Genomic DNA, 72089 nt, shown 5'->3' on the forward strand with positions numbered 1-72089 from the left:
TGTTACCTGATCAAGATGTGCAGTGTTAACTAGAACTTTCACTTATGAATGGTAAGGCATATTCCTGTGGACTTTGAGAGGTACAGACTTCTGACTTTCCTCATTTTGTCCATGCTTGCTGAGTGTGACTTAGACTTACATTTCACCCTCAAAGAAGACTCTTGACCGAGCTTTTGAAATGCTGACACCTTCCTTTTCCCAGATGCCTTTCTTCCAAATTTCTTTTTTCATTGTTCCTAATTATTTTTTTCCTATTATTGTTCTTCACTTTTTACCCTCATGTTTTTTTAGTTAGATTGCATTTTTGATAGTTTAGGTGAATGATGATTTGATCCAAATTGCCCTTAGTTAGCTTAGCTACATTCTCTTGACTTGCAATAATGTGTAAGAGAAATAACCATGATTATTCTCACAACACCAGATTCTTCTGTTAATATTTTGTATTGTGGTTATAGAGCATTTGGTTTGTCTCATGATAGCTCCACTTAATTACTTTTGGAGACTCAGTTATCCTATGGTAATATTGCATCTTTACAGCATTTCCTTGAGATTTGAATACAGTAACCTGAGTGCCAATTTGTAATAAAACCCTTTAACTTTATATCTGATTTGGGTTTTCATTGTGTGGGCAAATTGGAAATACTGTAAATTAAATGTTGATTGATTGTTGCCTGATTCCCTAGTTACCCCTATGCACGGATCCAAAGGTTCTTCAGCCTTGAATTAGAGCATACAAAATACTCCATCAAGGTGAAACTGATATACTGTTTGGCAGGGGGTCTAAAGGAAAAATGCACCTGCCCCTATCACCTATGTAGTAAAATTAATGGAAAAATGTAAACTAAAATTTAGTCATCCCATGTGTGCACATATCACTGCACCTGCCGCCAAAGTGCCAGCCCCAAGGGGCTCATAAATGATAAAAAATTTGATAGTGCACCACTTATCATAAAAGTCCAAAAATTGTATAGCATCACATTTTTCTTGACATATATTCATAAAAACATCAGCCAACGCGTTTCGTCCTCAACACAGGACTTCTTCAGGGCTGTAATACAATGAGAATGATATCCTCAATATAATGAAAAGTATAATAAATAAATGATCAAAGAAAAAAGTGCTATTTTTCTAAGAATACAAAGAGAGAACCATCCTTACCAGTGCAAAAAACAATATAATCCCCAACAACAGAAAAAAGAAGAAAAGACATAGGACAAGGGACACTCACATTAAATATTAAATACTAAAACATACATATACACAAACCTAAGTCTATAACAAGGTAAACAGCAATTATAATTATATATATAATTATATATATAAACATGTTTAAAAAAATAATAAAACACAAACCAATATATTTATAAAATACTACATCAAAACTGTTAGCAGAGGATGGCTTGATCCTCAGGGAGATAGAGATATGGAATTAAGATGCCTCAATCTGAAATTGCCCCAATCCAGCCCAAATTTCATTATCATTGGTTCGTTCAGGGAATTGATGGAGTTCCAGCATCATTCCATTGCATCAGATGTGTGAGTATTAGAAGCGTTGTGCTTTGCATTGCTTTACTTAGATCGCAGTGATTTATGGTGATTGTGGAGTGTTTTGCAGAGATAAGTTGAAGTTTATGTGTAAACCTGCCACTTAACGGGAAGAAGTTGAGTTCGTTATCAGTTCTGTCATGACCTAAGATCCCATGATTTATTGAAAAATTTATGAAGACACTTGTTGTTGTTCTTGTCTGCCGTGTAAGAAGTGCTGTTCATGAGGAGTCACCAACAGTATCATTAGTAAGGGACTTTCTTTTGTGTGATTGGGAGAGGTTGGTATAGTGAAACTCAAGTGCAGAGAGAGGAACTGTATCTATCTGAGTGAGATCCACTGGTCGAGGTGTGATTCGAGAACTTAATGTGAGTTGGTCAGAAATTGTAGCTTCGAACCGCTTTTGAAGTGATTGATTACCCTGAACCTATAGAGGAGCAGACAAAAGTTGTTGTTGAAAAATCGCTTGCATTATTTTTGCATTTAGGTTTGAGTGAGAGAGTGACTGCTAGAGAATTTGTAAGGAGAGGGAGCTGTTGCAAGGAGTGAGATTGACATCACATTGTGCCGTTCTGGTATAGGTTGGTTGGAGTAAAGCTGTGCTGGTATTGGTCGTCTATGCCACATTGAGTCACCCTGTTATTGGTTGTGAACGGCAAACATAGAATTGTGGGGGGTGAAGAATTACTTCCTGATTGTGAATGAAAAGTTTATTGTGAATTATTGAAATTTGGTTGAATAATGAAATTCTTCAAAGTACTATGAAGTATAATGAAAAGAGATGCATTTATACTGGTTAGAGAGGAGAAAGTGGAGACTCCACCTGAAGGTACGTCAGGTCATTATGGCCCTCATTACAACCCTGACGGTTGGTGATAAAGTGGCGGTGATACCGCCAACAGGCTGGCGGTAAATACTGCCAAACTATGACCATGGCGGAAAGAGCTCAGACAGACAGCCACTTTATCACACGACCACCAGGGCGGAATAAACAGCCACCACGGCGGTAGCCGCCTATACCCAGGAGGAAGCCAATGTACCGCCCACTGTATTGTGACAGCCCAATCCGCCACCTTTTCCGAGGCAGTACCAACGACATCAAAAGCCTGGCGGAAACACTGCACGGAAGGGAAACGACTCACCATTGGAGACTCAGGAAAGACCCACGCCACCATGGAGCCTGAACTGCAGATCATCCCAATGCTTTTCCTCATCCTGCTCAACCACGAACACCAATGACGGTGAAGATGACCACGGTGAGTACAGCCGCCTAGCACACAGGGGAGGGGGGAGGAAAAAGAGAGTGACACACACATGCAACATGTAACACCCCCAACACGATACACACAATCAGATGCAGTAAGAAAACATTTTTACCCCGTACCCCTCAGGAATAATGCAAGGACAACACAAATAGATGAAAGTGAGTAATAATTTAAATACAACAAAAATACATACATCCAATCTAAAAGTATATACATATGTACAAAACAAGGGACACTGCCCAGTCCTCAATGTGCGTGGGCCACATTACAAAGTCCAAGGCCCCACTTGTCTCCTGCAACAACACAGAGAGAACACTGCAGGGGCATCAGTTCAAAAATAGACAGGCATGTCAGGGGGATGGGGAACGGGGGTGCACCTCAGTCAGAAGATGGTACAACACCACTTGTTCTAGAGGGGGCAACATGCCCTGTGCCCTTTGTCCTGGGGAGTGCAAGGCCACAGTCTCTCAAGTGGGTGATTTGCCTACTGCTTGGTCCTGAGGAGTGCAAGGCCACAGTCTCTCAAGTGGGTGACTTGCCCACTGGTTCTGGAGGGGGCATCGTGCTCTGTGATCTTCATCCTGGGGAGGATGTGGTGAGTGGGTGCCATACCCACTGGTTCTGGAGGGGGCATTGAGCTCCGTGATGCAGATCTTCGGGAGTGCAAGGTCACAGTCTCTCAGGTGGGTGTCATACCCACAGGATTTGCAGGGGCCACACAGCAGCCCTTGGACGCAGGACTACAGACTGTCCGCCGGCGGTGACAGCTGCTCAGTGGAGGTGTTGCTGATGCTGCCGCTGGTGGTGGTGGGGGGAAGCTCCAGCCCATCCCCTGCAGCCTCGGACGGCAGCCCACTGCTGGTGGTGGTGGTGGTGGGAGGAAGCTCCAGCCCATCCCCTGCAGCCTCGGACGGCTGCACCACCATCGTTGGTGGTGGGGGATCCAACTTGAGTCTCAGCACCAGGCCCCTTGTCCTTACTGCCTGCTGGTGCAGGCCCCTTGCCCTTCCTGCCAGCAGCTGGGGATTGCTCCTTGCCCTTCCTGGCAGCCGCAGGGACGTGGCACCTTGACCTTAATGGCAGCAGCTGGGGAGGGCTCCTTGCCCTTCCTGGCAGGACTTGGGGTAGGCACCCTTACCGTGTGGTTGCCTGCTGCCCAGGATCCTTTCCCACCACGAATTGCTGTGGACACTACTGGGCCCGTGGACTGGGTGGCTGAGGTGCTTGCCTGGGTTTTAGCCACCCTGGCCAGACGTGAAGAACGGGGGGAGGGGCAGGGAAGAGATCAATGGTGGAGAGGAAAAGCTCGGGACAGGAAGAGGGAGAAGGTTTGTGAGTGGAGGAAGAGGGAGTGGTTGTAGGAGGTGTCAGTCTGCTGTGTTTGGGAGCAGGTGCATGGGCTTGATGATGTTGTGAGGTAGATGGGTGTTGGGTGTCTGAGTGCTTGCGTTTGTGTACTTTGGGAGGGGGGGCACAGACACAGTGGGAGAGGACACAGTTGGGGTGGTGTCTACCAGTGAGGTGTGTGCTCTGATAGGTGTGCTGGTGATGGCTGTAGTGGATGAGGATGTTGTGCATGCAGGTGTGAGTGTAGTCACAACTGGGAGGGAGGTGGAGGAGGAGAAGGAGGGAGAGACAGTGGAAATTGTGGATGTTGCCATGTCTGCATCTGGATGGTGTTTGTGTGAGTGCCTGTGGGATGAAGTGTGGCGCTTGTGTTTGCCTGTGCCACTCTTGTGTGTTGTCCTGTGTGCTTGCTTGTCTGCCTGTGTGCTTGGGATAGGGAATGGGATTGGATAGAGGAAGTTGGAGGGGGAAGGGTGGAAACAGGGGCAATGGCTGCCATCAGAGAGGAGACCAGAGCCTGGATTGATCTCTGTTGGGCCGCCAAGCAAGTGTGAATGCCCTCCAGAAATGCATTGGTTGCATTTGGGCTGCCAGCCCCTGGATGGCATTCACAATGGTTGACTGCCCAACAGAGATGGATCGCAGGAGGTCAATAGCCTCCTCACTCAGGGCAGAAGGGATAACTGGGGCAGGGCTTGAGGTTCCTGGGGCGAAGGAGATGCCCACCCTCCTGGGTGAGCAGGCACGGCCAACTTGATGAGGGGCTGCTGGGAGGGCGGTGCTGGTACGGTGGTGGCGGCTGTACCTGTAGCTGCAGTGGGCACAGAGGTGTCTGCCACCACCAGGGAGGTTCCATCGGAGGAGGTATCCGTGTCCGAACTGTCCGCTCCAGTCTCCGCCGAGGTGCTCCCCTCACCCTCCGTCTCACTGGTGCCCTCAGCATCGATGGACTCTGCCTCCTGGGTCCTGTGGGATGCAGCTCCCTCTGTCGCCGGTGCCTCTGCTCCTCCGCCAGATGATGCTAATGCACATAGGGACAAAACAAAAAGGGGGGAAGAGACAAAGGATACACTTGGACAATGGCTGCACCTACACCACCGTTGGCGTACACAGTACCCTCACACACAGGGAACAGCCCTACACACCATGCAATGCACTACCAGTAACAATGCTAGTCACCAGGGCATGGGGAAGGACATATACCGCCAACTGCAGCATACCTGGGACCCACACAGCCCTGCCCAGTAGTGGATGCCTACTAGCTAGGTTGGAGGAATATCACATCAGAACCCAGGCCAACATGGGACCTACTCTGCATTGTCAGGCCTCATCTAGGGGCACCCACAGACACACATCCCCACCCGGATACCACCTCACCATGCGTAAGTAGTAATGGTGGACACTGTACTCACCCCCTTGTGGCTTCTGTGATGCTCTCAAGTGCCCATCCAGCTCCGGATAGGCCACCGCCAGTATGCGGGTCATCAGAGGGGTCAGGGTTCGACGGGCACCCCTTCCTTGTTGGGAGGCCATCCCCAGCTGGGCCTCCACCATCTTCCATGCCCAGCGTCTCAGGTTCTCCCACCTTTTCTGACAGTGGGTACTCTGCCTGCCGTAGACCCCCAGGGTCCGCATGTCCTTAGCGATGGCACGCCATACACCATTCTTTTGATGGGCGCTGACCTGCAGAGGAAATACACACAGGGAAAGGTATTAGACAGACTGTCCTGCCTGTTACACTCATGGCCCACCATACCACTTCCCATCCCCATTTGCACAGACATGGCCCAGCATACAAGCTGCACGCCGCCCAGGGCCCATCCACCAACCTCCCCACACAAGGCCTTCACAGACACCACCCAATGCATTCATGCCCCATGCATCGTGCTCAGAGTGTATTCACCTGTTGGTCTGGAGGCCTATACAGCAGTCCGTACTGGGGTAGGACCCCATCCACCAGTCGCTCCAACTCTGCCGAGGTGAAGGCAGGAGCCCTTTCCCCAGTAACACGGGCCACAGTAGGTTCCAGACACAGGTCACAGCAGCACATGCAGTGTAGGTTCTCTCCTGTTGAAGGTCAGGTAGCAAGTGAGTGAACAGATAGAACATGGCGGTGACGTCCATGGCAGTGCATACCGTCACCTCCGTCGTACATCACCATTGGCCACTGTACCCGATAGGGCCTAATATTATCCAATGAGGTGTTGCATGGCGGTTCCCAACCGGCTCCCGCAACGTCGCACAATGTCAGCGGAATTACCTCACTTCCACCTATCCCTCCATACAGGACAGTCGGTCGCCATTTCAGGTGGGGGGCAGACCATGGATCATAACTGCATCACAGATCACAATTGTGCATACAGGACAATGCCACTAATACATTTAAAATTCACATCATGCATTGAACTGTAGTGGCTACAATTTACAGTTTATGTCCGGCCCCTCATTCTTTTGCCCCATAGATTGCAACCGCTGAGGATGAATAGGCGATGGAGACATACCCCTATGTACGGACCCCTGGTAGACTTGGTAACAATGGAGAACAGGCACATTATCCTTACCTATAGACTTGACAGTGCCACAATAATGGATCTGTGTGCCCAACTGGAGCCTGACCTGATATCTGCTATCCGTCACCCCACTTGTGCAAGTGCTATCTGCGCTCCATTTCTTGGCAACTGGTTCTTTCCAAGTGACAGTGGGCTTGGCAGCAGGAATGTCACAGCCAATGTTCTCCAACGTGCTGACCAGAATGTTGGCCGTCCTGATTAAACACATGTGCAGCTACATTTTTTTCCCCCAGGTGGAGGATTTGGCCACAGTGAAGGCTGAGTTCTATGCAATGGGACATATCCCCAACATAATTGAGGCGATTTATGGCACACATATTGCATTTGTCCCCGCCACCCCCGGCAAAATGAACAGGTCTTCAGAAATCAAAAATGTTATCACTCTATGAATGTCCAGATGGTGTGCCTGGCGGACCAGTACATCTCCCACATCAGTGCGAAGTATCCTGGGTCTGTGCATGAAGCCTTTATCCTAAGGAATAACATAACATAACATAACATAACATGTGTATTTGTAAAGCGCACATAACCCATAGGTATCTAGGTGCTGAATAACAGATGTTTATTGGAATAGCAGCATCCCAAATGTGATGGCCCAACTACAGAGGCACAGGGTGTGACTAATAGGTGAGCCCCGGTTCCCACCCAGTGGATGTTGGTTTATGGGTATGGTGTGGGCCATAAGGGATAGTGTGTGGCCCTCGATATTTGCAGGTGACTCTGGTTACCCCAACCAATCATGGCTACTGACCCCTGTGAGGAATCCCAGGACAAGGGCTGAGGAACGTTACAATGAGGCACATGGGCGAACAGGAAGGATCATTGAACGTACCTTTGGCCTCCCGAAGGCCAGGTTCCGGTGCCTCCATCTAACAGGTGGATCCCTGTGATACTCACCAAAGAAGGTCTGCCAGATAATCGTGGTATGCTGCATGCATAAACTTGCCTTGAGACGCCATGTGCCGATTCTGCAGGAGGAGGAGGCTGGAGATGGCCGTGTGACAGCAGTGGACCCTGTGGACAGTGAAGGTGAGGACGCAGAGGATGAGGTCAACAGAACTGCAGTGATCAGAGAATACTTCTAATGACACACAGTTAAGACAGTGTAACTTCACAATCCATTGTCATTTTTTTTTCTTCACATTGTCACTGGCATGCTGTGAATTCCCACTTCTATGCCCACTCACTGTAACCTTTGGCAAATCTTTTTGCAGATGTTGGTGCCCCACTATCACTCCTGGTGTGTTCACTGCAGCCACCTACAGGTCTTTCCTATGTAAACATTACCATACAGTTGACTTGCAATGTTTAAACCTTGTTAAACTATTACATATTTAAATCATTTGACATACTCCATACTTTTATTTTTTGAAAGTGTGTTTATTGCAGTGCTAAGAATAAAAGGGAGAAGTGCAACGGGCTGGGGTGATGATGGAAGAAAGTCCAGGGTATAGTTTCAGTCTATTTGTAACACAGGTGCATAGTCCAAGGGGGAATAGGAAGGGGAGCAATGGCAGTTCAAGTTGGACAGGGTGACAGAGTGGGACACAAGGGTGACAATCAGGAGAGTCTTATTTCCTGGCGGTGGTCTTGGCAATAGTCTCTGGCTTCTGCCTGGATCGCAAGGAACGTTTGCAGGGTGATTCTCCTTCTGCGGGGGGGGGTGCTGGTGGCCTGTTGGTCCTGTGGCGGGGCCTCCAGTCCAATTGGGGCAGAAGAGGTGGAAGGCTGTTCAGTAGTCTGGATAGTGGCAGGGGCCCACTGTTGTAAGACTGCCTTCCTCATAATGTTGGCCATGTCTGCCCGCACCTCTGCAATGGAGACCAGGGTGTGGTTAATGGCCTTCAAGTCCTCCCTGATCCCCTGGTACTGTCCCTCCTGCAGCCGACTGTTCTCCTGCACATTGGCCAGGATCTGGCCCAGCATATCCTGGGAATGTTGGTATGCTCCCAGGATCTCGGTGTGTGCCTCCTGGAGAGTAGGCCTGTCCTCCCCCTGGCGCATAGCAGTCCTCCCAGCTTCCCTGTTGTCCTGTGCATCTGTCCCCTGAACCTTGTGCCCACTGCCACTGACCCCAGGCCCCTGATTGTCCTGGGTATGAGGTGTGCCCTGGGATCCCTGTAGTGGTGGACACACTGCTGATTGACGTGTCCTGGGGACAGAGGTATGGGTCCGCTGGATGGGTGCTGTGGTGGTGTTTTCAGATGGGGGAGGCTCTGTGGTGGTGTGTGACTGTGCCTGGGTAACTGACTGTCTGGAGGTCCCTTATGGGCCAGGTTGGTCATCCAGTTCCAGGCGAGCAGAGTTGCTATCATCACAGTGGGCCTCTTCTGTGGGGAGACTGGATAGTGCTGGCACCTCTTCTCCGGTGACATTGGCTGAGGTAACTGTGGGGATGTAAATGCAGTGTTATTGTTTCTGTGTGTGACATATTGTGCATGGGGGGACTGCCCTCTCTGGTTATAATTGCCCTGGCAGGTTTACCTTGTGTGAATTGTTATGGGGTGGGCTAGCTGATTGTCTCTAGTGTGCATGCTTTAGTGATAGGTGTTCATGCAGGTCTGTGAGTGGTGTCCATGCATTGGTATGGCATGCAGGGTTTGGCATTGGGATGAGTGGGTTGTGATGGTGGGGTGTGTGGGTAGTGGTGGAGTGTTGGGAGTGAGGGTGGGGTATGTGATGGCATGCAGGTAGGGGGTGAAAGTAGTGAAGAGTTTACTTACCAGAGTCCAGTCCTCCTGCTACTCCTGCCAGGTCCTCAGGATGCATGATTGGCAAGACTTGATCCTCCCATGCTGTTAGTTGTGGGGTAGGAGGTGGTGGTCCACCGCCAGTCCTCTGTACTGTGAGCTGGTGTCTTGCAGCAATGGAACATACTTTCCACTGCAGGTCGGTCCACCTCTTCCTGTGTATAGGTGTGAGGGGTATGTGGCTCTGGTTGTATGAGTGGTCTTGCTTTCTCTGGTGGCAATTATTTGTAGTCGTAAAGGGTTGTGAGTACTGTGGGTGTGTGTTTTATAGTGGTGTGAGTGTGATGTGTGTATGGGTGTCAGGTGTGTATAGTTTGAATTGTCCAATGTGGTGTTGTTTTGTTTGTGTGTGTGTGTGTGTATTTTGAGGGCGGTGGTATGTACCGCCAATGGTTTACCACCATTGAATGTCTGCCGTGGTGATTCGTGTGTCATAATGTGGTGGGCGTTGTTCTGCTGGCGTAAAGGTGTGGGTTTTGATATCGCCAGTTCATCACTGACCTTTGGTGTGGCGAATTTGTATGTGTGGCTGAATAGTGATGGATTGGTGTGTGTCATAATATGGTGAATGGATATCTGCGGCGGCTGCAGTATGTTGGCAGCAGTCAGCATGGCAGTAAGTGGGATTTTCCACCAATGTCATAATGAGGGCCTATATGGTGTTTAATGTAGGTCTTCACGCATGACTTTGGCTTGAGCAATGACATAAGCTTACTGAGAAGGAGGGTGCACTAGTGTTTCCATGATCTGGAACACACAATTTGAGAATTATTGACAATTTGAGACACATTTTATATGGAACAAAACTACCTCCTGTACCTGGACAATTTAAAATACTTAGTACATGGGAACACAGAGCCTATCAGAGACAGAAAGAGAAATCTGAGAGAAAAGTCAGGAAAGGGATGAGGACTTGTACAGATGTTAGATGGAACAATCAACAGAAAGCTTGGAGAACAGACATAATTGAGGGAACTAGACTATATCCTGCCTTATCTAGTGAAGAAGAAATAAAGCTAAACCAAGAGAAAAGAAAAGGAAAGAAGTGACTAAGGAGATAGAAAATAAGAATGATGAATGTGAGAGTGATTCAGACGATGATTTCATAAGTTACTGTTGAATTTTCCACCACCATAAAATGTAGTCCAAGCGGGAGTGACATCTGGGACAATGGAAAATTAGAAATGTGATAACCTACTGCATCTGTAGAAACAAATTTAAGTCAGACAGGGGGAAATATAGGGATGATAATTCCTCAGAGCCCAAATGACCAAATGATTTAGTTACTCCAGACACAGTAATCGGTTCGTGTGACAGTAGGTTCTGTAGTTCCAGGCAATAGTATACACACACATTGGCTGGTGTTTTACCAAAGAGTGTCTCAGGTAATGCCAATTCAGGGAATTTAACAATGAAGAGACTTCATCCATTCCTGAGACAAATAACCCCTACACGTATTGCAGACCTCGACCCATCAACAAGTCACATTGTATTTACACCTGATGTAAGGTTTCCTTAGGGATCACTAGCATTTTTCATGCCCAGATCAAACCACACTGTAAATGTTGGCTGCAGTACTCCCAATAGGAGGGCACCTTTGAAATTCTGCAATGTCCATTGCCAATACCCTAGATCATACAAATTGAAACACTTCCTGAAGAGAGATATTAGATACCTCAGCAGAAATTAAGGGTTTCACTGAACAAGAACTAGTTGATATGATTAAAAATGTTGATGCTTCAAATGAAACTGGAAGTTCAGGAATGAGTGACAGAACGTTCCAAACCCCAGAGATAGAGAAGACACTAGATGTATCAAAATTTAAATTGGAATTAAATTAAATGATACTAGGAACTCTTGATTAGCCCAATTAGACACTCATTGGGATGACGAGTTACTGTTCATGTGCAAAGACATTGCAAGACTTGAAGGACAAGCTTATGAGAGACTAGCTGACTTAGCACAAAAATATGACGTGGATTTGGAGAAGTCAAAGGCCTTACGTAGAAGCTTGGTTGAGTTTCAGTGACAGACATATTGTAAACATGAGGCCTCTAGAAATGAAATTACAGATTAGGGAATTAACTGGCCACATTCGCAAATGGAGCAAACCAGATAGATGGGAAGGATGATGGGCAAAGAAGGAATCAAAGTGAGGATAGGTCTGACTCCGGCTGAAGCAGATGAAAATGATGAAAATGTACACATGCTTCCTATGAGAGAAATTCCTGGTGGAGGACTTGTTCATGTACCCTGGAGTCGAGGTGACATTGCCTCATTCACAAATGATTTCCCAAAATTGTGAGAGAAGCCTGTGGAATGACAGGTTGAATGATTTGTGAAGCATTCAAAAGTTTTGTGGGAAGATTTCAACACACTGTGTGACGATGTTGTTCCGAGTGATTTGAGGGATGAATGCAAGTTGGCTGATTGATCGGCCTTTGAAAGAGCAATCTATTGATGAAAGCTCTATTTCTGTTGGTGATGAGGAAGTTCCATCAGTTGATTTCGTTTTTGAAAACAAAAGTGTTCTCTAAAGATGTTGATTGGCTTAGTATTGACAGAATGACTCAGGAATCTAAAGAGTCAGTACATTTCTATAATGAGAGATTATTGCATGCTTTTATACATTTCAGTGGTACAAAAACTATTGAGGCAAAGGACTTGGGATATTTTGTGTTCAGATTTGTACAGAAATTTAAACCAGAAGTGAATAATATGATTCAGCAGCCTTTGATTTGTTGGCAGAATAAACTGATTGATGAGATTCTGAGGTATGCCAAGTATTGTGGCGATTGGAATTGAAACAGAAAAAGTTGAAAGAGAAGTTGATTGATAGTGCTGATGAAAGCTGCACAAACGAGTCAGATTCCTCCATTTGTAGGCAATGTTGATGGAATGCAAGTAGTGTATCAGGAGGGAGTTCAGATGATGCAGAGAGGTAATGGATTTCAACAGCAAGGCAGAGAACAAGGGGTGTTCCAATTTACCCAAGTACAGTGGTAGATGTGTTGACTTTGAAAAGAACTAATCTGTGTCGTGTGTGGCAAATTGGGCCATTGGAAGAGGGAATGGCATTTCGGTTATATGTCGGAACCACAAGTGCTTCAAGCACCCATGGCTCAACAACGCGGTTGGAACAACGACCTCGTTCTTATCACTAATGCCTTTACCACGAATGCGTTTACGATGATTTTTCGTTGTAAACGCCTTCCTGGTAAAGGCATTAGTGATCAGCATGCACGGTTCCAGCATGCTTCCCCCCTACCCTCCCACCCACAAAAATAACTGTGACCCCCCATCCCCACAACTACCCTAACCCTCCACCCCCAAAATTACCACAACCCCAACCCCATCCCCTAAAACATAAACCACCCCAACCCCCAACCCACCCCTTAAACCTAAACCCTGACCTCCCTCCCTCCAAACCCTAATCACCCCCAGCCGCCCACCCCACCCCAAAAACTAAATATACCCAGAGTCCTCACCCCGTCCCTAAAACCTAAACACCCCAACCCACCCTTTAAACCTAGACCCTGATCCCCCTTCCCCAAACCATGAGCCCCTCACCCCACCCCCCAAAAAAAAACAGCCCCAGTCCCAGCCCAACTTACCTCCTCCTTCACTGCGTCGACTCCGACTCCCTTCTTCTGTACCTTAACCACACATGTACGTGGTTTAGACATGCGTGGTTAAGGTACGAAAACCAGGAAGTCGTGTAAAACGAAAGCATTGTTTCTCTTTCGTTTTTCACAACTTTGAGGTTTCGGAGTCATTGTTCCTGGTGTTTTCCGTCATTTTAATATGGATAATATGGCAAATTTGAATCAGATGCAGAATGGCGGATTTCTGCAGATGGAGGGAAATAATCAGGTTCAGTCACAGCAAATGCAAAGACTGCAAGTGCAAAAATGTAATGTGCCTCAGAGACAATCAATGCAGGTTCCACAAGCCATGATGCACCAACAAAGAATAAAAATTCCTAGACCTAATTCAAATGGAAATACTGAGCCTTTAATGAAACGGTACCCAATGATCCCGATGGATGAGCATTGCAGCTCAGATCAACTACATTGATGGTGCCTGAGAGAGGAGGAAGAATGCATACTTGGCCCATCCTTAGAGGTAGACCAGAGTGGTCCATATGATGATGGTAACGTCAATGGCCACATTGTGTCATTTTTGGTTGACCCAGGTGCTACCTGCTCTATTGTGAGAACAGCAGAGGTTCCCAACCTACTCTTCTCAAGAAGGAAAATCTAAGCTGTAGGAGTTGCAAATAAACAATTGCCTAGACCTGTAACAGAAGCTGGACCTATAAAAATAGGGTCCTTCGAAGAGAATCACCAATTTGTAGTGTGTGATTCTAGTGCTGTGAGTCTGCTTGGACCTGAACTCTTGTGTAAGATCAACTGTTCTATATATTGCACTCTGAGAGGCATAGAGATACAGACTCTTGATGAAGATGTGACATTTAATATTGTGAATCAAACTCCAGGTGGCACATTTTACCCCATGCTGACATGATCTGCCTGCAGATTTTAGAGACACATTGTTACCTGTAGTCTCGGACTATTCAGGAAAAGAGATATGTCTCATCATAGGTGTTGAGCCTGTTAGGATAACTGTAAAGCCCAATGCTGAGTATCTGAGAACCCCACAATATAACGTAATACACCAGATCATTGCAGGAATTCCCAGTGATTGACTCCATGATTCAACAGGGAATTTTGAAGGAGATAGTGGGAAGGCCATGTAACTCACCCATTACGGGACTGTGGAGGCCCAATGGAAAGTACTGCATTCTCCATGATTTAAGAAAAATCTATGAGATTGTGGTTCCTTTTTTTCCGGTGGTACCAAATCCAGCAGTGATTTTGTTTCAGATTCTATGTGAAGCCAAGTGGTTCATTGTGAATTACCTGTGTCAAGCATTTTTCTCCATACCTTTGCTTGATGATAGCCAATCTCTCTTCCCATTTTGGTTTAAAAGTCATGTTTTGGCTTGGTGTTGGCTCCCACAAGGGTATACTGAGAGCCCGTCCATCTTGAACCAGATCTTGAAAAAGAATGTAGAGTCTCTTGAAATGCCCTATCATTCAGTTCTGATTCATCATAATCTTTATTTCGGCGAACAGCCTTAAAAAGTACAGGTCAATAGAATAAAAAGAACAAAGATAGGATATGAGCACAGCTTAAAATCATTAAGGCATTATTAGTAAAGATGAGAAACAGTCATAGTAAAAAACAATTACAGCTTGAAACGTTGCTATATAAATTACACAAACTTTGATATGCCACTAAAGTAACCCTTCCCGTTGTTGGATCTGTTTAGTCACACTTTACATAAGATGCAACATTTTTCCCCGCAGACTTAATATTCATGTTTGCTCAAAGATATATGCAAAGTGGAGTGCAGGCACCATGATTAATGTAGTGCAAGACAATTTTCATGTTGGAAATTTATAGTCTCCAGAGCTCCTTCAATCTCAGTTGTATGCATGGACCTTAATCTGAATTTGTTCCTAACTCGCCACATGCAATATAGGAACCTTGAGACTGCAAAGTCTATTGATGGACTGGTGTCAGAGTGCAAATCTTGTAGGTGTCCATAAACCACCTAACACCTAAGGTGCTGCATATTGGCACCAACCATTTCAACCTAGTCGACTTATAGGCAGGGCAAAAGTAAACAATGTGAGTCACTGATTCCAAGTCCACATCACAGAACACCCAAACCTGTTCATTACATCTAATAGTGCCTCCCCGTTTTATAGTGAAGTAATTCAATGGCAGAGTTCCAAACCTGAATTGAATATATAGTTTCTTTGTTAGAGAAGGTTGTGTCTCCTCTAAATATTGTTCTGGTTTGTAGATGTCCTTCAACAAAATAAATTAAGCAGTTAGAGAACCTAGCCTATCTGTCAATTGAGTGGTACTATGACAAAGCTGGGCATCATTTCTCTTTAAGGCTGCTTTTGAGATCAAGTCAGAAGCCCCCTTTGGGTCTGTCCACAAACTTTCATTACCCATTTTCCTTAATGTATCTCCGACATATTCGAACCAGGTAAGTTTCCTAGCCCCAGTTCTACAGAGTATGTCTTCTAATCCTTGCTGATAGGACTGCAATTCAAGTGTATTCCACATCTTGCTCCAGTAGAGAATAGGTGTAATCCCTGCCTCATCGGAGATTGGCCTGAGCTCCACATTTAACGTAAGTGGGTGCAGGGGCATGCTAATCAAGAGTCCTAGTATCTGTTTAAAAAAACAGTTCTCTGCTGTCACAAGGGCAGTCACACTCTTGTGGCCCCATGGCTAAGCCCCATAAAGTGCAGTCCCCCAGACTTGATGTTTGTATGCTTGAATCACCAGAGATACAGGCCTTGAGTAGGAACCCCACCGTACTTTCGTCAGCCTCCCCAATATAGTGCTCCAGTTTTAGTCGACGCTTGGGAATGTGCGCTGCCCATTCAAACTGCTCAGTCAGTGTGATCCCAAGATATTCTATTGTCGGAACACATTCAAGGGGGACCCCCTTCAAAGTGTGATTAGATCTAGAAGTCAGGCAAAGGTTCAGCACCATGTATTTTGCCTTGACTACATTAATCTCAAGCCCCTCTGTCTACCGAAGTCGTTAAATCTTTCTAAGGTGTGCTGTAAACCCATCAGGGATTTAGATACAAAAGCGTGTCGAAGCGTGTCGTCCGATAACATTAGGGATTGGGAGCCAGTTGTAATCTGCTGTCTGTGCGATGACACAGCCTTCCCTTGTCAGCAGCTGCGGGCAATCAGGAGTGGTGAGCCCTGGGACTGGAAGCCCCACCAGAGCACTAGAGAACACTGTCCCAGACCAGCAGCAGGCAGAAGAGGAGTCCCGCACTACAGGGACAGCACTTTAGGCGTGATGAAACAGCTTCCCCCTGTCAACAGCTGCAGGCAATCAGGCGCAATGAGCCCTGGGACTGGAAGTTCTAACAGAGCACTGGAGAACAATGTCCCGGACCAGCAGCTGGCAGAAGAGGAGTTCTGATTCAATACATTGATGACCTGTTGGTGGCGTCAAATGCACAAGAAGGTAGCAAATGAGACACAATTGCTCTGTCAATATAAGTATCCCTGACCAAATTGCAGTATTGAAGGAAAGAAGTCTTATACCTCTGACATCACATTGAGGAAGCTACAAGGAAGGTGTCCCAAGAGAAAATTTCAGCAGTTTTGAAAATGAATCCCCCAACAACTCAGAAAGAAGTCAGGATGTTCTTGGGAATGGTCGGCTACTGTCTTCAGTGGATTACAAACTTTTCCCTTTTGGTCAAGCCGTTACAGAGGCTGACACATAAGAATGTGTCTGAGCTGGTACCACTGGATGACAATTGCATGCGTGCCTTCTCAGAGCTGAGAGAAAATCACTGTTCTGCCCCTGCTCTTGGAATGCCTGATTACAACAAATGTTTAACTTTATATTGCAGTGAGAGGGAGGGACGCTCTCTCTCAATGCTAACTCAGTTACACGGAAATATACATAGGCCTGTCACCTATTTTTCAGCCTCGCTTGACCCAGTGGCTTCAGCATTGCACGGCTGCCTAAAAGCGAAAGCATTGTTATGGGTCATCCTTTGAATGTTTTTTCCCCATTCTAGAGATTTTACTACATGCATAAAAACACAACACCTGACCAATGTGCTGATGATAAAAGTGAGCATGACTGTCTGGATGTCACTGAACTATGCACCAAGCTGAGACCTGACACACAAGATACTCCACTTCCTGAATCAGATCATGTCATGTTTGTTGAGGACTACTGATTGAGAGACCATGAAGGAAACCTGAGAGCTGCCTACAAAGTTTGCACTGTCTCAGGTGTGTTTGAAGCCTCCTGACTTCAAGGAGTCTTTTCCGCACAGGTGGCGGAATTGATTGCCCTTGCAAGAGCATGCTGTGTATCAGACCATCTAAAGGTGACCATGTTTAAAGATAGTCAGTATGGTTTTGGGGTTGTTTACAAATTTGGACAGTTATGGTCGCAGCAGGGGTTTATGACCTTCTCTTGTTCGCCAATCCAAAATGGAGAGAGAGTTCATGGTTTGTTGAAAGCATTACAATTACCTATTCAGATTCCGGTTGTGAAGTGCTCTGAATGCCACAAGGGAGATGATTATATAACTGCCAGAAATAACTATGCAGACGAGGTTGCTAGTTACTGTACTTTGAATTCTTGTACATTCAAAGGAGTTTATCTAAACGAGGCAACAGGTGAGGCAAATTAGAATCTATTGTTAGCATGCTACAGATACATAGGAAGGCATCAAGAGGATGCAGGAAGAAGTGTCAGAAGCAGCACAGAAGGGTTGGATCAGAGCAGGTTGTGTCAAAAGAGATGAGGATAATGTTTGGGTTTCAAGTGATGGAAGAGTTGTGATGCCCAATATTTTGTTACCACCTATGGTGAGACATTACCATGGTCCAGTTCATGTGGGATGTGATGCAACAGTGAGATTGTTTTGACAGACATGGTTCCATCCTAGATTTAGGTTGATGGCAGAAGATTTTGCATTACAGATGTGCTACATGGCAACAGATGAATGTAGGCAAATGAACTGCAGTAACACTGAGTCATAAAATGAGATCAGGAGGTCCTTTTAACTGGATGCAGTTAGATTTCATAGAGCTGTCTCTGTGCACTGGACTAAGGTACGTCTTGGTCATTGTACGCATTTTCTCTCATTGGCTTGAAGCCTACCCGACGAGGAGAAATGACAGACTCACAGTAGCAAAGTTGTTGTTGAGAGAACTCATTCCTCGTTTTGGATTCCGGACTTCTCTACAGTGAGACCGAGGGACTCATTTCAATAGTGAAGTCTTCAAATTACTATGTGCAACATTGAAAGTTGAGCAGAGGCTACATTTCAGTTACAGACCTGAGGTTTCTGGTTTTGTCGAGGAAGTAAATGGACGCTGAAATCCACACTGGCTAAAGTATGTGCTTCTACTTAATTGAAATGGCCTGATGATTTGCCTCTTGTTTTGATGAATCTTTGCAGTACTTCAGACAGGAAGACAAGACTATCACCTCATGAGATCATCATGGGCCATGCCATAAGATTATTAGCTCTGCCTGCAAATGTGCTTGTGAACATTACAGATGACGTGGTACTTGATTACTGCAAATGACTGGCTGATGTTGTTTGTTCTGTGTCTCATCAGGTTGGAGAAGCTTCAACACAGCTGCAACAGGAGCAGTGTCATGACCTCGGTCCAGGTGACTGGTTTATAATGAAGTATGTTTGGAAGTTGTACTTAAAGCATCGGTGGAAGGGGCCTTTCCAAGTTATCTTGGTCATAACGACTGCTGTATCCCCAATTGGATTCATGCAGTGCACATTTGGATAGTTCCTTGTCCCCTTGATGACACAATAGCATCTGTCCCTGAAAGGTTGGTTACAGTGAGAAGGAAGGAGCAGGTTAGTCAAACTTTGGGGATGAGCAAGTAAGTGAAACAGCATCTGAACAGTCTGAAGGGGGTCTGAGTGAGTCAACAATTGCAGTGGGTGCAGAAGGGTTGAGTCAAGAGACGGTGACTGTGCAAAATGCAGATGCTCATGGAGGACCTAGTGCTGTAGCAAAACAAGTTGTGGTTGGAGACCAGGGGCCAAGAGAACGGACTGTGCCTGAGGTGATTCTGAAGGACAAGTAGTCTGGAGAACAAAGACGGTGAGTACTCTGCACCTGAATGGACATATTTTGCAACAAGTGACTGGGAGAGAGAATTTGGAATTGTTTGTTTTAATAATTTATATCCAGCTGAACGTCCTTGAATTGAGGCTGAACTGAGTTCTGAAATTGCATTTCCACTTGATAGCCTGAGACATTATACCCATGATGTGATTATTAGGGTATTTGAGCTGCACATATATTAGAGACATTTGATAAACTTACTGGAGAGTAAAGAAGAATAGCCATGTTCGTGTATGTAGTATTCATTGTAGAAAGCTTTCCAGAGTACTTGATAAGTAGTCTTCTAGTACAGCTGGAGGAGTTTTACTTATAGATGCAAAATGGTAGCTATCATATCCATGGTTTTGCAGAATAGACTTGCTTTAGACGTCCTTCTTGTAAAAGAGGGCAGAGTCTATTGGATGCTGAAAGTTCAACAGTGTTGTACTTTCATACCTGATAATAGTAAAGAACTGAAGAAATACATTAAGAACATCACCAATGTTAGAGGAAATCTGAAGGAGTTAGAAGCAACAGGTGCATGGGAAGCAATATGAAGTGGACTTTCAGCTATTGGGAAATGGTTTGAAATTCTAGGAAGTGGAATTGTTGGGAGCATCTTGAGACAGTTGCAAAAAATTGCCATGTGTGATTTAATTGAATTTGGCTCTCTCAAGCTGTCCAAGAGTGTCAGCTGGAGAGAGGACAAAAAGGGAGAAAAAAGCAGAAATAGAACTTGAGAATAGAAAAAACATTTATTATAGTGACATTAAGCAGCTAAATGAATCCAGAAGATCTTCCTTGGAATGACCTCTGAGATTTTGGCCCTCATTTCAACTTTGGCGGGCGGCAACCGCTGCCCGCCAAATTGAAACCGCTGCGCGGCCGCACTCCAGCAGTGGCTATTTGGAGATCCCCGCTGGGCCGGCAAAAAGCTAGTTTCCACCCGCCGGCCCAGCAGGGATCACGGCCACAACACGGGAGCCGGCTCCAAATGGAGCTGGTGGTTTTGCGGCGATGCAACGGGTGCAGTTGCACCCGTCTCGCTTTTCACTGTCTGCTATGCAGACAACGAAAAGCTCCATGGGGCCGTGGCAGGGGGCCCCTGCACGGCCCATGCAGGTTCATACCGCCATGAAAAGGCTGGCGGGAGGGGGACTCGTAATCCCCTGGGCAGCGCTGCAAGCAGCGATGCTCTGTGGGATTACAACCTCCGGGACCAATGTGGCGGGAAATTGGTCCCGGCGGTGCGACCGCGGCGAATCGTAATCCTATGTGAAGCACCGCCAGCCTGTTGGCGGTGCTTCCGTCCAAACAGCCCTGGCGGTCTTTGACCGCCAGGGTTGTAATGAGGGCCTTTGATTTGCCTCTCCGATTAGGAGATACAGATTGTGTGAGAGCTTGATTCATCATCAGAGAGGGTGCTGGTGCAGCGGAGAATAGGCTGCTACACTTGACGTCATAAACATGACATGTAGTGTTAGAGAATTGTAATCATTGCTCACATAATATTAACCATCCTCACTTTATTTCCATGTAATTGCATTTGAAACAATAACATTTTTTGTAATGTGTGCACTTATGCTAAAGGTTGACTTTGAAAAATGTAGTTCCCCATCATAATAAATTACGTGTTAACAACTTCATTTTGTTTTAATAATTATAACATGAAGTAAAATGAGAAAATATAACCAACATTAATAATAATGAAGAATTTAATGTGTACATAATATAATGTGAATTTAACTGTGCAGTTGTTTAACGTTAGCTCTAATAGGCCTGAATTTCTTTAATGTGAGAGACTCATTTCCACTTCTACTAATTTCAGTGCAGGTATTTCACAGGAAATATTAGTTTAGAAATAGATGTGCTATTGTCTTATTCATAGAGAGTCTAAGAAAACAACCTTGGAGAAGGTACATGGAGAGACAAAGAATGTGAGGACTGTCTCCCTTCCCAGAGTTGCTGTGGGACATAATCCCAGTGTTGCAAGTTATACTGTGAGATGGAAGAAGAAAGGAAACACATGATGGTGTGATCCAGAAGGTGTTACCTGATCAAGATGTGCAGTGTTAACTAAAACTTTCAGTACTCGATGGTAAGGCAGATTTCCTTGGACTTTGAGAGATACAGATCTCTGACTTTCCCATTTTACCCATGCTTGCTGAGTGTAGCTTACACTTATACTTTAGCCCCTAAGAAGACACTTTACCAAGCTTCTGAAATGCTGACACCTTCCATTTCCCAGATGGCTTCCTCCCAAATATCTTTTTCATGTTTCCAAATTCTTTTTGTCCTATTCTTGCTCTTCACTCTTTGCCCTCATGTTTTTAAGTTAGATTCAATTTTTGATAGTTTATGCTAATGAGGATTTGCCCCAAATTGTCCTTACTTAACTTAGCAAGATGCTCTTGACTTGCAGTAATATGTAAGAGAGATGACCAGAAATTATTTGCAGAACACCAGATTCTGCTGTTAATATTCTGTACTGTGGTTACTGAGTTTTTGGATAATATCGTGCTAATTTGACATAATTTCTTTAGGAGACTCGGTTATCCTATGGTAATATTGTATCTTTAAAGCATTTTCGTGAGAGTGTTAATTTGTAATAAAACCCTTTAACTATATACCCAATTTGGGTTTTCATTGTGTGGCCAAATTAGTAAATTAAATGTTGATTGATTGTTGCCTGATTCCCTAGTTATCCCTTATGCACTGATCCAAAGGTTTGTCAGCCTTGAATTACAGCATACAAAATGCTCCAACACTTTGGCCCTCATTTCGACCTCGGCGGTCTGTTTTTAAAGACCGCCGAAGTACCGCAGTGTTGAAGACCGCCAGTGCAGGCGGTTTTCTGTGAAGCTTATTATGACTGCTGGCAGCCCTCTGTCCTTATTCGGACGGAGAGCCGCCAGCAGCCATACTGGCGGTCGGCGGGGAAGTGGAGGCTGCTCCATCTCCACCTCCACTGCCCCATCATCAGAACACCGCCCACCAAATCACGTCCCATGATTCGGTGTGGCGGTGTTCTGGTGACGGGGAGCTGGCGGCGGAGCATCCCCCATGGATCCCCTCCCCTCCCAGAGGATCAACGGACAAGGTAAGTTGATCGTCAGTTAGGGGAGGGTGGTGTTGTGTGTTGTGTGCGTGCATGGGGGTGTGCGTGTGAGTATGTAGAGGAGGTGTGTGAGTGCGTGTATGCAGGCGGGGGGTGTATGGGAAATGTGTGCGGGTCTGTCTGTGTGCATGTCTGTTTGTATGTGTGCGGGTATATGTTGTTGTAGTGTATGTGTGCGTGTAGGGGTGTGTGTATGTGCATGTTGGGGGTGGGGGTGTGTGTATGTGCATGTTGGGGGTGGGGAGGGGGTCCTGCCACCTTTGGGAGTGGCAGGGGGGCGGGGGCTGTGGGGGGAGGACTCAGGGGTGGGTGAGGGTGGTGGGGGAGACCCCTATCAATGCCAGGGAAGGAATTCCCTGGCACTGATAGTGCTACCGCCATGGATTTCGTGGCGGTTCCAAACCACCCAAAATCCATGGTGGTATGCAGGGTCCTTATACCGCCGGCGGTCTGGTGATGGCCACCGGGCTGGAGACCGAAGTCTCCAGCCCAGCGGTCATCAATGCCCTGGCGGTCGGAGTGGAGAAGTGGCCGATGACCATGGCGGTAACCGACATGGTCATAGCTCCATTTTTTTTTTCGCCGGCCTGTTGGCGGTTTTACCTTCACTTCTCCCCGTCCGCCAGGGTCGTAATGAGGACCTTTGTGGCTTGCTCTCATCCTTTTTCAACCTCGCTACCCTCTCTTTGCCACCTTGTACCTTGATCTCTTCAATAAATTAACTTGGGCTCACTACCTCCTCTCACCCATCTTTTTCCTTGATCCCCTCTCTCAATCACTTTTGCTTCCATCTCCAGCCTCTTCATTCATGTGAAGTGTTCCACTCTTTCATTCTTGCCTCTGTCCTGCTTGCTACCCACCTGGTATCTCTCTTTAATGTGTAACATGCCAGGTTCACTTTCTTAACCCTATCTTCCAGACACCTCAGACATCCTTCCTGTGTCTCACCCCACCCTGATTCCACTCAGATCTCAGACCCCACCATTCACCATTCTTGTATTTCAAAGCTGCCCCCATTCCTCTTCTGCCTTAGTCCCATTTCCTTCCATCTTGTTTCTCCGTCTCATATGTTTTGGACCCAGCCACTTCCTCTTGTTTTCATGTTTTGCCATTCTCATCAATCTCAATCCCAAACCTTCTTGCAAATTGGATCCTGACAACATCCATTGTGTGCCTTGCCTTTGCTATCATCTTGTGTCATAATATGTAACCTTCACCTCATGCCTCATTGCACAGTACTTCTTGTACTTAATTCTTATGTTACCATACCTTGTACTTTAGTGCACAGACCTTTTATGTCCAGGGCTGCAGCCCTCGTTCTTCTTGTGCATCAATACCTCCACCTTGCTTGTTCCTCAGGTCCCAGTTACCTTTGTGCCTTGCTCCTCTAGTTCTTCTTCCTGTCTGTCATGCCTTAGTCTGACAGTCTTCTCACTCTGTCCTCAATCTTAAATTCTATTGGTATTCACTGCCACCAGTTTGGGGTGGATAGGAGGCTACATTCAATGAGGAGGCCAGATCCTGGAATGACTGCTGAGGTCCAGATATGTCACTGTGAATGCCATCGAGGTAAGCCAGCATCTGGGTCATCTTACCACTGAGCCCCTGGATGGCATTCAGTACTGCAGTCTGGCCTACAGCAATAGTCCTCAATAGATCAATAATCTCCTTATTGAGCACAGCCTGGGGGACAGGGGCAGTGGGGATGTGCGTGTAGCAAAGGTGACCCCAACCCTTTTAGGGGAATGACCACGGCTAACTTGGGGGGAACATGGGTGGCGGACGATGGTGTAGGTGGAATTGTAGCAGTAGGATTCTCCGCCACTAGGGACTGGTCATCTTTGGAGGTCTCTGAAGATGATGTTGAGTCGCTTGTAGCCTCCACGCCAGTTCCCTCACCCTTCGTGACACTGGGTCCCTCTATGTTGATGATGTCTGTACCAGGACCACGGTGCCCAGCTTCTTCCCCGCTGAAATGGCCGCTGTCACTTTCGCCTTGCCCAGATGATGCTGAAGAGACAGAGTCAATAGTTTGAGGGTTTTAGGATAAAGAGATGTGAACATGAACTTTGCTCACAAAACATTTGTCAAATCTACATAGTAAATCAGCTTCAAGGCACTCAAACTTGGCTTCTAAATCATTATCTCATGCTTGTAGTGCAGAATTCCACAGATCATTTGCTCACAGTCTAGAAAATCCCCATGCTCGCTCCCATATCATGTATGCCTTTTCTCTCTTATCCACCTTTATTTCTCTGTATGATAAATGGCTTTGATAGCATTAGTAAATACATAGCCCTGGATATGTTCCTAAACCACTTCAGTATGGAGCACATACATTACCAAATATCCAAAAGAGACATGTTATGGGCCTGATATTGACTTCTCAAGATGGGATACTCAAACATCTATGTGATGGAACCTTCCTTCTGCAATTGTTCTTTTAAGTATAATTTTTCTCAACATCATTGCTTTCTCCTCTGGATGTAACTAAGGACACCTAAATGTCATTTGGGGGATGTGTAACTCTATCACCAATGTGGATACATTCCTGTCTGTTTCAATCAATACAGTGTGGCATGAAAATTCATGTTAGTTGACACTGGCTTACATTCACATTTGTGATGGACCGATGCTTCCTGACAATATATTACTGTATACATGAATTGAACTGAATTTTGTAATTGAAACGTATTTCAGATAAGGAATAATGTCATTGTAGCTATGTTTCCAGCCGCTTTGGTGCAGATGCTCATGGTCATATTTTCATTGTACCGACCAGTGTAAATTCTGAAACATGAACTGTCCCATAAGTACTTACTATGCCATGTCAGCAGCTATAGGGCCTACATTACTTACTCAAATTTGGGATGGAGCATCACACCTGACCGAATCCTCAAATGGGGCATGTTTGGTACAAATGTCCCTCATAACATGGATAAAATGCAGGGACCCCTTTTTTCGCATGCAGCCATGTGTCTGCTCAAAACAGTACCTGGCTTGTGATGAGAAATGTAGTGACAACCTTTAGCACAAAACAATATACCAAACACAGCATAAGGCACCAGATGAAAAACATACATCCTTAGAAATCCTTGTCTGTGTTGGATGTGTGTCAACCATTAGGTTGATTCCAAACAGCATTTCTGTAAACAAAAAAGGTTAAACAACAAGATTATTAACATACAATACCTCAACCCCTTAATGCCGCTGTTAGGCACTCAACTGGCCATCAAGCTCTGAGTAGGCCTCCGCAAGCGTACAGGCCATTAGGGGGGTCAGAGTGCTGCGCACATGCATGCCTCACTGGGGGGCCTCGTCAAGCTGACCTTCTTCTGATTTCCTGGTCGAGCGTCACAGGTCCTCCCACCACTTCCTACAATGCAGGCTGTGCCAGTTAAAGACCCCCACCGCTTAAAGACCCCAGGATCCTCACCTTCTTTGCTATGGCCTTTCACAAATTTACAAGCATTTCAAAGTTTCTAAGAAACATTAATTTGCAGTGATCTGTGGAGTAGCCTCAACACTTTCTTTCTCCTCATGTTACCAATCCAAGACACAACTATTATCTGAACCAGGGATAGGAAACTTTTCATGCAGTGAGACCGACTCCTGATTAGTCCAACTCATTGTGAGCTACTGGAGGCTAAGCAACCTGTAGATTATTTGCTCATAACTACATACACAGCTACATTTTCTTCATGCCTAACCTTCTAAGAGCCAGATACTATGGTTTGTACCACATACAGTGCCTAAGGGAGGTATGGGAGGGCTGTCATGTGTCTATGAGTGTATGGTTTTGGGTAATATATGAACAAGTGTGTGTTGTAATGGGGCATACTTGTATGGATGATTGAGAGCCTGGATCACTTAGGCTTGCATAACAGGAAATACTGTGTGGCACCATGACATGTTTAACACATGAAGATACACTATTCCAAAATATGGGCTGCACATACACTTGACAGAGCAGCATCAGACAGTTCCATAATTTTAGAGATTCTACTTGGAAATTACAGTTCTCTCAATTCAACCTGGTCTGTTTGTTTCCACTTAAGCTAGTGGTACAGTGCCTACTAGCCACTGGAAGTAAGGTGTCTGTAGTTTGTCGAATTGAGCCTGGAATTGTGAGTAACATGCACTGAAAACACTGTTAATTATTTCAGGTGACTTTTCATTTCACTGCACAGACATTTCTAACATCCTCAAACAACACCCTATACCCAGCAAAATCATTCAGTTCACTACACTCCAATCACAATACTTCACTCATGGACAAAAAGGGAGCAATTAGCATGTGGACAAAGAGGGAACAAGTTACTTTGGAAAATATTTCACATTCAAACATATGCCTGTTCCTCTGGGTTCTCCTGCAGCTGGCTGGTGATCCTTGGTGAGAATCTTCAACTTCTCAGGGGAGAAGGCAGGGGCCCTGTAACCGGCTTTACCTGGCATCCTTCTTTCCATAGGTGAATAATAGCGCTAAAAAATTAGGCGGTCTTGTTGGCTGAAGTTTAAGAAGACAAGTGAGCTTTTCTCACTACGCCGCTACAAGTAAACAGTGTACGTGATCCACATTGGCTTTCATGCTTAGCTATCACACGTTAGCCCATGGCAGGATTCCATCTACTATGTGGTCAATGTCCACCAATGGCCATCAAATAGCCATTCACTTAACAGCAAGGTCAGGCACCCAACATTTTAGGACATGTAGCTGTGCATTTTTAAATTGTTTGTCCATCACCAACACTGGAAGTGGTGACTAATTTGTACATATATCTCAGACATATACAACACTTTTTTTTGGCAAGATATGACAAATAAAACAGTGAACCATTACTGTGTTTGGCATCACTAGTACCGTGGTTAATGTAATTCTTCTGTTGATGGTAATTGAAAAAACAATAAAAGAATAAAATAATGTGCAAATAATATATTTCAAATGTATTAGTCACACATTTTTGTCAAAAATGTCAGACATGTAAAACAATATTGAGTTGCAGTAGAAAAGATATTTGAAAACTATTGTAACATAAAAGACACAATAAGATCACTAATCTAACCTAGACATGAGATGTGTGCTGATTGGGAAAGTCTTGTATGACAATTTTTATTGATTGTTTGTTTTCCCTGCATGCAGAAATTTGAACACAAGGATGGGTAGAAGAAGGTGTCCTCAAGTCTCCAAACTGCTTCCAAACCTTGCCACCATGGAGGAAAGGGGCATAATCAAAAAGTTCCAATTAAATAGGCAAACTATACTGGATTTGTATTAGCAGCTGGAGCCTGAGTTCATGCCTCACAACATGAACACAACAGCAATAACACCAATAGTGAAATTCATGGCAGTACTTCATTTTGTGGCCACTTTCCAATATTCTGTGGAAGTACCTGGAGGTATATCACAGCCAACTTTCAGTGATGTGCTACTAGAAGTCCTTGCTCCAATGATGAGACACATCAACAGCTTCATCCAGATTCCAAGAGCTCAGGATTTGGCCAATGTGAAGGGAGAATGTTATGCTTTGGGTGGCCTACCACATGTGGTTGGAGCAATAGATTGCACACATATTGCCTTAGTGCCATCACACTCCAGGGCACAAGTCTACTGCAATCAGAAGAACTTCCATTCCATCAATTTGCAAATCGTCTGCTTACGGAATTATACATCTCAAATGTGTGTGCCCACTTTCCTGGGTCAACACATGATTCATGTGCACTAAAGAACAGCACCATACCCCTGCAAATGTCACAACTTGGAGCTGAGTCAGCCTTATTGGTAAGTACAATATGACTTGAGGATCATTTGCTTCAATTGTAGTTTATCAATGTACAATGGCCTGACATGATTTGAATCTATCAATTTATTGCTTCCATATAGGAGACTTGGCATATCTTAACCAACCATGGTTGTTAGCACCGCTGAGAAATCCAACAACGCCGGGGGAAGTCCACTTCAATGAGGCCCATGGGAGAACACAGAGGCCAGTGGAGCGGGCTTTTGGTCCAGATTTAGGTGTGTAGACAAAATCGGTGGTGTCGTCCTCTACTCACCCACTAAGGTGTGCCACATCACGGTTGCCTGCTGCATATTGAAAAACATCACCCTGCGACAGAACATCACAATCATTGCAGAGGATGGACACCATGACGAGCCACCAGGTAAGGATGTTGAAATGACAGTGGTAAAAAGAAAGGAACAGACCTACATCAAGATACCATTGACCACCTGATTGTAAGTGTACACTTAAATATTGTGACATCGAATGTCAGTTCAATATGGTGACATAGGGCAAATATCACTCTGCAATGGTAATTTTGTAAGAATGGTCAGTTCAGGAAAGGCCAAGGCAAAAATGTTTGTGAATCACGGTTTCTCCTTATTGGTTACTGTGTCTCTTGACATATATTAACTTTACTTGTGCTAAGTATATGTGTCCTTCTAACTTGTCATTTGAGTCAAATTGTATATGTGAACTCATTAATTTTCCCTTGTTATTCTGTTTAAGGGTGCTTCACCATGTCACCTTCATGTGGACATCTCAAAGTTGTTACATTTGCTGTGATATCTTGGAACATAGGTTGATCTTGAGACAGATGCCCACTTGGGATGGACAGATCTTGTAAAGGGACAACTTGCACTGTGATTGAATGGAAGTTCTTGAGATTGCAACAAACCTGTTTTTTATGGGATGTTGCCACCAAGGTAATATGTGCTGCTTAATTTGCTCTAACCACATGTGTATGTCAGGCCATAGCATAATGGTCTCTCTTCACATTGGCTAAATCTTCAATTTGTGTTCGGTGTAGGAAGCTGTTGATTTGTCTCCTTATAGTTAAAATAACTTTTTTCTAGTACACCACTGAACGGTGACTGTCACATTGCACCAGATACTGCCACAGTGTGATGAAATGGTAATGTGGCATTAAAATGTGTTACTGCCATGATGTAGACTATTGGTGTTACCGGTGTAGGATTCATATCGTGAGGGCAGGAAGTTTGGCTCCAGCTGAGGTCATACATCAATGTAATATTCCCTTTCTTCAATGCTGTCAATACTCTGGATTGTCAACTTCTAAATGGCACAGACCGCTTGGCTTCTATGTGGTTTGTGGAATGCATATTTGTGTCACTAACGTGTTACCTAGAAATGTATGACCCCAATACATTCAGATTTCTTTATTTCTTTTTTCATCTTTTTAAATATGGGAATAACATAACCAAGTTGGTATATATTATTTGTTTTAGAATCATATTGTTTGACAGATTTAAAAAATGATGGTGTACAGAAGACATAGGAAAGGAACTACTACAATAAATAGAACACCAGTCTTTCAGTTTGTTTTATGTACATTTATTTTGAAAAAAAAGATGAGGGCACTAGCTTTGAAACCAGAAAGAAAAAGTACAGTAATAAAAAACAAAACTCCATCATGGTGACTGAAACTATATTTGTTGAGCACAAATTGTTTGGACTCCAATATACAAATGACATCTCTCGTTAGAAAAGGAAAATGTGTCCCTGAAATAGTCTGCAGAATAAAGGTGGGCACACATTGAAGGGAATTAGGTTTGTCATCTCTTGGAGGTGGAGGTTTTGACATTCTCTCCTGGTGGCCTGGATGAACGTCCACTCCGATGGATGGAGGACTACAGGTGCAGGGCCTGGGGGGGTGTAACAGCTTTCTGTTGTGGCAGGACCTCCCTCTCTGTGGCTACGGCCTGATATAGAAGGACCTCAGACAGGGGTAGATGGTACAGGACAACCCCTGCACATGTGATGGTAACTGTCAAACATCACACCAGTCAAAGAGCACAAATTGGAGTTGTGATTCTGTAGCTCAATAATGTACTCCCTCTGCACGTGCTTAAGGTCCCTGATCGATGTTAGGATCTGGCCCATCATGTCTTGGGACTGTAAATAAATTATGGTTTATGGAAACTGGGAAGAATGAAAGGCTAAAAGAAAGGATGAGCGAAATGAGGAAAAGGAAAGGATGAGTTGGTGGGTGAAAGGATGTGTGGGTGAGTATTGGGTAAATAGATGGATGATGGAAAGGATGATTGAAAGAAAGGGTGGTTACTGGATATTGAATGGATGGATAATGGATTGTGAATTTTGGTGAAAGACTGGATGAGCGAAAGTAAAGCTTAAATCACGGTGGCTATGGGTGGATATAATAGGAAGAATGAAAAGATGACTGAATAACTGCTTGGACGAATAAACAAGGTCTGTAGAGGGTCATGCTGCTCACACTTTGTGTTTTATGTCTATGAACGCTATGATTCAAAGTGGGGGTATTTTAATTTGTGTTCTTCTCCCTTGACTCTGTGTATTTGTTTTAAAAAGGCAGATTTGTATCCCACCCATCATCATCTTTCATCAACCTCTCCCTGTCCATCGCATTTACTGACCCATGACCAAAGAAGTGCATCATGGTTCAATTTGTGCCTGCAGTGTTGGCATGCAATGTGTGTTTGCTTCAGTTAATGCAGCATTTACAAAGTTTTCAACGCACTGTAAACCGAACAAACAAGGTGTGCTGTTTTCCCCTTCCCACTGAGTCACCTATTAGTACTTCACTCCTTTAGTCTGTCCTAAGTTCTTCCATCCCAGCCTACCAAACAAATTGAAAAATCCATTCTTGGCATGTGGCACATTTTTATGGCTATGTGGAGTGTTTCCAAAATATATTTCATGGTTTCTCATAACAGATTTATTTTATGCCTGTTCAGAATTTTCCCTTTAAACTTTTGTCTATACAGTGTCTGAATAAGCCAAAGCTTAGGCACACAATGAATCGATGATCAGTGACACCTCTCCATAGCAAAACATCTATCTACCAGTCTAATCCCTCTGCTTTACCCTGCAGTAGACTTAGTCAAATTTCTTTCCTTACTGCTCAGTGAATTATTTTGTTGGAAAGAATTGGTGGTAGTGGGTGAGGCCAGGGAGGAAAGTAGGACTAGTAAGTGCCGATTTACTTTCAAGTTTGGTGTAAGGGATGCTCTGTGATGAATGTGTCAAATACAATCCATATAATCCATTCCTTTCCCTGTAGTGCAGTACATCGTTTTGCCCACTGTATGGCAGACAGGATAAATATATTACAATTTTATACATGAAATGTGTGACGTATATTATTTATTCATCTGCCTCTTTGGAGTCAGGGTAGAAACTAAGTGAAAGGCATTTGGAAGGGCCATAGGACTTAAAGATAGATAATTGTCTACTACAGCTGCCCCAGCTATAGACAGTAGCAAAGTATTTGAAGCCCTGGCTAGCATGACTCCATTAATTTTACACAACAACTTGTACTCCATAGTGCATAATGCCTTACTCATAACTGAGAGGTAATTCATTTTAGTTTTTCCACTAAAAGAGTATGTTTAGTTACTAGAAAAGCCTTTAACCCCTCGGGTGCCCTGGAAGAGCTGGTCTTGCCCTCGGCCACTGTTGCCGTGTGCCAAGAATGAGACCAGCTCATCCTGCTATGGGCCCACACGGGTGAGCTAGCGCTCCCCCTGAGGGCCTGGCACCACCCTTCCCTGGGCAGTGATGGAAGGGGAATCGCTCCACCCCCCCATCCCCTGTGACATCTGATGACATCAGCGCGCTGACCTCATCAGAGGCTGCCCCTCAGCTTCCAGCGCGGATCGGAGGAGAAATGCTTCTGTATTTCTCCTCTGATCATGTGGAGGGGGCGAGAGAGGCATCAAAGGAAAGGAAAGGCCTTTCCTTTCCTTTGATGTCTCTACCTGTCACGACTCACGTGCTGCTTGCGCCTGGAATTTGCAGATCTGGTGGCGTGGATCTTCAATGTTCGACTTTGGCCCAAAAAGGGGCGACTCTTTCTGGTAGCCACGGTGCTGTAGGCAATGGAGACGCCAAGAACAGACCGTGCCCTTCAGAAAATAGCGCCAGAGGGAAAAAAACCCTTAGAAAAAGGGGAAAAACCTCCAAACAGGAAGATTCCTGGAAAAAAAAACAAGAACAAACAAACAGGAATCCAAAAGGAGCAAAGGTCAGGAAACACAGAATGCTGAAATCCAGAACCAAAAGGGGAGGAAATCAGGAGCGAAGACACTAACTGAGCAGAAAGTGTTGCAGCGCAAGGAAATGAAGAAAACACAGCCCTTATATACCAAAAGACAGGAAGTGACCCACAGGAAGTAAAAGGACACCATATTAGACAGGGAGAGGTACATAGAACAAAACAGAATAGAAACCATAGAGAATAGGGAACAATGAATGCTGGGAAGAGAAAGGTAACCTGGGAAGGGAAGAAGACATAAAAAAAGTACAACAAAAAGACCCCAGAAAGAAGAAAAGAAAGAGGACAAGAAGGAAGAAAGAAGAACAGGTAAAGGGGGTCAGGAGACCCCAGCAAGGCGGTGGAAAACGATAGAGCGAGGCCCCATGCAATGCCTGGGGCCTCGAAAAGTGCATGAAAGGCTGAGGGCGCGCCGCGTTTTAGAAACGCGCTGTGCGGCCCCAGCCGAACGCCCGGCTTGTGCCGAACATTCGGCTCGCGCCGCACCACGCTGGCGCGACAGTAGGTCCCCCTCCCGAAGGGCCAGGTTTGAGAGGAAATAAACGGTGAAAGCGTTGAATCAGGCGAGGAGCGTGAACAGAAGATGCATCTTCCCAAGAGCATTCACTGAGAGGATAACCCTTCCAATGAATCAGATACTGAAGGCGTTTGTGAAAAAGACGAGAGTCACAAATTTCCTGTACTTCATATTCAGGAACATCATCCACGAGTACAGGAGGTGGACAAGGAAACTGACGTGAGTAAGGGTCAGGCACATAAGGTTTAAGCTGAGAAACATGAAAGACCGGATGAATCTTCCATGTATGAGGTAAGTGAAGACGGACAGTGACAGGATTGACCAACTGAAGAATACGGAAAGGCCCATAGTAACGAGGTGTGAACTTATTTTGAGAAAGACGTGAGGGTAAGAATTTGGAGGAGAGCCAGACTTTATCTTGCGGATGATAGTCTGGATTGGTAGCACGTCTCTTGTCAGCAGCCTTCTTCATATATCTCTTGGTATGTAACAAATTAGATCGAATTAGTCTATGGATTTGGAGAAGGCGTTTGGAGAAATAGGTAATAGCGGGTAGAGGAGAGTTGGATTGTGGAGAAGTAGGAAAAGAGGTAGGATGAAAACCATATGAACAGAAAAAGGGAGTGACATTGGAGGCACTATGGACTGAGTTATTGTAGGAAAATTCTGCTATAGAGAGGTAAGTGTTCCAGTTACTTTGGGTAGAATTGCAAAAGCATCGAAGATATTGCTCTAGTCCTTGGTTCAGACGCTCGGTCTGGCCGTTGGTCTGAGGATGGAATCCTGAAGACAGGGCTCTATTAATATTTAGTGTTTTACAAAAATGCCTCCAAAATCGGGAAATGTACTGAGGTCCTCTATCAGATATTATGGTATGTGGAAGTCCATGGAGACGGAAGATATGATCAATGAATATTTGACTTAGTTCTTGAGAAGTGGGTAGCCTTTTCAGGGCAGTGAAATTAGCCATCTTCGTGAAAGAATCCACCGTGACCATGATGACCCGGTTTCCTGCTGATGGTGGGAGTGAACACATAAAATCAGTAGAGATGGTATGCCATGGGGCCGGTGGAACAGGCAAAGGCTGTAGTAATCCTGCCGGTCTGGTATGGGGTATCTTGATTTGGGCACATATGGGACAGGCCTGAACGTATCTTTCCACATCCAGCTTCCAGGTAGGCCACCAGAAAAATCGTGAAAGAAGTTCTTGTGTGGCCTTGATGCCTCTATGACCAGCTACAGGTGAATCATGGCACATTTGTAATGCCTTTTCTTGCACCTTGTTAGTGGGGAGGAATATCAGGTTTTGATAATAAAAATATCCTTGTTTCTTATGTATTAATGGTCTTAGTTCTTCAATGTCGTGGTCCGATAGGTTGGCGTATTCCAGTTGTACTTCTTCCAGGAAAGACTGAGCCACTCCAATGATCTTACGGGGTTCCAGAAGATACTGAGATGAGGAAGGAGTACACTCTGGATATCGGCGAGACAGAGCATCAGCCAGAATGTTTTGAGATCCAGGAATATATGTGATAAAAAAATCGTACTGACTGAAGAAAAAGGCCCAGCGGGCCTGACGACTATTCTGGCATACAAAATTTCGTAAACATTGTAGGTTACGGTGGTCTGTCCTCACCTCAAATGGTTCCTTGGAACCCATCAGAAACTGTCTCCACTCAAGGCAGGCTGTTTTCAGAGCCAATAATTCCCTTTCCAGTACAGAATAGTGTTGTTCAGCTGTGGAAAGGATAGGAGACAAGTAGAAAACAGGATGTTCAAGACCATCATCCTCTTGTCGTTGGAGTAAGACAGCTCCGATGGCTCTCTCAGAAGCATCAGTAACGACTATAAATTGTTTGGTGGTATCTGGATGTCTCAAGATGGGGGCTTGGGTGAAGACTCTCTTTAATTCTTGAAAGGCTGCTTCAGCCGCCTCAGTCCAGACAAACCCTTTCTTTAAATTTTCCTTTTTTAAGGTGTGAGTTATGTGGCTAGTCAGTCTGGCAAAGTCTAGAATGAATTGTCGATAGCAGTTTGCTAACCCTAGGAAACATTGTGTTTCTTTTATGGAAGAAGGAGAAGGCCACTCTAGGATAGCTTGTACCTTTTCTTGATCCATAGCTATGCCAGTGGGACTTAAATGATAGCCCAGATATTTGACTTCCGTCATGTCGAACTCACATTTTTCTGGTTTGCAAAATAGTTGATGAGCACGAAGTCTTTGAAGAACTTGTTTCACATGGGAAGAATGGAGTTCAGGATTTCTAGAATAAATAAGAATATCATCTAGGTAGATCACGACTGTCTGATTCAGAAGGTCTGAAAACACTGAGTCCATAAATCTCTGGAAGATTGCGGGGGCGTTAGTGAGGCCAAACGGCATAACCCTATATTCAAAATGGCCAAATGGAGTCCTGAAAGCTGTCTTCCATTCGTCGCCTTCTTTTATGCGTAAAAGGTGGTAAGCTCCTCGTAAATCTAATTTAGTAAAACGTTGAGCCCCTCTGATAGCTTCTAGTATGTCCCTGATGAGAGGCAAAGGATAACGATCTTTAATTGTTATTTTATTCAGACCTCGAAAATCCAGGCAAGGACGAAGATCCTTTGTCTTCTTGGGCACAAAAAAGAGAGGAGCCCCAGCCGGAGACGACGATGGAACAATAAGACCACTCTGTATATTTTCGTCCAGATACTCTTTTAGAACTTCTCTTTCGGGTTCCGTGAGAGAGTACATCCTCCCAAAAGGAACAATTGTGCCGGGTTCCAATGGAATAGCACAATCATATTCTCGATGTGGAGGTAGCACAGGTTTTGACGGTTTTTGGAAAACATCCTGAAACTCCAAATAGTGGTCTGGGACCCCTTGGACCGTATTAATGGACATACCAGTGGCACCTTCAGTATCTAAGGATCTTTTCAGAGACCAATACTTGTCGGAAGTAAAACAGTTCTCATGACAAAATTGCGAAGACAAAGAAACTGTCCGGGTTACCCAATTTATATACGGGTTATGTCTGATGAACCACGGAATTCCAAGAATGATGGTATGGTTGGGGGACGTGATAAGATCGAAGGAAATGTGTTCTTGATGGTTTCCCACCTGTAGACTTAACATCAGGGTAGTGGTGTCTACAGGACCCGAGGATATCAAGGATCCATCCACGGTGTGTACCTGTTCGGGTACTTCTTTTGCTTGTGTAGGAACTTGGTGAGCAGCAGCCCACGTCTTGTCCATGTATATACCACTAGCACCACAATCTAGTAATGCCATAGTCTTTTCTTGACGACCGTCAGGAAGTTGTAACAGGACAGGAAAAATGAACAAGGCGGTTGTATTGTCATTAAAGGAGCTGATGGAAGGTATAGCTGTAGATCCCGTCCCCTCCCTTCTTACAGAGGACGGGAGGTGGCGTTTCCCGAAGGCCTGGGCGGACGTACAGGACAGGTACGAAGCATGTGACCAGCAGAACCACAGTACAGGCACAACCCTCTCTTGCGTCTGTCTTCTCGTTCACTAGCAGAGAGCGGACCTCGGGTAGTATCCACCTGCATGGATTCCCCTTCGATGTCTCTAGCAGGAGTGCGAGGTTCCTCGGAACGCTGTAGGCAAGCTCGTGAGCTACTTGGCTGGGAAAACCCTCTACTCCTTTTCTTTTCCGATCTCTGTTCCTGAAGACGATATTCGATGGACAGTGCTTGATCCATCAGGCCACGAAGCTCTTCTGCTCTGGTAGAATGTACTAGTTCATCCTTTATTTCTTCTTTGAGTCCTCTACGAAATAAAGTTACCAGAGTACGTTCCACCCAAGTGGTCTCTGCCGCCAGCTGACGAAAACGGGTTATGTATTGCAGGACGTCTTGCGAGCCTTGTTGGATGTCACATAGGGCTTCTTCAGCAGAGGCTTCCAATCCAGGACGGCTAAACATCTGTTTGAAGCGACTCACAAAGGTGGAATAGTCCGACAATACCGGGTCGTTGGAGGACACCATCGGGGTTGCCCAGGCCAAGGCTGGACCGGATAAGGCACTGATAAGATAACCCACCTTGGTCCTGTCGTGGGAGAATTGGGTAGGTCGGAAGGCGAAGTACACTGTTAATGCATCCAGGAACTCGCGAAGCTTGGTTGGTTCACCAGAGAAACAAGGGGTGGAAGCGGAGATAGTTGGAACATCACTGGTGCGGAGAGCCAAAGCCTGTCGTAACGCAGCATTTTCATTGCGTAGTTGTTGCAATTCCTGAGCTTGTTGCTGAATCGTGGTCAAAAGAGATTGTTCCGGATCTGCAGCAGCCGCCACTGAGTCATCCATGGTGTTTGAGGACGTCGGAATGGTTGGGCGCTGCAATCTGTCACGACTCACGTGCTGCTTGCGCCTGGAATTTGCAGATCTGGTGGCGTGGATCTTCAATGTTCGACTTTGGCCCAAAAAGGGGCGACTCTTTCTGGTAGCCACGGTGCTGTAGGCAATGGAGACGCCAAGAACAGACCGTGCCCTTCAGAAAATAGAGCCAGAGGGAAAAAAACCCTTAGAAAAAGGGGAAAAACCTCCAAACAGGAAGATTCCTGGAAAAAAAAACAAGAACAAACAAACAGGAATCCAAAAGGAGCAAAGGTCAGGAAACACAGAATGCTGAAATCCAGAACCAAAAGGGGAGGAAATCAGGAGCGAAGACACTAACTGAGCAGAAAGTGTTGCAGCGCAAGGAAATGAAGAAAACACAGCCCTTATATACCAAAAGACAGGAAGTGACCCACAGGAAGTAAAAGGACACCATATTAGACAGGGAGAGGTACATAGAACAAAACAGAATAGAAACCATAGAGAATAGGGAACAATGAATGCTGGGAAGAGAAAGGTAATCTGGGAAGGGAAGAAGACATAAAAAAAGTACAACAAAAAGACCCCAGAAAGAAGAAAAGAAAGAGGACAAGAAGGAAGAAAGAAGAACAGGTAAAGGGGGTCAGGAGACCCCAGCAAGGCGGTGGAAAACGATAGAGCGAGGCCCCATGCAATGCCTGGGGCCTCGAAAAGTGCATGAAAGGCTGGGGGCGCGCCGCGTTTTAGAAACGCGCTGTGCGGCCCCAGCCGAACGCCCGGCTTGTGCCGAACATTCGGCTCGCACCGCACCACGCGGCGCGACACTACCAACATTTCTGCTGCGAAATGCCCACGAGACACCAGAGAGTTAAAAAAAAAAAAAATTATGTAATAAGGGGGACAAATTATTTTACGGCCGTTTCTGCCCCACCTGGGGGCAGATCGGCCTTTTCTAATTAGGCCAATCTGCCCCCAGGGGGGCAGAGACCGCTAGACACCAGGGATTTTTTTTTTTTTTTCTGTTATGTTTTTTAGATGTGGGGAGTGACCTCTTAGGCAAGGGTCGCTCCCCTGGGGGCAAAATTAACTTTAGGCCATTTCTGCCCAATTGGGGGCAGATCGGCCTATTTTTATTAGTCAATCTGCCCTCAAGGTGGGCATAAGCCACTATACACCAGGGATTTTCTTTAGGCCAGTTTCACGTGTGGGGAGCGACCCCTTAGGCAAGGGTCCCTCCCTTGGGGGCAAAATTAACTTTAGGCCATTCCTGCCCACTTGGGGGCAGATCGGCCTATTTTTATTAGTCAATCTTCCCACAAGGTGCACATAATCCACTAGACACCAGGGATTTTTTTTAGGTCAGTTTCACGTGAGGGGAGCGACCCCATAGGCAAGGGTCCCTCTCCTGGAGGCAAAATTAATTTTAGGCCATTCCTGCCCACTTGGGGGCAGATCGGCCTATTTTTATTAGTCAATCTGCCCACAAGGTGGGTATAAACCACCAGACAGCAGGGATTTTTTTAGGTCAGTTTCACGTGAGGGGAGCGACCCCTTAGGCAAGAGTCGTTCCCCTGGGGGAGGGAATTGTATTTTAGGCCATTTGCAGATCGGCTTATTTTTATTGGGCCAAACTGCCCCCGAGGGGCAGAAACTACTAGACACCAGGGATTTTTTTTTTGCATCAATTTCATGCAAGGAGAGCAACCCCTTAGGCAAGGGTAGTTCCCCTGGGGGACAAATTTATTTTAGGCCATTTCTGCCCCCTTGCTGGCAGATCAGTCTATTTTTATGAGGCCGATCTGCCAGCAAGGGAGGCAGAAACCACCAGGCACCAGGGATTTTTTTTTTGCTCCAATTTCATGCAAGGGAAGCGACCCCTTAGGAAAGGGTCGCTCCCCTGGGGGAGGCAAATTTATTTTAGGCCATTTCTGCCCCTGTGCTGGCAGATCAGCCTATTCCTATTAGGCCGATCTACCTCTGGGGGGCAGAAATCACTTAGGCACTAGGGATTGGTGTGTGAGCATTTGTGTGATTTGTTTGGGGGGAGCCCCTTGGGCAAGGGTCGCTCCCCATAGGGGCACATTACTGTTGGCCATATCTGCCTATTTTTGGAAGACTCATCTGCCCCCAACGGGGAAAGAATGCCCACCAGAGACCAGGGAAGATTTTTTTTTTTAAACAAAGAGAGTGGGGGTATGGACATACCCCCACCCCTAATAAATGGGCCCAAAGTTGTTCTGCCCCAATTACCCCCAATCCACTTCCCGGGGGAGGGGGCCAGAAAGCCTACTAGATGCCAGGGTTTTTTGGGTTTTGGTTTTACATTTGGGCCATAAGAGCGTGTCTAACTCTCAAAATTATCCTACTAGGAATGGTGAGGGTTGCACTTTTTGGAATTTGGGACGCTGCCATGTAGAAAAATCCACAAGACCTAGACACATCTGAGAACTAAACTTCTGAGTGAGTCCAGGGTGGTGTGCTTCACAAGCACCGTGGCCCATTTTCTTACCCACAATGCCCTGCAAACCTCCAACTTTGCTGGAAATCACACATATTTCCCACTTTTTTGTGATGGATTGTTCGGGAATCTGGAGGAATCCACAAAATTCCTACCACCCAGCATTGTTGCATCTATACCGATAAAAATTGTGCCCCACTTATCAGCATAAAATTTTTTTTTTTTCAAACTGCCCTTTTGGACCCGCTTTGGTTCCCCCTCAATTTCGACATGTTTTTGGCTCTTCCCTGTCACAGGCACTTGGCCCACCTACACAAGTGGGGTATCATTTTTACCGGGAGACTGTGGGGAACGTTGGGTGGTAAGAAGTTGGTCCCAGTGGAGTGAATCCACACAGAAATGTGAGAAAAATTGGATTTTGTAGCTAAATTTCAGGTTTGCTGAGGATTCTGGGTAAGAAAACACTGGGATCCACGCAAGTCATACCTCCCTGGACTCCCTCGGGTGTCTAGTTTTTAGAAATGTTTGGTAGGTTTCCCTATATAGCTGCTGAGCCCAGGACCAATACGCAGGTGCACCCACCCAAAAAAACAAGTAATTTTGTATTTGATAATTTTGATGTGTCCACATAGTGTTTTGGGGAATTTCCTTTCGCGGGCACTAGGCCAACCCACACAAGTGAGTTACCATTTTTATTGAGAAACTTGGGGGAAAGCTGGGTGGTAGGAAATTTGTCGCTCCTCTCAGATTCTAGAACTTTCTGTCTCCAAAATGTGAGGAAAAAGTGTTTTTTTGACCAAATTTTGAGGTTTGCAAAGGATTCTGGGTAACAGAACCTGATGAGAGCCCCACAAGTCACCCCATCCTGGATTCCCCTAGGTGTCTAGTTTTAAAAAATGCACAGGTTGGTGCTGGCTGAGCTAGAGGCCAAAATCTACAGCTGGGCACTTTGCAAAAAACTTGATGAACCTACAAGCCCTATATATCCTCGCAACCAGAAGAGTCCAGCAAACGTAACAGCAAATGTAATGGTATATTGCTTTCCAAAATCTGACATTGAAGGAAAAAGTTACAGAGTAAAACGTTAAGAAAAATGGCTGTTTTTACCTCATTTTCAATATGTTTTTAATTTCACCTGTTATTTTCAGTAGGAAAACCTTGTAGGATCTACACAAATGACCCCTTGCTGAATTCAGAATTTTTTCTACTTTTCAGAAATGTTTAGCTTTCCGGGATCCAGCACCGGTTTCACACCCATTTCTGTCACTAACTGGAAGGAAGCTAAAAATACAAAATACAGTAAAATGTGGTATGTCCCAGTAAAATGCCAAAATTGTGTTGAAAAATGTATTTTTCTGATTCAAGTCTACCTGTTCCTGAAAGCAGGGAAGATGGTGATTGTATCACTTCCAACCCTTTGTTGATGCCATTTTCAGGGAAACAACTACAAGCCTTCTTCTGCAGCACTTTTTTCCCATTTAAAAAAAAAAAATGAAATTCTCGCTGTACATAATCCCTAGGAAATTGGAAAAAAAAGGATGCTAATTTGGAATGGGTAATTTATGTCGACAAAAATGTTTGCTGGCCTGAGCGCAAACTGCTGCAAATAGCCAAAAAAAGGCCTGGCAGCGAAGGGGTTAAAAGAAAAAAAATAAATCACTGTTTTTTTAATCTGGTGTTATTCTGCGTTAGTCGTTTTCTACCACAGTGCTTTTTATGTGAGGCATATGTACGTAAACAAATAAAATTGCCCTTTGATTCCTAATCTTAATCACATCAAACTCCAATGTCCCTAGGGGACCAGCAATGTAGTGCTACTGTGCCACCCACTACCTAACTTTGAAGAAGTAGTTGTTGAGAGCATTGTTTACAATTTGTCGTTTTTATTTTTGTTTTTCTCAATATAGAGATTACTGCTGGACAACCACCAATCAGGCAGGAGATAGCAGCCCATCTGCAGCAGTAGAGGCTGGAGAACATCAAGGAGGATTACCAGTGGTTGGTGGTCCTGGAGAATGAAGAGGATGAAATAGCTGCCTGTGACCCAGGACCCAGCTCAGCAGCACACCAGCCCCAGCCTATAGCATTCTGGCTACTACATCATCAGCTGTCCGGGTCCCTATCTGCACCTGCTGCCGGCCCCTCCCACTCTGACATGGCATTGCTCCACCATATCCTGCAGCGGATGGACCAGGAGGAGAGCCAGCTCTAAAGGATTGAGGAGAGCCTGCACCAGCTCCAGGCACATATAGCCCTTTTTTAATTTGTTTGTTTTGGTGGGGTGGACATGTTGTGGGTGGAGAAGGTGGGGAGGGAGTTGGGATGGGGTTTCATAAGCTTTTCACATTGGACTTTTTATTGGACTTTTTGGAGATGGGGCTATTTGGGGATAATTTATTTTACTTGAATTATGCGTCAAATGTTTATTTTGGTGTTTCAGTTTGCACTGTTATCTTTTAGCATAGCTTGTTTTTTTAAAATCTGCTAATAAAAGTGCATGTCATTTACTTATACCCTTGCTCTATTGCCCTGTGCAACTATATTGAACAATAGGGAAAGATTGGCATTACCTACTTTGCCTACAAAAACCTAGATACAGGCAGACAACATCTTCAGTAGTAGTTAATTACTAAAGAAACAAGTTGACTTCAATCCATAGTTCTTCTCCTACCTGAATAGATGAGGTGAGGGAGTCTTCTTACTGCAGGGTTTTTCCCAAGGTGGCATGTTAAGGAGGTGGTAGATAGTAGTAGTGGCAGGCTGGCACACTAACAGGTAGAAGGTGCTACTCTCACCTATGCGAACTCCAGCTGCAGTATTTATCAAAGGGATATCCATCATTATCAACTAGATTGAAAGAAAGATAGTTAGTGGGTAATATTATATCATAATTTTAAGAAGACTGAGACCAGTCTACCACAATGACATTATTTGACAATCAACAAAGAAGACCTGATATGATAAAAAAAAACTAGCAATAGCAACTTCTTCTGAGCAATAGTGGGGAGCTAGTCTTCAAAAAACTAAACTAGGGAAATAAAAGCATGGAGTCAGGAGACGTTGGCTCAGAGTCAATTGTGGTTGGACAAGGTTATGGGTTTATACAACAGGCCTTAATGATGATGTTGTTGGGGCCGGTGTGGAATATTGCTCAGGTAATAGAAGGTCATGCAGTGAGTTGGTGTTGCTTTCACCACATCCTCCCAAGCAAGTGTGTGATCCATTTATAGTGTAAAATTAAGTCACACCTCAATAAATCACACAGCCTGGGGAAAGAGGGTTAAGGGGCTACATGAATGGATGTGAAAGAGGATTTGGGTAAAGGTGTGACAAAGACAAACACTACACAAAAGAGACCGTGACAATATTCACTGGGGCGCCAAACAGCACACCATCATCAATCTGTTGTAGAAGGAAATGATGAAGGGATAAGAATGGGACAGTTCAGTTAAATGCATTACAAACAGTCCCTCTGCCCCAAAGAGACCCTAGATAGTTTATCTCTAAATGTTATGTCTTCTAGGTATGAAAAATACAAATTATGGAGGATTGAAGTTAACCCACCCAGCTCTAAAATTTATGATTTTTAAAAGGCAAAATGTTACTGTATTGACAAATTAGGTGGTGCATTGCCATTCTTCTTAAAATGCCTGTCACACTTTGGGTGACTAGCTGAACCAGTCCGGTAAGTAAGCTGGAGTCTTGAGCTTTCACCAAGTTTTGTTCATGCAGAAAAAGGAATAAAAGAAGGCATGCATTTTGAAAAAAACAGTAACTGTCACATAGAGTAATGGAGAATGACAAAAGGAAGCAAGGTAAGTTTCATGAGGAGTCAGGAGTGTACCAAGAAGAGTCAGAGGCAGAGCAAGAACATAAAAAGGAGTTTCACGTTTGAGCCAGCAATGCAGCAAACCCACACTCAGCAACATTTCCCAAATTAATGCACCTCTTTCCAGTCCACATAGCTGAGTGAATACTAGGCTTTAAAGTCTTTATCAACATCATGGTTTCTCTTTGAAGTTGATAACTTTCTTCTTCTATCTGTTGAGGTAGTCTTGCCCTGAGTCCTTCCATCCTCTTCCTTCTGATTCTGAGGAACTCCGTCCCAGTCCCAAACCAATGAGGTAGACCTGTGTAGTCAAGTGCACTGCTGTTGAAGAACAGACAGAAAAACAGAACTATTTTGTGTAGATTTGTTTTTGGTAAAAAAAAGGAGTGGACCCTGCAGGTAAATTTCACTAAGTTTGAAAGACCAATCACTTTCAGGAAAAAATGATCGCCCATCAACCCCTAAACATTTCAAATCGTTAGAACTAAGTTTACATATTTGTTTTACTCCCTCCCTCATTGTCAGTCACCACATACATCATCAAACAGCACTCACAACCACTCAATTCATCACCACCCATTGGTGCAATAGTTAGTAGTTACGTCTTCCAATCCAAGCATGGGGGTTTAACAAAATAATATCTCCTCCACTGGTAGCAAGTAGCAATACATTGGAATTTGGCATTGGCATTGGCAGTTTTTTTATCAATGATCTTCTGGGGCAGTGATGTAAAATAAAGGATTGGCAATGGCATGGGAGGGAGGCAGACATCATCTCCAATATGCTGAAGGGAATGTTGGGATGTCTTCACTGCACACGGATCCAACTCCAATCTGGCCCTATAACATGTGACTAAAAGATTATGAGCAGCATAAATCCGACACAAATATAATGTTCCATTAGCAATTTTATTTTTGCAACGAAAGAAAGAAGTTCAACAAGAAATAATTAAAAAGCTCCATGGTGGCACTGGCATACTCAGTCCGGAAACTTAGGTGGTTCACCCAGAGGTTTGTCAGCAAACACACTTGATTCTGACCAATCATCCTCTTCCTCCTTCTGTGTTGTTTCGGGAACAATATAATCAGGTGGTATAAAATGCTGGGTCATTTTGATCATGTATAATATCTCCACCTTTTGAGGTGAGAGACTGGTCCTTATCACTCATCCAAGTGCACCAGCTGCGCTGAACACAGGTTTAGCAGACACACTGGCTACAGGACAAGCAAAATACTTTATTGCCAGCCTGCGGAGTTATGGCCATTGGCGCATATTCCCATTCCAATACACTGATGGGTTTTGTTCCACATATACCTCTTTTGGGTCATCCAGATACTCCTGGAACATCCTCTGAAGTGTCATTGGTGCTGCCAATTGCTCGACCTCTTTTGCCTTCACCTCTGCACTGGACTTAAGACCTGCCACTTGAAACCAAATCAATGCAGAGGTTGAGCCTTATTCTTCTATTGCTGTTGTTGTCGGTGTTCTTGTTGCTGGTGTTGGCTGCTGTGAGACAAGACTACCCTCTCTGGAAGTTGAAGGTGGCACCCCAGATCTACAGAATGGAACTTTAAGTTCCAGCTGTTCTTCCTCCAGTTCTCCAGCAACCTCAACAATCCACCTCTTATATTTTGAAACATCCTCTACAGAAAAAGGAATGAAAGAGGAAAGATTTTTGTGTAGCATGTATGAAGTAGGGTGGCACAGATGTAGTCTTTGGACGAGATAATGTCATTTTGCAGCCTTGAATTACAAGTGAAGCAAAAGCTCCAACCAAGGCATGTGCTTCTGGGTTTTCGTTTACACCTCCGAGTGTGAATGTTTCAGGCACCTTTAGCTGATCCTGTAGCAGATGCAACAATGGGATATTTTGGCCCATCGTACTGTCCTCCTTGCTAACTTTCCATGTGAAGTCCTCAGAAGGGAATAGCTTCTGTGTCAAGCATTTAACTAGGCCCCATTTGTCGGCATCCATGGTCATAGCTTTCCCAATTGCATCCCCTCCTCTTAGAATGAAATAGTCATAGATCTGTCTGTACTTCTCAAACAGACGTTGAAAAATATAATAGGTTGAGTTCCAGAGAGTTGGAACCTCCTGTATCAGGGCTTTAACAGGTACTCTGTTGCCATGCTGAAAATCTGCAACTGTTTCCGGGCTTTAAAAGGATGGCTGAAATGAGTGCAGATTCATCTGTAGGTGGTCCGTATATTGCTGATTAATTCTTCTTTTTTGAGAAAGTCTTGTACAACCAGGTTGATGCAGTGTGCCAAGCACAGGACCCTAAAATAGTCACCATCTGCCATGGCCTTGACTATGTTACTGCCAGTGTCTGGGGCAACACATCTAATTTGAAGACCTCTGTGTCACAGCCAATCAGGCACCCTGCTATTAAATTAATCCAAGATGTTTAGAGCTGTGTGGGATTTCTCCATGGTGAACATGGCAACTGCTTCATGCCACCAAATACTCCTAAAACTTTCTTCAGGGCCAAGACGTGTAGATAGCTTTTGCTTTACCCCACAAAAGCAATCCAGTGTGCAGTGATGCACTTGTAATCAGACATCTGGTCCACATGCCTGTCATCAGGTGGATAGTTTGGACAACACTTTGCTACACAGCTTGTCCAACCAATTGCAGCACATTGTGATGCAGAGCTAGAACAGCAACTCGGGCAGAATAGGTCCAACTTGGAACCTTTCATTCCAGATGGCTGCCACAGACTCTAAGAATCCCACTTCTTCCACGAAACAAAAAGGGAGGAGGTCCAGGGCTAACATTTTGCCAGCTTCCCATTGTACAAATGTACCATTGGTTGGTTGTAGTCGTAGAGCCCCTCCTTCCTAAACATACCCATAATTGTAGCCTGGATTTTCTTATTTTGTGGGGCCACTGATTGAGACTTTTGAGATGGAGGTGGTGGTAGACTCAATGTGCGTTGCGGTGCAATCACTGTACACTGTGATGTCTCCATTTGACTCTGAGTCTTACTGTGCCATTTGGAGATTGCTGAGGTGGTGATTCTAGCACATGGCTGGGAACAGGATTGCTTTGCCCGAGGATGCCACCATCTTCTTCCTCACTTTCCACTGTGATTTGACCATTTGTAGCTGATGTTTCCCAGCTGTCCTCACATTCACCACTGTGGTCATGTTAAACCATTTTTTTACAGTTCTCCTTTTTCAAATGGGTCATCTGGTTTTATCTCAATGAACACTTATCTGGCAAATGGAGTATATTGCAATGTTCTCTTGTTTGCTAATAGTGAAAAAGTCCCAAACAGGAGAGGAATACTTTCTTATTGAGCCACTGGCAAACTGTTTAGCATGCTTTTGTAACGCTAAACTGTTGTTAAATGTTTTGGCATTCACATACCAACGCAAATTGGTATTTGCGTTGGCTTGTATAGCAAAGTAACGCAAAGCAGCGCAAAACGCTGCTTTGAATTGCTTTGCGTCAAGGGGGCATTAGATGGATGGTATGTGCTACCACCCATGTTCTTCGATGCTAAACTCTATTCTGAAACATCACAAGAAAGGACTTAGGGCCAAAAAGTTATATCTTTGAAAAGCATATGCTAAACGGAGAAATGTTTCTATTTCTCCCTGTGTTTCCAACTTTCCATGTGTGCAGCACTGTACAGCACACATACAAAGTAGGAAAAGCATTTTGACTTGTCTAGACATAGTATTTGGTACAGGAAGGGTATCCTTCCTGTAAAAAACCTATGCTAGACTCACACACACCCCCTAATACAATGGCACTAAGGTGTGTGTGTGGCACACTGATGCTGAAATCAGCACTGGCGCTAGGGAGAGGAGAGGAGAGAGCCTTATCTCTGTGAATATGGCACTCTCCTGCTTTTTCCTTGTCACGCAGTGCAGCACAGCTTTTTTGGGTGCTGCACTGTTCTGCATGACTTCTTTCAGAATCTTGGCCATGGTCTTGGGCTTAGGTTGGGGTGGTGCTTTTGATGGGGGAATTCTGCTCAGAGGATCCTCCATGGAGACCGGTGTGGCAGGCTCACATCTCCCAAGAAAGGTTGCGGTTGACATGCTATTGGTGGAAAGCTGCTTCTTCTCACTAGCCACTTTCTTGGGAGTAACGTTTTTGTGATCATCTTAGACTCTCAGTGGCACTAAGATGCAAAAGCGGAATAGTTTGGAGGACCGAAATAATTGTAAGGCCTTCTGTTTGGTAGTACTGCGGGAGATGTGAGATCTCTTCTCTTGCGCACCTAAAAGCAACCAAGCAAGAAAAACATGTTATTAGTGAAACAAAGCATTGTTGCAGGTTGAAATAGTACAGACACTTGCAATTTTAGTGCGCTTGGTTACTTATGTAATCAATATTAATTTCATCAAACATTGTAAAGTCAAACCAGACAACCACACCATAAAATGTAATTTCCAATCAGGCAGCACAAGATGCAGGTGTAGCTCTTTGCTATATCTCCATCTGTTTTAAAGGAGACACTTGGGGTAGTCAGAGAGAGGTGCATGGGTAAATGGAATAATCCTTTACAAAACTTATGGCTGCAAGGTGGTCCAGGGGAAATGGGTTAATCATTAAAAAATGAATTATGCTGCTGACTTGTCTGCGGTGCTCCACAGCCAGGGTGTCCAGGAGGAAATTGAATTTTTATACATCTTAAGAAACCAAATGCTATAGTGCAGCTGTGTGTCTTTGGTGGATAGATGGATGGAGGAATGGATGTGGATGGATGAATCAAGGCAAAATGCAGAATTAAATAAAAATAAACTAGAAAATAAAAAGATAACAACATTTAAAAAAAAAAAAAAAAAAATGAAAATAAAAATACAAAAAATGAATAAAAAACAAAAATTAAAAGAAAAAATTAAATAAACAATTGAATTTTAAGATAATGGCATAAATAATAAAAATAAAAGATGAAAATAGAAAATAAAAAAAATATAAACTTAAAATAAACAAATGATCAACAATTAATGATGTTTGTATGTAAGCCAATGGCAAAGACCCACTGGCTGGATGCATAAAATGGCTTCCATCCACATGGTAAAACAACAACAACGAGCAAGGAGTCATGGCAAACATAGAATAATTGCAATCCTATGGCTGCATGGACAAAATGGCTGCCTGCCACATGGCCAATCAACAACAACAAAGAGCAAGGAGGCATGAGGAACAAAGAAAGAACACATGCAAGCATATGGCAAAGGAACACTGGCTGCGTGCTCAAAATGGCTGCCAGCCACATGGTCAAACAACAAGAAGGAGCCACGAGGCATGGCAAACAAAGAACACATACACGCCTAGGGAAAAGGGGCACTGGTGGAGCAAGGAGGTATGGCAAACATAGAACACATACAAGCCTATAGCAAAGGGACACTGGCTAGATGGGCAAAATGGCTGCCAGCCATATGTTCAAACAAGCCACAAGGAGGCATGGGGAACAAAGAAAGAACACACACAAGCCTATGGCAAAGAAACACTGGCTGTATGCACAAAATGGCTGCCAGCCACATGGTCAAACAACAACATGGAGCTAGAAGGCATGGGGAAAAAAGAAAGAACAAATGCAAGCCTATGGCAAAGGAACACTGGCTACATGCACAAAATGGCTGCCAGCCACATGGTCAAACAACAACAAAGAGCAAGGAGGCATGGCAAACAAAGAACACATGCAAGCCTATGGCAAAGGAACACTGGCTGTATGCACAAAATGGCTGCTAGCCACATGGTCAAACAACAACATGAGCTGGGCGGAATGGGGGAAAACTAAGGCATGGCAAACTAAGAACACATGCAAGCCTATGGCAAAGGGACACTGGCTAGATGGGTAAAATGGCTGCCAGCCATATGTTCAAACAAGCCACAAGGAGGCATGGGGAACAAAGAAAGAACACACACAAGCCTATGGCAAAGGAACACTGGCTGTATGAACAAAATGGCTGCCTGCCACATGGTCAAACAACAACATGGAGCTAGGAGGCCTGGGAAAAAAAGAAAGAACAAATGCAAGCCTATGGCAAAGGAACGCTGGCTACCTGCACAAAATGGCTGCCAGCCACATGGTCAAACAACAACAAAGAGCAAGGAGGCGTGGCAAACTAAGAACACATGCAAGCCTATGTCAAAGCGAAACTGGCTGGATGGACAAAATGGCTGTCAGCCACATGGTGAAATAACAACAAAGAGCAAGGAGACGTTGTAGGAAAGTACCATCTTGCCTGGAATGTTACCCCCATATTTCACTGTATATATGTTGTTTTAGTTGTATGTGTCACTGGGACCCTGCCAGCCAGGGCCCCAGTGCTCATAAGTATGCCCTGTATGTGTTACCTGTGTTATGACTAACTGTCTCACTGAGGCTCTGCTAATCAGAACCTCAGTGGTTATGCTCTCTCATTTCTTTCAAATTGTCACTAACAGGCTAGTGACCAATTTTACCAATTTACATTGGCATACTCGAACACCCTTATAATTCCCTAGTATATGGTACTGAGGTACCCAGGGTATTGGGGTTCCAGGAGATCCCTATGGGCTGCAGCATTTCTTTTGCCACCCATAGGGAGCTCTGACAATTCTTACACAGGCCTACCACTGCAGCCTGAGTGAAATAACGTCCACGTTATTTCACAGCCATTTTACACTGCACTTAAGTAACTTATAAGTCACCTATATGTCTAACCTTTACCTGGTAAAGGTTGGGTGCTAAGTTACTTTGTGTGTGGGCACCCTGGCACTAGCCAAGGTGCCCCCACATTGTTCAGGGCCAATTCCCCGGACTTTGTGAGTGCGGGGACACCATTACACGCGTGCACTACATATAGGTCACTACCTATGTGTAGCTTCACAATGGTAACTCCGAATATGGCCATGTAACATCTCTAAGATCATGGAATTGCCCCCTCTATGCCATCCTGGCATTGTTGGCACAATCCCATGATCCCCCGGGTCTCTAGCACAGACCCGGGTACTGCCAAACTGCCTTTTCAGGGGTTTCACTGCAGCTGCTGCTTCTGCCAACCCCTCAGACAGGTTTCTGCCCTCCTGGGGTCCAGCCAGGCTTGGCCCAGGAAGGCAGAACAAAGGACTTCCTCAGAGAGAGGGTGTTACACCCTCTCCCTTTGGAATAAGGTGTTAAGGCAGGGGAGGAGTAGCCTCCCCCAGCCTCTGGAAATGCTTTCATGGGCACAGATGGTGCCCATTTCGGCATAAGCCAGTCTACACCGGTTCAGGGACCCCTCAGCCCTGCTCTGGCACAAAACTGGACAAAGGAAAGGGGAGTTACCACTCCCCTGACCTGCACCTCCCCTGGGAGGTGCCCAGAGGTCCTCCAGTGTGCTCCAGACCTCTGCCATCTTGGAAACAGAGGTGCTGCTGCCACACTGGACTGCTCTGAGTGGCCAGGGCCAGCAGGTGACATCAGAGACTCCTTCTGATAGGCTCCTTCAGGTGTTGCTAGCCTATCTTCTCTCCTAAGTAGCCAAACCCTCTTTTCTGGCTATTTAGGGTCTCTGCTTTGGGGATTTCCTTAGATAACGAATGCAAGAGCTCATCCGAGTTCCTCTGCATCTCTCTCTTCACCTTCTGCCAAGGAATCGACTGCTGACCGCGCTGGAAGCCTGCAAAACTGCAACAAAGTAGCGAAGACGACTACTGCAACACTGTAACGCTGATCCTGCCGCCTTCTCGACTGTTTTCCTGGTGGTGCATGCTGTGGGGGTAGTCTGCCTCCTCTCTGCACTAGAAGCTCCGAAGAAATCTCCCGTGGGTCGATGGAATCTTCCCCCTGCAATCGCAGGCACCAAAGAACTGCATCACCGGTCCTCTGGGTCTCCTCTCAGCACGACGAGCGAGGTCCCTTGAATCCAGCAACTCTGTCCAAGTCACTCCCACAGTCCAGTGACTCTTCAGTCCAAGTTTGGTGGAGGTAAGTCCTTGCCTCCCCACGCCAGACTGCATTGCTGGGAACTGTGTGTTTTGCAGCTACTCCGGCTCCTGTGCACTTTCCGAGGGAATCCTTTGTGCACAGCCAAGCCTGGGTCAACGGCACTCTAACCTGCATTGCACGACCTCCTGAATTGTCCTCCGGCGGCGTGGGACTCCTATGTGCAACTTAGGGTGAGCACCATTTCACTCCTCTTCATAGTGCCTGTTCCAGCACTTCTACGGGTGCTGCCTGCTTCTGAGAGGGCTCCTTGTTTTGCTGGGTGCTCCCTCTGTCCCCTGACACAATTGGCGACATCCTGGTCCCTCCTGGGCCACAGCAGCACCCAAAAACCCCAACCATGAGCTTTGCAGCTAGTAAGGCTTGTTTATGGTCTTTCCGCAGGAAATTACTTCTGCACGACTCTCCACGGCGTGGGACATCCATCCTCCAAAGGGAAAGTTTCTAGCCCTTGTCGTTCTTGGAGAATCCTCAGCTTCTACAGTCCAGTAGCAGCTTCTTTGCACCCACAGCTGGCATTTCCTGGGCATCTGCCCACTCTCGACTTGATCGTGACTTTTGGACTTGGTCCCCTTGTTCCACAGGTACCCTCGTCTGGAAATCCATCATTGTTGCATTGCTGGTTTTGGTCTTTCCTGCAGAATTCCCCTATCACGACTTCTGTGCTCTTTGGGGAACTTTAGTGCACTTTGCACTCACTTTTCAGGGTCTTGGGGTGGGCTATTTTCCTACCCCTCACTGTTTTCTTATAGTCCCAGCGACCCTCTACAAGGTCACATAGGTTTGGGGTCCATTCGTGATTCGCATTCCACTTTTGGAGTATATGGTTTGTGTTGCCCCTATCCCTATGTGCCCTCATTGCATCCTATTGTAACTATACATTGTTTGCACTGTTTTCTAATACTATACTGCATAGTTTTGGTATTGTGTACATATATCTTGTGTATATTTGCTATCCTCATACTGAGGGTACTCACTGAGATATTTTTGGCATATTGTCATAAAAATAAAGTACCTTTATTTTTAGTATATCTGTGTATTGTGTTTTCTTATGATATTGTGCACATGACACTAGTGGTACGGTAGGAGCTTCACTCGTCTCCTAGTTCAGCCTAAGCTGCTCTGCTAAACTACCATTATCTATCAGCCTAAGCTGCTAGACATCCCATACACTAATAAGGGATACCTGGGCCTGGTGCAAGATGTAAGTACCCCTTGGTACTCACTACAAGCCAGTCCAGCCTCCTACAGACGTGGAAAACAAGAACACATGCAAACCTTTGGCAAGGGGACGCTGGATGAACAAAATGGCCGCCAGCTGTCAGAGTCACCAGATCCTCGGGGTCTGTGCACGTTCCCAACACTTCCACCACAAGACAGCTCCAATACTCTGATTAGATTTGTCATAGAGTCTAAGAGAGTCCAAGTGGGGAAAAGGGGATTAGGACGGGAACAGCTGGGAAGGAGACCTGTATGAAGCAAAAGGTTAAAACACAACATCAAAATTACATCTCATGAAATCAGTACCATGCTACAACTCTAAGCTTCGTCTTTTCCGAAAAAAAACATGAACAACCCTAGAATAGTCCTAAAACTGACTAGGCTTGAGATGACCGAATACCTGAGGAGGAAACAGGAAAAGTTAAATAGGACTATCAGATTCAAGTACTTTCTTTAGCATGAGAAACACTCTGAGCAATTTCTAAACAACCATATGAATCACCTTTTAAGAATACATGTCAGGAACACACAGCATTACATCTAGAACTCTGGTATTGTTGTGTTCATCTCAGAAAAAGCATTGGAAAGTGAATTGCGCACATTGCAGATTTTTATATGAGTATTAAACACCATAAAGGATTGTGCACCATGAAATCACACAACGTAGATTCAAGGAATGAATCACGCGACGTGTCAACTTGAAATGCTACCAAGAAAAGGTCTGAGAATGGTAGCGCACAGTAATTTACATTATTTATACACGAGGAAAGAATTGCGCGTCTTGCCAATTCAAATGCCACCATGTAAATGTCAAGAAAAGGTAGCGCGCAATGAACAACAAAATTAAATGCTCATGAAACGAGTTGCACGTCTTGCCAACTCGTAAAACATCATGTAAATATCAAGAAATATCAGCGTGCAATGAACAACAATGTAATAACGAAGTCAAATCTTTATGGAATAAATTGCGTGTCCTCCCTATTTGCAAACCATCATGTAAATGCCAGAAAATGGTAGCGCACAATGAACAGCATGAATTACACACGAGAAGTGAATCGCACGTTTCGCCGATTCGAATGCCACCATACAAATGTCAAAAAATGGCAGCGCACAAGTAATCTGTTATTCATTTAAGAATTAAAATCAAGAATATGAAAATTCTCAATTACCGTGTTGGGAAAATGTCCAAACACCGTCTTACCGTCTGGAAACAGTGATCACCAATGAGAGATGAGTGCAGAAGACTGGAAAATCCAAATAGGCCGCCGGGACAGGAGCTCAGGAAGAAGCTGCTGCTCTGCACCGGGACCTCTGAATAGTGAGCACTGGAAGTTGGGCTGACTCTCTTTTATAGAGTCTTGGCCCAGCCTAGAACCATGCCCAGGCATGTTGCAGGGAAAGTCTCTAGAAGGCCCTGGAAAGGGACCACACCCTAACACAATCTGAATGTCTGCAGCAATACATTGCAAATGTACAGTATTTATAAGCACCTTAAAAATGAATCTTTTGGATGGAATTCTGCAATGCAAAAGGTTAAACAATAACATATCATCACAATGCATAAATTACATTATCTTGCGAGTGTTGGGTTTTTGCATTCTAGATGCCCGTAGAGCGCGCACTGTCCTGGTGTTGACACCAGCCACATGGTCAAACAACAAGGAGCAAGGAGGCACGGGGTACAAAGAAAGAGCACATGCAAACCTATGGCAAAGGAGCGCTAGCTCTATCCACAAAATGGCTGCCAGGCCCATTGTCAAAAAACAGCAACAAGGATCAAGGAGGCATGGTGAACAAAGAAAGAAAACATGCACACCTATGGAAAGAACACACTGGAGGGAGCAGAAAATGGCCACCTGCCACATGGTCAAACAACAACTGCGGAACAAAGAAAACATGCAATCCTATGGGCATAGACTACACAAAATGGCCCCTGGTCACACGGCATGGAGAATAAAGACAAATGATGGATAACGACAAACACACACATGCACACACACACAAATACACACACACTGTCATAAGGAGGCATGGTGGTAACACCGAAGAAAACACTTACATCAATTCAGCAATGCAAAACACAAAAATTAACTGAGCTATAAAAAAAGTACACACATCCTCCTGTGCCATCATATTACCACACAACATATACACTTCTTGCAAAAAAAAGGAAATGCAAAAAGTAAACAACATTTTAAATGTAATCCAAAGCCATCCCGGCCGTAAATAAAGTTTTGAAAACACATACCACTGAAATATTTATTTCTTGCACTGATGACTTCTAGTACTTGGCCTACTGACTAGATGGTCTTTTGGACATTTTGTGCCACATAGTAAAATAATATTGCAAATTTTACAAACATGTAGAAAAGGACAGGTACTGAGCTGTCCAACAATTTTCCTTTCCAAAAGATGAAAAGGCAATGAATTGTAAAATAAATAATCACTAGTTCCATACTTAAACTCCAGGTCAGCCACCACCATAACATTTTTTAAATCAAATTAAAGTACAAACAAATACAGGTGCTTGCCCAAGCAAACAAACCACTCTCATATTCAATAGCTTTTTTAACTTTTATGAACTTTCTTGTGTGATTTCACATAAACAAAGTCCTTAAATACAAAGGTATATCCAGGAAACAAAGAGAGTGATCCTTCCACCTCAAGATCCATGTAAAAAGTGACCAGGAGATGGACAAAACACTGGGAGGAGCCTCCCGGACATGAAAAGGAAGTTGGACTCTCTGAGGTACTTCCTTCCTGTTTGGAAAAACAAAGCTTCTCAATCAAGGTGAAGGGTCCGTAGAAGAGGAAAATCCACTCAAAAAACACTTTTTGACTAGATTTAGATGTCTCTGGAGTAGAAAATCTACTTTAGGTGCATTTACAGTCCAGAGCAGGACCCTTTTGGCTGCCATGGTGGCCAGAAGTGGCATGAGTAAACACGAAGTCCCGCTCGTGTGACCGGAAACAGTGCAATTGAGCACAAAGTCTTGGGCATTCTTGCTAGTGGCCTGGGGGTATTGTGGCGCACACAAGAGATCGCCAAAATCTAACTCCACTCTGCGCTGAATTGCAGAATTCGGGAACTCCACGCTACACCACGTAGCACGAAGTGCCCAAATTCTGCAAACTCCACAGGTGGAGCAAATTTCTACATTCAGGAATAGTTCATTCTGAACAGCTAAATTAAGGGCAAGGACTCCATTTGTGATTTGTGAGACATACATAAGTGTAACTTACCAGTCTCCACTCTACCAGGGATTCCAGGCAAGCCTTCAAGATGTAGGATCTGTAGGACCTTCCACTCCCAAGGAAAGAGTTACAATGGGGGGCTGGGAGAACCATCACTAGGCCTCTGAGCCTTCAGGTGATGCTTGGAGGCCAGGGAATAGACTCCCCCCTGCAGGTTGTTCCACCTCTTTCTAATTTCCTCCTGTGTGCGCAGGTTGTTATAACAGAGGGAGAGCAGGAAAACAAAAAATAACCTGGATGTTCAGTGGCAAGGTTATCCTCACAGTGGTGGTCAGCAGTGTAATGGCAATGGATCATTCTGAAATGGAGTGTGTTTTATAGTGTATTTTGCAGGTGTGGGCTGCTAACATCGATCCAATGGCTGAAGCCATAGTCCAATGCTGAATTAGTCCCTGGCCAGATTCCTCACGTTATGGGACCGTTGCTGGTATACCACCAGCTTGACTGTGTTATCTAAATATTGTTGCGCAATGCTGCTGTCCCAATGACAGACGGAGTGCTCATCGCCAGCTGGAGTCTGCCCTGTCGGCTGCAGGTTACAGCTAGCATGATGGAGTACACCCCATTAAGCTGGACGGCGGCTGTACAGCCATAGATCTAAATGCAGCAGCCAGAACACAATCATCTTGACGGAACGCTTGGACCGCCATAACAGCAGATTGGCCATCAAGATCTAAATCAGGCCATATGTCTTGTGCCTGTTGCCCCTTCTCTCAAGTTCCTCACTGCTCCAATCTCTCTGCCATCCAGCAAAGCCCCAAGCCCTCAAAGCTCTCAAAGCTTCCAATCCCTTTTGTGTGGTATTCCCATTCCCATTCATTGTTCATCAGTACCCTCGCCCCATTGTGTCATATTTTGTTTCTAATCTTTTTTCCTTTACAGCACCCCTTCTTTCTTAGCCCTCACTTCTCTAATCCCTAATAAACTTTGTACGCTCTGTTAGGATAACAGAAGACACAGCGCCTCCTTCTTGAGGTGTGTCCTTTGATTATGTATATAGACAACCAAGTGGGAGGGGTGCAGCAGAAGAAGGATGTGTGATTCAGCCTGCTATCCTGTTGTCAATGTCACTGCTGGGATTTGGTGGAGGTGTGAGAGGGGCCTGGGATAGACTTGCCGTTCCTTTTAACACTGCTACTTAAATGTAAAAACAAAAATAATAAGAAGGCTGTAGTGGATACAACACCAGAAAGATGGAGCGTGTCCCCATGCCACCCTCATGTCATTTTTCATGATGGGTGCCAGGTGAGGAGCAGGAGGGACTCCATTCCAAACTGCATTGTACTTCACAGTTATCGCTCAGGATCTAGTTTTCCTTCATTGATTTCACAATTCACTTCAGCCTTACATTGAAGACCCAAGGTAGAACAATCTCAAGCTGTATTATGATGGGCTACACTGGCTCAGCACAGAGCCGAGCGCTTGTTTTTTGCATGTACAGTGTGTAAAGCGAATTTGTTGAACCTGATATTAGAGGCAATATTTTATTCAGCACTGCTCAGAAACTGGGTAGTTCGCGTTCACTGCTTCTGAGCTGTGTTGTCTGAATAAATTAACTTTATACAGTTAAGAAGCATAAAAAGTAACTCAGCTATTTACTAAGCCAATTAAACCCCTCATGATATGACGCCCTGGTGAGCTGAGTACCCACCATTGCTCTTGTTCCTCAGTACTGAGCCACCACAACGCCCCAAATTCCAATCAAGTTCTGGTAGGTTGAAATCCACCCCCTTGTCAGAGTAGCATGGTTATTTTCCTCAACAAAAAAGCTCTGTGCATCCTCCTTTTGGGAGCAATAACAATAAGGTTGTTTGCTCCAGCAGCAGGATAAGTTCGACTGTAACTTCCAATGAAGTGTGGAGTTTGTTTCAAGATCAATTATGCTGTTAGTCGCCCTGGTGTGCCCCACAAAAATAAAAAGCAAGATTTCAATGCCATATCAGTTTCCTTCTGATAAACTCACCTGACACCATCAGGTGTACACTCCTAAACTGCACTGTGGCACAGTGTTAATTGTGTGTGCCCCGCTTGATTACAACATCACGTGCTATTCCTCCTTAAGGCATTAACTTCCACCTGCACTTGGCTTAATAATTCACAAAAGGTGGACCAGTGTTTTTAAACCATCATTCCCGCTTTCACTGCAGATGGTGGACCTCAGTTCAGGGGGAGCATGGTTTCCCCTGCATTCTGATAGGATGGCGAGTTCCAAACATTCCACTACAGTGCTAATCTTCAAAGTCATTTAGATCTTCAATGAATGAAACTTTCTTCTGCTAGACTAGATAAATGCGAAGACTCGTGGGATACTACCTTGGTGCTTAAATGTTTTGAATTAGTAGCACTTTCTCTTAAAGGTTCATCTGTAAAGGTATGCTACCATTTCTAGTTTCCTTCAGAAGGACATCCAATATGCACGCACTGTATGTGCAGTTCAGTATATTTTCGCCTTTGGCATTTCTGTCTCAGTATAAATCGAAAAAGATCTGGAAGCAGGGGATATTTGTATTTTCCTATTCACCCTAAATTGTGAGCAGTAAGATGTTTCAATACATTTGAATGTAAACCTCTATGAATATTTGTTTCTGTCTTTTTCCACATTAACTGCGTTCATGATGGTAAAGCCAATCCTGGAATGGGTAGTGGAAGGCACGTCTTCGTTTAAGGTTCAGTGAGTTTGGGGAGCAATATTTCATTTACTACAGACCAGGTGACAGATTGATGATGGCATGTGGTAGAACTGTAAGGTTGGTCATAGGATGACACTTTCATTAATTTGTGTGAATGTCATGTAAACTAGCACAATAGAGTTTTGGATCTTGCAATAAAATGTGTATTTCCCAAGGGACACATTAAAGGAGAGCCCTAAATTGACTAAAGGGACAGAGGCAATTAGTATCACACTATTGGCTTCTCCCGGCAGAGGTTTTCTAAACTGAAGATGATTTGTCAATATGGCCCTCATTACAACCCTGGCGGTAAATCCCGCTTACCGCCGTCCAGAAGACCACCAACATACTGCTGCGGCCGCGGAATTCTGCTACGGGTATTACAACCCACAGCTCGGAATCCGCCACAATACAGACACCCACACAAGTCTGCCACACCAAAGGTCAGTGATAAACTGGCGATAACAAAACTGACACCGTCACGCCAACAAAAATGCGCCGACATTATCGCGACCCACGAATCAACGCAGCGGACTTTCAACCCCGGTAAACCATTGGCGGTACACACCGCTGCGCTCAAAATCCACACACATATACAAAACACCACAACATTGGACAATTCGAAATACACACACCTGATACACATACACACACCACACCCACACACCCAATCCAATATAAAACCCACACCCACATTGCCCACAAACCCTTCCTACCAGAAATTTGAAAGCAGGCCAGAGAGAGACACTACCTTAAATAACACCAGAATCCACAGACACACAACACCATCACTTACACTACATCCACGCACCTCAAACCACACACACCAACACATCCCCTCACACATCACAACACAAATCATCTCACACATCACCAACACCACATCATGGCACCTCAACGACACCCCAGGTTCTCTGAGGAGGAGCTCAGGGTCCTCCTGGAGGAATTCGTCTGGGTAGAGCCACAGCTATTCGGATCACAGGTGCAGCACACCTCCATTGCAAGGAAGATGGAGCTATGGTGGAGAATTGTCGACAGGGTCAACGCAGTGGGACAGCATCCAAGAACACGGGATGACAACAGGAAAAGGTGGAAAGACCTACCTGGGAAGATGCGTTCCGTGGTCTCCAGACACCAGATTGCAGTACAGAAGACTGGTGGTGGACTCCCACCTCCTCCCCCACAACTAACAACATGGGAGGAGCAAGTCTTGGCAATATGCATCCTGAGGGCCTCGCAGGAGTAGTAGGAGGACTGGACTCTGGTAAGGCAAAACTTTACTACTTTATCCCCCACCCTACCTGCATGCCATCACATACCCCCCTTACCCTCATACCCATCACCCCAACAACCCACAGATACCCCACCAACACAACCCACACATCCCAAAAACAAGCCGTGCATGTAACACCAATGCATGGACACCCATTACCAAAGCATGTCCAGTACAGATACCCACACAGACCCCAAACCAACTATCACACAAGGACCAAGCCAAGAATGCAAGCACTAGAGTAGAGGGTCACTCACCCATTGCACACAATGGCACACACAGATGCAATAATCATGCTTTTACACCCCTACAGGACCCCTACCCAACTTCACCGGACAGGAGGTGCCAGACATTTCCAGTCCCCCCACAGAAGAGACCCACAGTGATGACAGCAGCTCTACACAACTGGATCAAGATGACCAGCCCGGCCCATCGGGGACCTCGGGACAGTCGGTTCCCCTGACACAGTCACAAGCCACCACAGAGCCTCCCCCCTCAGAAAACACCAGCACAGCACCCAACCAGCGGGCCCATCCCTCTGTCCCCAGGACACGTCAATCAGCAGTGTGTCCACCACTACAGGGAACCCAGGCAACCCCACTAACACAGGACGATCAGGGACCTGGGGGCAGTGGGCACATGGATCAGGGGACAGAGGCACAGGACAACAGGGAAGCTGGGAGGACTGCTGTTCGACAGGGGGAGGACAGGCCCAGGGAACCCACTCTCCACAAGGCACTCTCCAACATCATGGGAGCTTACCATGATTCCCAGGAGACGATGGCAACGGTACTGGCCAAGTTTCAGGAGACCCAGTGGCTGCAGGAGGAACACTACCTTGGGATCAGGGAGGACTTGAAGTCCATTAACAACGCCCTGGTCACCATTGCAGGAGTGCTGCAAGACCTTGTCAACACCAGGGGGGACACAGTGGCAAAACAAGGGGCCCCTGACACTAGCCTGGACGATCAACAGCCCTCCACCTCTGCCGGCGCTAGTGGACAGGAGGCACCACCACAGGGACACGACACCAGAACTCCAACCCCTGCAGATGGAGAACCACCCCGCAAACCGTCCCTGAGATCCAGAAACAAGACAGAGAACATTGCCAAGACCCACGCCAGGAAATGAGACCCCCATGAATGTCACCCTTCTGACCCACTTTGTCACCCTGTCCATCCTTAAACTGCCATTGCTCCTCTTCCTATTCCTCTTTGGACAATGCACCAGTAAAACAAATAGGCACCGGAATCTGGCCTTCAGGAGGCTGAAGGTGTGTTTGATCACCCTCCTAGTTCGCCCATGTGCCTCATTGTAGCGTTCCTCTGCCCTTGTCCTGGGATTCCTCACTGGGGTCAGTAGCCATGACATGTTGGGGTAACCAGAGTCACCTGCAAATATCGAGGGACAACTGTTAGACACACACTAACCCTTAGGGACAACACCATACCCAGACACCTATTCACACTGTATTGGGTCCTTGGCCTCACCTATTAGCCACACATGGTGCCTCTGGAGTTGCCTCATCACATAAGGGATGCTGCTATTCCTCAAAATGTAAGCGTCATGCACTGAGCAAGGAAACTTAGCATTCATATGGGAGATGTACTGGTCTGCCAAACACACCATCTGCACATTCATCGAATGGTAGCTCTTCCGGTTTCTGTACACCTGTTCACTCCTGCGTGGGGGTACTAATGCCACATGTGTCCCACCAATGGCACCAATGATGTTGGGGATATGTCCCAGGGCATAGAAGTCACCGTTCACTGTGGGCAAATCCTCCACCTGAGGGAAGACGATGTAGCTGTGCATGTGTTTCAGCAGGGCAGACAACACTCTGGACAACACGTTAGAGAACATTGGCTGGGACATCCCTGATGCAATGGCCACTGTTGTTTGAAAGGAACCACTTGCCAGGAAATGGAGTACTGACAGGACCTGCACTAGAGGGGGTATCCCTGTGGGATGGCACGATCAAGTCTGTATGTGACTATGATGTGTCTCTCTTCCATTGGGGGGGGCTCAGGCCTACATGTGCGGATGGTGAGTGTATGAGCGTCATGGCATGGGTGGGAACTGGTGGGCAATGAGTATGACGGTCCGGCTGGGTGAGTAATGTCCTTTCCCCCTGTACCATTCCTCTAGGTCAGCGCCCACCAGAAGAAGGCTATTTGCCGTGCCATCGCCAAGGACGTCCGGACCCTGGGGGTCTACCACAGACAGACTGCCGTAAAAGATGGGAGGACCTGCGCTGCTGGACCAAGAAGACAGCAGAGGCCCTGCTGGGGATGGCCTCCCAACGTGGGAGGGGTGCCCATCGCACCATGACCCCCCTGATGTTCCGGATCCTGGCGGTGGCCTATCCGGAGTTGTATGGGGGCTTGAGGGCATCACAGCAGCCACAAGGGGGTGAGTACACTCTCATTCAGCTGACTGCGTGCATTACGAGGTGTCTGGGTGGGGGAGATGGTCAGTGGGTTCCCCTCGGCCAGGGCGATCTTGGTAGGCAAGGTCCCTTGTGTGGCAGGCTATGTGGCAGCCCAGCCCCACTAGTGGTAAGAGCAATCCACACCTAATCAGGCTCCTGTGACTTCCAGGTGTGCAGCAATTGGGCTTAGGCCTCGTACTCCATGGGCATGTGAAAAATCTAGGAACTATAAGTGCATGGCGTACTGCAGAGGGCTGCTCACTGTCTGTTGTGTCCGCCATCGGTAGTGGTGTTGCATGCACTGAACATGTCTTTATTCTGTCTCCCCCCCCCCTTTTTGTGGTCTCCCTGTTCTTGTGTGCAATAGCATCATCAGGCGGAGGAGCATTGGCACAGGAGCAGGAGGGAGCTGCATCCCACTTGGCCCTAGAGGGTGAAGCAGCAGAGTCTGAAGCCACCAGTGGGACGGAGGGTGAGGGGAGCTCCACGACGGGGACAGGAGCTGAGACCAGCGACAGCGACTCCTCCTCTGATGGGAGCTCCCTTGCGGTGGCGGGCCCCTCTGGGCCCACCGCATCAACAGGTACAGTTGCCACCCCCCCCTATCATCAGCGCCCTCTCAGCAGCCCCTCAGCGTCTGTCCCGTGCCCGCTCACCCAGGAGGGTGCGCATCTCCTTCGCCCCAGGCACCTCAGGCCCTGCCCCAGTCAGCCCTGCAGCCCTCAGTGAGGAGGCTATTGACCTCCTGAGATCCCTCACTATTGGGCAGTCTACAAATGCATACCTGGAGGGCATTCATTCTGGCCAGGCAGCCCAACAGAGAGCATTTCAGGCTCTGGCCTCAGCATTGATGGCAGCCATTGCCCCTGTGTCCAGCCTCCCCCCTCCAACCTCCTCCACCCAGACCCAATCCCCTGTACCTCTGCCTATCTCAAGCACACCATGAGACCAGCATGCACACACATCAACACACAAGAGTGGCTCAGGCAAACATAAGCAGCACACATCCCACAGGCACTCACACAAGCAACATACCCATGCACACATACTAACATCCACTGTCTCCACTGTGCCCCCCTCCTCCACGTCTCCCTCCTCCCTCCCAATCTCATCTCCACTCACACCTGCATGCACTACATCCTCAGCCACTACCTCCATCACCAGCACGCCCATCACCACACACTGCTCACGTGCAATCACCACCCCCACTACCATTCACACATCCCCAGTGTCCTCTACCAGTGTGTCTGTGAGCCCTCCTCCCAAAGTACACAAACGCAGGCACACACCCACCCAACAGCCATCCACCTCACAACAGCCTCCAGCCCAAACACCTTCACCCAAATTCAGCAGACGTACACCTCCTACAACCACTACCTCTTCCTTCACTCCCCAACCCCCTCCATCTACCCGTCCCAGTGTGTCTAAAAAACTTTTCCTGGCTAACATTGACCTCTTCCCTACACCTCTCCCCGCCGTCCTTCCCCTAGGGCCAGGCTTTCCAGGTTCCAGCCCAGCACCTCAGCCACTACATCCCCAGGCACACTGGTGCCAGCAACTGCGGGGTCATGGAGTGCGCTAACCATCAGGGCTGCCAGTGTGCCACGTAGCGAGGGCAAGGACATTCCACCACCTGCCAAGGTGAAAAAGGTGCCCACATCCCGGAGGGAGAAGCCGAAACCACCAGCCGCCAAGGGGTCAGCGAAAACGAAACGGGATAGTGGCAAGACAACTGCGCCACCATCAAAGGTGGGGAAGGGCCAAAAACAGAAGGGCAGGTCAGGAGAGGGCATGGTGGCACAGACTGAGGGAACAGTGTCACACCTTCTGTCCACGCCAACCTGTACGGCGGCGAACACCGCCACCTGCACCGCCTCTGGCACATCTACAGCCACTGCGACAGTCCCCAGCCTCTTCCCCGGTGGGCAGCTGTTCGAGGCTGCAGGAGACATCCTGCTTTCTCCCTCAGCAGGTGCTGACACATGCCCCACCTCCACAGACCCCGCCGCCAGCACCGCCACCACAGACCCCGCCTCCAGCACAGCCACCACAGACCCCACCGCCAGCACCGCCACGACAGTCCCCGCCGCCAGCACCGCCACCACAGACACCGCCGCCAGCACTGCCACGACAGACACCACCACAAGCACCGCCAGCAGCCCCGCGACGTCCTCGGACAGTGGCACCACCGCTGACATGACTACCATCCCCAGTGGTCAGTCTTCCGAGGCTCGTGGTGAGTTCCAGGACCCTGGGCAGCTTCCATGAAGCATTACTGTCATCACTGTTGGCACCTGCAGGTGGAATGAGAAGCCGCAGCAGTGTGGGGTATTTAGCTGCCTCCATGGCGTATCATGCTACCTGTACCTCGCCAAAGTCGTGCCACGCACACCCAGGTGAGTGAATTGTACCGGCCACACTGCACGTGGAACACTCTGGCACCAGGCCCCTTCCAGAACCAGTGGAGAATCACATCCACTACCTCAGTCCTTGGCAGGATGAAGCACTCTGGGCAACAGGCCCCCTCCAGAACCAGTGGAGAATCACATCCACTACCTCAGTCCTTGGCAGGATGAAGCACTCTGGGCACCAGGACCCCTCCAGAACCAGTGGAGAGATACATCCACTACCTCAGTCCTTGGCAGCATGAAGCACTCTGGGCACCAGGCCCCCTCCAGAACCAGTGGAGACTGTTATCCACTTGAGAGACTGTGGCTTTGCACTCCCCAGGATAAAGCAGTGGGAAAACCACCCACTGGAGAGACTTGAGAGACTGTGGCTTTGCACTCCCCAGGATAAAGCAGTGGGCAACCCACCCACTGGAGAGACTTGAGAGACTGTGGCTTTGCACTCCCCAGGATAAAGCAGTGGGCAAACCACCCACTGGAGAGACTTGAGAGACTGTGGCTTTGCACTCCCCAGGATAAAGCAGTGGGCAAACAACCCTCTTGAGAGACTTGAGAGACTGTGGCTTTGCACTCCCCAGGATAAAGCAGTGGCAACCCACCCACTGGAAAGACTTGAGAGACTGTGGCTTTGCGCTCCCCAGGATACAGCAGTGGGCAACCCACCCACTGGAGAGACTTGAGAGACTGTGGCTTTGCACTCCCCAGGATAAAGCAGTGGGCAATCCACCCACTGGAGAGACTTGAGAGACTGTAGCTTTGCACTCCCCAGGATACAGCAATGGGCATGGAGCCCCCTCGTGCAGCAGTGGCGTTGTGCGTTCATCTGGCTGAAGTGCCCCCCTCCCCCAGAGGTACCTGTTTCATTTCAATCTGATGCCCCTCCAGTGTTCTCTCCATTTCCAGTCAGGTATCTAGTGTGGGCTTTGCCCATGCATTTGGGGCCCAGTGGTCCACGGACAATGATTGGTGCACTATCCGGACTTGTGTAGTTGGTGTACATAATTGTATTTACTGGATTTGGAACTTTGATAATGAGATTTCACATGATTACATTTGTTCAAATCATTTCCTTTTGTCCTTGCGTTCTTCCAGGGGGTGGGGGTGTATGTGTAATGTTGCTGCATGTATTTGTGTGTATGGTGTTGTGGGTGAGGGTGGGGGTGTTGCGTGTGTGTGTCACTCTCTTTTCCCTCCCCTCTCCCCTGTGTTGTAGGTGCAGTACTCACCGTGGTCGTCGCCACCGTCTTTAGTGCTCCTGATAGAACAGACGGAAGACCAGCATTGGGAGTATCTGCAATTCGGGCTCCATGGCGTCCTGGTTCCTCGTGGGGTGTGGAGAGGTGAGTGTTTTCCCTTCTGTGTACTGTTTCCGCCGTGTTTTTGTTTGCGTTGGTTCCGCCCCGGAAAAGGTGGCGGATAGGCCTCTTGTGATACGGTGGGTGTACATTGTCTTCCGCCTGTCTGTTGGCGGTTACCGCCGCAGTGTTTGTTTCTACCGCTGTGGCGGTCGGAGTGTTAAATTGGCTGTCTATGTTGGCGGTTTCCGCCATGGTCATGATTCCATCTTTTTTCTGCTGGACTGTTTGCGGTATTACCGCTGCTTTAACACCGACCGCCAGGGTTGTAACGAGGGCCTATGTCTCTTATTTGTTTAACTCCAGGGCCTCAGCATCACATGGGCTCCTAATTGCTTTTTGTTTATCATCTAACGAAAATGCATTAAGAGGTGAATGTACAATGTACAGATGTTAATATGTGGGCATTTGATCATTACGATCAGTATCACACCACCAGCAAAAACACAACCACTGCCGCTAATGCCACCACCACCAATACCACACAAACACCACCATTAATACCACTACTCCATCAATAACACAGAATGAGGGACCAGTTGCTGCTCTTTTCCTACTGCTTTTGACACTGTACCTCATTCTCTTAATGTCGTCCTGCTTACTAGAAGTAGGCAGTAAGGGTAAAGCACATAACAGGTGTGAGAAAGTAGCCTCTATCCTTTCGGGGCTATTTAGGGTCTCTCTCTTGGGTGGTTCTTCAGATTCGGATTGCAAGACTCCATCAGGAATCCTCTGCATCCTTTACTTCACCTTCTACTGACAAAACTGCATCTGGACCCTCCAGGGACTCTACAAACTGCAACAAAGAAGCAAAGACGACTTCTGCAACATTGTATCTTCAGCTCCTGCCAGCAACTGCAACTGTTTCCAGGTCATGCATCCTCCGAGGACTGCCTGTCTTCAGCCTGCATCAGAAGAACTAAGGAATCTCCCTTGAAGTGAAGGAGTCACTTCCCTGCTTCAGCAGGCACCTCTCTGCAGCGACGACAGGTGGCTTGGGTCCCCTCTCCTGAAGAAGTGTTTGGATCCAGTAACACAGGTGGTGGACTGAAGTGGTCCAGTCGGTCCTGAAGTCCAGCTGTCCAACTTTAGTGAAGGTAAGAGCTTGCCTCCCCATGCAAAACAGTACCCCCTTGTGCCACATGTTTTACAGTTGCCAAGGCTTGTTGGCATCCTTCCACAAAGTTCTTCATGCACCATACAGCTCCAGCCCTTAGCACTCCTTCCTGCGATGCACAGCCTCGTGCATGGTTCTCTGGAGGCCTGGGATCCTTTTGTGTAGTGCTGGATGGGCCTCCTTTTGCACCTCCTTTGTCCCCATGCTGTGGGACTCCTGTGCATGCTGCCTGGTCTTCTGAGGGCTCTCTGAGTTGCTGAGAGCCCCCTCAGCCTCTCCCTCCTGGGTAGAGGCCACCAGGTCCCTCCTGGTCCCGACCAGCACCATTTTCCACTAACCGCGAGCTTTGCGTGTGCCAAGGCTTGTTGCAGGAATCCAGTGACGCACACCAGACTGCAATCATTCATCCGGCGTGGAACATCACCTGCACCAACCAGGAACCCGCATCCGTCTTCTTGTGTGCAGTACTGATTGTTCTTCACTGGTGGTTCTTCTTTTGTACTTTCATTTGGGTTAGCAGGGGCACCCGTTCTCCCTGGACTCTTCAGTGCTTCTTGGACTTGGTCCTCTTCTTCCACAGATGTTCAGGTCCAGGAATCCATTGTTGGTGTCTTGCAGTCTCTTCTGGTTCTTGCAAAATCTTCTATCACATGTTCTTGTGTTTTCTAGTAAAGTTACTGTAATTTACTCCTGCTTAACTGGGCTGGGCTCTGGGGTGGGTTCTATGACTTACCTTTGGTGTTTTCTTACACTCCCAGCATCCCTCTACACACTACACTTGCCTAGGTGGGAAACCGACTTTCGCATTCCACTATTTTAGTATATGGTTTGTGTTCCCCCAGGCCCATTTCTAACTATTGTGATTTTCACTATTTGCACTGTTTTCTAACTGTTTTTACAGCTATGTCTGCATTCTAGTGTATATACTGTGTATATAGCTTACCTCCTAAGGGAGTATAGTCTCTAAAGGTATTTTTAGCATTTATGTCACCAAAATAAAGTCCCTTTATTTTTGTAACGCTGAGTATTTTCTTTCACGTGTGTGAGTACTGTGTAACTACAGTGGTATTGCATGAGCTTTGCATGTCTCCTAGTTAGGCCTTGGCTGCTCATCCACACTACCCCTAGAGAGCCTGGCTTTTAGACACTGACTACATCTCACTAATAAGGGATAACTGGACCTGGTATAAGGTGTAAGTACCCTAGGTACCCACTACAAACTAGGCCAACCTCCCACAACAGGCTTCTGTCCTATGTACCACAAGGCAACCAAGCAGCCAAATCCCAGCTATATACTTCTTAATTAAATGACCTCATGAGTTCTTCGGGGCTCGTCACTCTGCCCAAATCTCTGTAATATCTATGTGGTCTATTATATTAAGCTAATATGATCCTCAGACACGGAGGGCATGCTGATGGTACACAAATTATTATCAGATTGGATGGAGCAAGTGGCTCAAGGCAAGCCAAAGATTTAAGCAGATGTTCCACCCTTGTGGTAAGTGTAGGTAAACCACAGTTTATCTTTGGCAGCAAGCTAGGTGGTTCTGCCAAAATGGCTAAATATTCCACTGTTTGAACTGATTTTTTGCATCCAGACATCCACATTCCCAGTTATATGTGCCACAGTTTATTCACATCTGGATTATTGTAATTTGCTGAATTGATCCTTTCCTAAATAAAGGTTACAGCTCTCCCTTGTTTTCCAAATTTGGCTACAAGGACTCTTTTGGGTCTCTAAGTGGGACTTCTATTTTGGACTATTTCAGACAGTTGCATTGGGTTCCGATTGAGAAGAGAATCAAATTCTGATGCCTCTGCATCTGTCACAAGTCTACGCATGGCAAATGCCTCTTCGTTTGTACAGGATGGGACAATTACTCCTTTAAATCATTTCTGTACTTTATGCTCATGTTGAAAACAACTACTGTTTATCCCAAAATTGGAACCCACCTTTTCAATTAAGAAGACTCAGAGAGGATAATTTTGCCTTTAGGAAACATTGGAAACATGGCTATTGAGCAACAGCTCTGGACATCGTAATCTTGGTGTGGTTTCTGTCCAGTGCCAGGATGCCAGTAAAGGTATCAGGGCCCTCTGCAAAACTACTAAATAAATAAATTAAAAAAATAACACTCTTAAAATTATTGATACCACATCACCACAGATGTCACCACCAGTACTGAAGGACCTTTTCTACCACCAATAGCACTCCATCGCCATCAATACCACTGCCATCACCACTATCACACCAACAATAAAACTGCCATCACTAATTGTATCTACCCCAATATCTTAACAATGAATCCCACCCCCTGAACCAGTACCATCAACAATTACACCACTATTGCCACCCCCAGGAAACTAACGTAAATATCATTATCAGAGCAACTAAAACCACCACAAATACTACCACAACAATAAGAATATCACTTTAAATACTGACAATAGTGCAAATACCACCAGCACCAATATCAGCACCATGGGACCCTACCAATACTAACACCACTAATACTGTCACACTAAATACCACCACTAATACCTGATCACTGCCACATCATACCACCACCAATTCCATCAGTGCTACCATAATTCTAATATCAGCAACACCCCACAGCAACACCCCACCACTACCAATCCCATTACCACAAATACCTCCAACAATGCAACCAATAGTGTCACATCATCTATACCACTGGAATGGAATGGCATGGCTAGCAAAAAAACTGATGGATTAAACCCAGATCTGTGACTGGGGGTGAATGTTTGATTTGTTCTGCATTCCCTCTATCATCTGTTGTTTTTGCATTTGTCACCCCAAGTGTGAAGGGTATGCCCAGATGTGGGTCCCGTGCTTGCTATACCACCAGATTCAAGCTGGCCTGGCTGATGAAGACTGATACCATGAAAAAGGTCCCAGGATCCTTGTTTCTCGTCCAGGGACGACCTGGCCTGGCAGTTCAGGCTGGACTGTTCCCATGGGGAACAGGGCCAAGACTGATTTGCATATGGCTGGGTCCAAACTGGAATGGCATGGCAAGCAAAAAAACTGATGGATTAAACCCAAATCTGTGACTGGAGGTGAATGTTTGATTTGTTCTGCATTCCGTCTATCATCTGTTGTTTTTACATCATCTATACCTCTCCATTACCAATACCATACCAGTAATACCACCACCACCCATACCACTAGTAATACATGGCCAACTATACCAATGCCAGTACGACCACAGATAATATACACTGCCACTAATAGATGCCCAGTGCCACCAATAGACGCCAAATACCATACACCAATATTCTCAAGATTGTCAGTATCACACCAACAATGCCACAGCTACAATAACTCCAGTACCACGCCCACTAATGTGTAAGAGGCTGGCCCTTTATGTAGTGTGCAAAGCTAGGCACACTGTGCTGGGGGTCCAGGCAACCACACACTGGTTTCCAGAGTTAAAAATCAGATCACCTAATGCACACATTTTCGAGGTAGCTGGTCGAGCAGTTAGGCTAACCCAGGAGATGGGCTAAGCATTTGTTGTACTGACAATATCAATCATGCACCACACGCACTCAATGAATAACTCGAGACCAGAATGTAAAAAAATACTTCAGATTTGTATATAATTTTTAAGACCAAAATGGTTAGAATATGTTAAGTACTTTTTGAATTATGATTTTTCAAAGTTTTAATAAAGTTAGTCTTTCTGTGGGTAATTACGTACCACAGGAATCAATGGAAGGCCACCTGAAAAAATGCAAATAAAATCACACCGTTGACTTGTACCTGGGGTATTGCCACGGGAGGGCGTAGTGCCAAGGTTGACACACCTGTAGATCTCATCCGGGCTGTTGTTTGTGTGTTGTCGGGTCCAGCTGTGGCTTCCGGTTGCAGAGATATCGGCCGGTCAGTGAAGTGACCCTCACCGGTTTGCTGGTTCTTTGCAGATTTCTTGTGGTTCTTGAGTAGTGCCTCCACTCAGGAGGGAGATCCCGGGCTATTTGCGAAGCCTGGCAGTCCTCTGGGTCCTTTGAGGTTGGTTCAGTGGTCAGCTCATCCACAGCAGCAATTGTTGGTACTCTGGTGCAGCAAGCAGGGTCTTGGAGCCTCTTCTGGTGCAGCAGCTCCTCTGTTCTCGTACTGTCCGGTTCTTTGGTGCTGTCTTCTTTTCTTCCTGATGAATCTGCTTTCTTGGTCTAGGGGAGCCCACTAAATACTAAATTTAGTGGGCATTTTAGGGGGAAACTGGTAGTGTCCAATGGGACACTTACCCTTGGGTGGCTACACCCACTAAAGTGACTACTTCCTGTGGGAAGGGTCACTACCCTAAACCTCATTGGCTATTTTCCTGCCGTCTAACATGGAGAAAAATGAAATGGAGAGTCCACTTCCTCAGCGAGCCGCTAGGGGTGGTGCATGCTCAGTGAGATCCCTCCTCCTACCCTTTGTGTGGTTTCCCCCTCTTGCTCCCACCAAAAGTGGGGGTTGGCAAAGGGGGAAGCCATCTGTTGCTAGCAGCAGGCCTAGGGGCTTGAGTTTCAAGGGCAGTAGCCCTTTGAAGTTCACCACCAGGGTAATGCACATTCCTGGAGGGAGGGGGTGTTAGCTCTTCCAACCAGGAAGGGCATTGTCTTACAAACCAGAGAGATAGGGCTCTCCCCCAAGGTTTGTATATTGGCTGTCTTAGGTGGCATGCTGGATGGAACCAGTCAGCAACCCTGCCAGCTAGGTCAGCTTTTGCAGGGGGCACCTCTAAGGTGACCCCTGGGTACATTTAGGGATAAATCCAGTACTGGTACCAGTTTGGATTTATCATCCTGAGTTGTTTGATACCAAAAAGCCCAAGGTGCATGTGCCCATCATGTAGCTGGAGAACTCGTGTTTGACTAGTGTCCAGCACATGTACTTATGGCTGCTCTGTTCGCTCACTATGTCTCG

This window comes from Pleurodeles waltl, chromosome 1_1, assembly GCF_031143425.1.
Source record: "Pleurodeles waltl isolate 20211129_DDA chromosome 1_1, aPleWal1.hap1.20221129, whole genome shotgun sequence".
NCBI classification, from domain to species: Eukaryota; Metazoa; Chordata; class Amphibia; order Caudata; family Salamandridae; genus Pleurodeles; species Pleurodeles waltl.